Here is a 72,089-nt window from a genome sequence, read left to right as displayed (position 1 = left end):
GTGCAAGAGTAACAATATGAGATACAGTTTATAATTATCCCTTTGTTTTCTCCTCATCAAGATGGAAATGACGGATATACAGTGTGTGTACTTCTTGTTCTAGGTGCTGCGGAGTATATTAAAGCAAGTTTTCAGTTAAATTAACCAACATAGCTGGGTAGTGAGTTGAACAGCCACCACACGGGGAATGCAATGTTAGAAAAATAAGAGCTCACTGACTAACTTTACTTAATTAGAAATTGTAGCAGCAAGGTCAAGAACTCTATTAGCTAAAATTTATTTTACTGAACACGGCTTGGAAGGTGACTGAGGTGCACTAGAGCAAACAGTGCCTTTGTTGCAGTCGCTCCGGGCTTTTTATCTGACTCTGCAATAATTCAAGAAGATTGGTTGAAGCTTTTTAAAATGCATTGTTGAAATATTATTACTGTCTTTATCAAAGATATGACTCAATCCTAGAAAATCAGCTCGCAGCCTCAGCAAGAGGGGAAACCCTCTCAGGAGAATGCACATAAAACATGGACACAGAAAGCCGGAGTCCTACCCTCTGATACTGTCATTTGACACGTCGTTGTGTTGCCGCAGCCGCTGCAGATTCTGGGGTATTTGCGGACATTGCCAGCTGCTTCCCTCATTGTGCTTCTCCTTGTGCGTTGGCCAAATTGCTCCTCTGAACTAGCACAAAGATGTATCCACTCTGGCAAGCTGCCAAAAAGATCCAGTCCACAAAACACAAGATATGTCAAATTCGGCCTCTGGACTGTCCAACTGCAGCACAAATAAAACCATTCAGGGCCAATATTCTCTGCTGTGTGAGGGTATATGGCATCACCTACTGAGTTTTAGTAGCGGAGAAGTAAAGAATTAAAGATTTTAAAGATTTGAAGATTTAAAGATTTAAAGAATTAAACATCTGTACCCCAAGTTTTCCAGGGACTGGCATGTTTTTGTCGCAGATTAATCTTTTGAAAAATGCATAGTTTCACATTAAAGACACCTAAGTGCTGGACTTCACTAGGAGCTCATCCTCAGTTCTCAAAGCTCCTGCATCATCGAGCTGGATTAGAAACTTCTTGTGAGAAGGATATTGACTTCCAATACATTGTCATTCTTAGGTAAAGCATAATCAAAGGAACGTGCCGAAATGTGAATAAAAAATTAAAATACTGAGTGTAGACGGAAGCTTCAGCACAGGGCCACCAGATCTTCAAAATGAATGACGGGGATGTTTGCTTCACAAAATGCTGTATTTAGTACCTGTGGTGAAAATTCTTAGTTTGCTAGGAATTTTTCTACATTGATTACAGTAACATCATAGCACATCAAAGAAACGTCTACAAAACTGGCAACTCGAAGAGTTTTAGGATTCTTGTAATAGACCTAGAAGAAGTACATTTAATTACTTCTTGTCTGCATTTTGAAAAGAGGAAAAGTTTTGAAACATCTACCTTAGAGTCACGTACCGGGCAAATGACTCTTGCATTTTATTTATTGAGAAAGCAGAACACTCTAATTTTGCCTAATCCCATAAATTTTATCGGATGTCAAGTTAAGCAATTGTCAAAAGAAGTTCAAATCACCTATTTACTCACAGATTTCAACGTGCTTCACTGTCATAAATGAAGAACTACAAGGAGGACTTCAATTGGAAGTACAGACGAGATTTTTCCTAAGTAAGAAACAGTGAATTATGGGTACAAACATGTCTAAATTCCTGGTATAGAAGTTAAAAATGTATGATTTTTTTTTAATCCACAGAGGATTTAGACCCACACTAGCTTCAAGACTTTCAGATCTACAAAGAGATCATTTGGCCATTGAGATGGATGACAGACCTTCACCTGAGAGATGCTTTGTCAGTTTGGGAAAAAGTTTTCTTTGATGGCTCCTCCATCAACTCTGTATTTGGATCAGAGATACAAAGAGTGTATGAGGCTTTATGTCAGATCAGTTCAACTTTGGTATCACCCAGCTGATTTTTTCAGGCAATTGGTTCCAGATAATGGAATCCTTTACTTACATCCAAATGTTCAAATACTCTAATAAGAAGATCCCGTTGTCTCATTTCATGCCAAGATATTCTTTTAAAAGACATTTGTGCTATGTGTAGGAATTGCTGACCAGGGCCCCATATCCCTATAACCTGCATTCAACAATGGTCATAAATAAATGAGAAAAAAAACACTAAAAAAATTCAAGCATATTTCCCTTAAAATTTTTCATACTACATTTCGTGCTGACCACTCTTTGGCCATGAGCTGTAACTCCTTGCTAACGCAGATAGCATTATGAAAGTGTTGACAGGTTCCAGACTGCTGTCCACTAGGATCTGGTCTTTACAAAGTGTCTAGAAAGAAAAGGCAAAGATAGGCAGGAATAGACACTATACAAAATCCCCAGATTGAGATGCTCCTGGGTCATGGGACGGTCAGTGTTATAAAACTAACTGCTCTGAAAATCAACTTTGGAAATGTTTTTTTTATCCGTATCAAAGTCTATATCAGAACGCCAGATTGAGATTTCATGTGTTGAAAATCCAGATTCAAAATCTATGTTTTGAACCGATTTCTGGATTTCTGTTGGTTCAGTTTGCAGGAGATGTTGTGAGAAATTAAACTCGCAGATACCTCGTGTAATGATAAACTAATTGCAATTTTAAAAAAAGGAAAAAGAAACAAAAAGTGCACCACCCTTGAGTCTGATTGAAGCAAATCAATGTTTAATCCCTGGGGAGCCACTAATTTCTCCAACACAGCTGCAACAAAGCAGCTTTATCTTTCCTCATGATGTTATTCTTTAACGGCTTTATTGTAATTAAAATGACTGGGATTTATAATGGTAAAAATTTCTTTAAAATTACCTGCTTTAAATAGTTCCAGGTATTTACATTGTTAAAATATTTTTGTCATATTCAGTTGTAATACAGCTTGATGTAGTACGAGAGCCGGAGAAGAGTCTTTTGTAGACAGGTTTGAATATATGGTTCCACAGATCAGCTATTTGCTAATTTTATGCAGGCTGTCTCCAGTTTCTGCATCTCACAGTTTGGGCACAACAGGAGGTGACACTGTTAACTGTTACTCTTTTCACTTACTTTTTTTCCCCTAGCTGAACATAAACATATCATTACACAGTTACACTACACTATATTTAGAGTTGATTTTTAACTATCTATTAGATAAAAAGACTGGAGCTGAGCTACAATACCTGGAATGAACTGGGAAGGTCTAACAGAATGGCACTACCCACAGAAATTCTGGTGTGAGTAAGGTATTTCAACACTGTGATGATGCTATCTATTTCATTTGCTACTGAGACTTCTCTGATGTGACTGGACAAACTAAGTCTGTGGGATGTGGTGAGTGAGGCAGCCGTCAGTAATTTATATTGCCCAGGTACAAATGGTGTGGGGCCACTGCTGTGGGCTCCCTACACAGGAAAGTAGCTTAAGCATCAACAGTAAGTCCCTCAGAGTCTCCTTTTCCATCTGAGAGCAAGGACTATGTCTAAATTGTGAAATCTGGGAATGTTTCCTAAGCCTGACATGGCATCCTGGCAGCACCAGAAGGGCACCTGGGTCTGCTTCTTGCATATCCCTCTCCAATATCTGTCTCCTTGCAGAGAAAACACAGGTCTCAGGCCAGGAGGGAAGCATTAGATATTCCAGTAGATCTTTCAGCTTCATGGGATGAGACTCAGGAGCATGCTGAGGAGCATATTGGTTCCACTGCATAACTCAACCTGCATGCCTAAGTTTCGCCAATGTGTGCATATATAGTCATTAAAATATTGATGAGATTAAGTTATTACCACTTTAACCTTGGCAAAAGACTTACCAGACATCGTGTCCATCAGAGGTGCCCTGAACACTGAGATTTCCTCCTGCTGGAACCACAGGATAAAGTATGAGGAAGATGTGTCCACCCATCCCTCATTTGATAAGAAAGTTAAGGAATTCATCTAAAAAGTGAAATCCTTTTTTCGCATTCATCTGAATATGATCTGAATCACAGATTCAAGTGTCAGTCATCAACATCTGAGCTGCATGTTTATCAAGCAGACCGAGATCTCTATCTTTGTCTATCTGCAGGAGCTGTTCTGCTTTGTAAAATGATAGGATACACTGAACTTGAGACCTGAACCCTTCTACATACCGATTCAGTGCTGTAACTTCTGCTATAAAAATCTCTTCTGTTTGGGATTTTTTTGGGTGTGGTGTTTTGGTTTGTGGTTTGTTTGGTTTGGGTTTTTTTTCCTTTATGAGAAAAAGCTGTACCTGGCTAAGACATCTAGCTCTGAATGGCTGAAAGTGTTAAAATATATTCCATGTGTTCAAAAAGCTCTCTATGCTCTTCCACATTTGGATACAATATTTATAATAAGGAACATACATGTACCACTTAAAAATGTAGCATTCGCCAGCAGTTCCATATATCTGAGAATACAGTACCTTTCCTCTGAATTCTAAGTAAGTATTAAAAACTCACCATCACTGGGTGATAGCTGGTAAGTGATTGATTAGTCAGTGACTTCTCCTTGGTTGTAACTCTCTGTTTATCCCTGGGGAAGGGAAAACAACTTTTTAATATACTTAGCAATTTTATTTTGTTGGTGGCCTGTTTCTTCCAGTGTAGAGGTTTTCTACATAAACCCTGACAGCTATAAATGACTACATGGACCAAAGTAATCTCTAAAGTAATTGTATTAATTCAAATGAGGTCGGTTGAAGTATACATTAGACTCTGTGATGCTTCAGTAATGTATCTGACTAGTACAAAAGAAAAATCAAACACCCAAGATTCAATATCTTTCTCTAAGAAACAGACTTGCTGGGGACAGCTATACTGATGGTAACTCTTCTGTTTATGTATCTGAGTGGTTATATACTGTAATTTCTGCATGTTCAGTCTTAAATACACTCTGGAAAGGAAGTGCTACAAACATTGCCTGTCTCGGGCATCTGTGCTCCACTCAGAGTCAAAGTATCTGAGCATCCTTACAGTGATCCTTAGGCACCCTGTGAAAAAAAGAAATGCAGGCATTTCCTTCTTCCGTATAGATAACAAGGGGCCTATTTTTTAAAATGAGTTTGAGAAATGTTCCACTTCTGAAAATGAACATCAGGTTTCAAGTCATTACTTGGCATTTTAATTTTAATGTTGGGTGCTGCTTCACCAGTGCACTACCTTCAGTGAATTGTGCTGTCCCCATTCTAATATAATAATTCATAAACTAGATCTCTGAACTGCGTCAGGGAACTGATCTGGCTTTAAAAAAGTCCCCTCAAAGTTTCTGTGTTACAGCACTGTTTTTTAAAGCCAGAACTCTTCCATGATTTAGCTCACAGCATAAGCTGCAAATGAGTGGACACTGCTGAAGGACTAGCGTATTGTACACGGGGGTAGGTCTGTGTACCTTGAGCCCAGGCTGCTAATGCAAACACCATATCATCAAATCACCTTATCTTTGTATGAGAAGGAAAGGATGGATGAATGGCTGGGAAGAAATGGATTAACAGATTACTAATTCTCTTATCCTATACTGAAAAGAAAACTAGTGCTCATTAGGCTATATGGTCTTCCAGAGTATTTTGTTTCTTATTTCCCACTTTTCTGGAATCAAACCAGTGGAAAACTATTGAAAGAAATAAAGAAGTATTTGTATCAGATTGGCTTAAAGGATGGACATGCAAGTGGAAAGGTATTGAACCATGAGGTCTGACTATACCTAGTCAGGACTCCCCACTGCCACACTAAGATGCAAATTGTTTGACATTTAATGTCTTCAGCATAGATCTAGTTGGTTCCCATCAGTGGTGAGGACTCTAGACAGTGGACTGCAGATACAGACCTAAACCATCAGATTTTCAGTGTAGTAATTACAGTTCACGTGGGTAGCAATAGTGAAGGTAAAATTTCTAGTCTGTGTTCTATTAGTTACTGGAACAAACCAACAAACTTTGAAAGTATTACTCAGTATATTCCTACGTGGAATGTTTGAACATCACTTCTTTCATGTTCAAGCAATGCCAGGAAAGGAGAATGTTTTGTCTGAAAGAAGACATCTTCAGAGAACGCACATTTGATTTGTAGAACACTGTTGCAGGATCAGAAAGTTTGATAAGAAACATTAACATGTTTCATTTCATATTGGCACAGAAACACTGCTGAGAAGAAGATGGGAGGTGTATCCTATGGTGCATTGGCATAAAACCTGTTATCCTATGGGATCCTATAATAATCTCACACTATGAACAGAGGTAGTAGGATCTGTAGATGTTGCAATAGTTCATGTCTGACTTCTGTTTCTGAGCCTGGATTTTTAAAAATGTCTTGTATTTTTCTAAGTAAGAAAATCTTACACCCCCTCTGGCAGTGGGGCGTAAGATTTTTTTGCTCTGGTTTCAAATAAATAAGTTTAGTCATCCTGAATATGTTAGTATCAGCAGGGGCTCCATTGTTTCTCATTGCAAATTTTGGAAATACCACCTCCAGAAACTTCCAAGAGTGTCTTGTGCCTTTTTTGTGCTGAAGCATATGTACAAACATCCATGCATTTCTGTTTTGCTACAGCAATTATTTGCTCTATATCTCCCACCTCCAACACCACTAGTGTTATTTCTACCTCATGTCCATATACTGAGGGTTGTGTGCATACCCATGAAACACAACATCAAACAAGAATCAGAGTTCAGTGTTAGAAAAGTTGTGACAGAATCCACAGTTGAGACACCATGTTGTAGGACAAATAGAAATGTTATGACAATGCATAACTCGTCATTCAACGATCTTTCTCTCTAATGGTTATGCCACTATGGAAAAAAAAAAAAACATAGTCTGAAAAAAAATCAACTTGCTAGACAAAAAAGTCCTAAAGACTATAGATGTAATTGTAGTTGCCATAGTGTGTAAACTGCTGAAACTTCCTGTTCAGTGATTGTCTTCTTTATAACGGAGTTTTGAAATAATATTGGGTATGGTATAAAAAAAAAACAAAACTATGGTCAGTTTAGTCACTTAAGTAGGGCTAGTAATCTACTTTCTCAGGCTGCAGTGGGAGATAGCTTGCCACAAGATGTGCTGATTGGAACTCTGTGAAATCTCTGCTTCAGTGACTCCTGGAAGAGACAAAAGCTGCACGTGAATCCAGAGGGGAGCAGAAAGCAGACACAGGCACTCAGCGACAGACTCTGGAATTTAATAGGGGATTGTTCTTTTCTTCCACTTTTCAAAAGAAAGTCTTGGAATCTGTGTTAATTGTCTTAAAACCCAACTACTGTCTCAGGGTATAGGAAGAGGAGAAGGACTCAAGTAGGAGAGGACTGACCATTCATGTATGCTTTCTGGCTGACTGGAGAGTTCAACAACAATGAAATATACATCAATGCAAACAGTCAAATCATGATGTGCTAACAGCCTTGGAACACGGCAGAACTGTTTTCATGGTTTTTGTCACCAAAGAAGAGTCCATACTAGGCACTCATTCTATGCTTAAACAAACACTCAGAGGTCTGATTTGAATAAGCAGACAGCTCAGTCTAAATTTCTCGAGACTTCCCTGTGCTTCGTTCTGCTGACCCTGAAGAAATGATGGAGTAGCCCTTCCCAAAAATACAAGTTTTGCTGTCTGTCTGCTAGTACCTTGCCGCACACAGTAGAGGCAGGCATGCGTTGGAAAGAAAATGAACTTTAAACATAAACCTATTCTGAGAAAGGTATGCATATATGTGCTTATATAGCCTATATATTAAATCTTTTGAACAAATCATCTAACAGTTGCTCACTTTTTGGAGCTATAACTCTTTGCATCAGGAAATGGCAAAACCAAACTTGTGCAAATGAAAATAACAGGTACCTGAGCACAGAAAAACGTCAGAGTTGGGGACAAGAGACAAAAATAGAGCATGACAACTTATTTGTATGATGGTTTTTTCCGCTATTTTGATGTGACATTTACTTCAGGTAGATTCATTTCCCTTGCTATGAATATATAAGGAAATTGCTGTTCTAAAAGCTGAATGTTACCACAGCAGAAAAAAAAGGCAAAAAAAACCCCAAAAGTGAGGATTTGCCTTCTCAGAGATGCTTTTCATGGCAATATAGGTGGATTTTGCTTTTTACAGTACTCTTCTGCACAACACTGAAAGTTCTTAGCAGATCTGTAAATCTGGTAATAAAACGTCTATTCAGTATGCATGAAGAAATATATAATGTTGCAACTTTAAATATAGATTTTTGCATCTACAATTAAAATAGCCTTTTTTTTTTTTTTTTTTGACCTGGTTACATTAATTTCTAAATGGTTCTTTTATTTTTTCAGAAATGAGGAAATTTCAGAAAAATATACCAATTTAAAATCTGGAAGACCAAATTCACTTATCATTATAGAAAACAGCGATCGGCTCAACTGAACAAAAATAACTCAGGCAGTTAGCTCTCACCAGCTTGCACACTCTACTGATATATTCCGTTTACTACTTTATATCCATCTGCCAAACCCACCTGGGTTTCAGATGGGACATTTGCTAGCTCTGTTAATGATAAGATTCACTCTATTCCCTATGCCATCCCCTCAACACTTTCTGGAAAAAAAAAAAAAAAAAGAAAAAAATTATACAGTGTGTATTTTGTCATGATGTGTTAATCTAAACGCTGCATGGAGAGCATATTAAGAAGTATGTCAGAGAGCATTTCCTTCTTGTTATGACCCCTGCAATAAGTCAGATAGAAGTCATATTATCTACAGTCAAAAATCGAAAATAGATGGATTCTGGGTAAGGCAGAGTCATATTTGGTTTTATGAGGTACCTTTCACAATGAGGTAATCTCTAAGCGCTTACAGAAATACTGCAAATGCTACTGCTTTAGTGACTTAGTTGTAGAAATATTTAAGGCCTGCTGGAATTGGAAATAATAATAGTTTCACAGACTCCTTTGTCAGGCTTACAGGGAGCTGCAGATCTGCGCAGAGGCGACACAGAAACAGTGATGTGTCCCTCTCACGATCTCACATTGTGAAAGATTACTCCATCCTCGCCTTTCTCCAAGGCCCCGATGAACCAGGAGTCTTTACCCCAACAGGTGACAATACTGTGCACTGCAGAGAGGTACTCCAATATGCAGACTGAACAGTATTTGGGAATGTGTGGCAGGGAGTGGACAGGTAACACATCCTCAGTAGTCTGGGGAAAAAAATCTGTATAGTCTTCTATTTTCTGTGGCATACTGTGCCTTCAGTCTTTTTGCAGGAAGCTGAACTTGATGAGTTATTGACGTGCCTGTCTCGAGCTCCAGCAGAAGAGAGATAACTAGCTGCGTGACACTACCTTCAGGACCCAGATAAAGTGACAAGGAACTGACCACCTACTTGGTCATTACTACAGAAACATAGACAATAAAGTACCATTTTGTTTAAGAGAGAATCTGCTTCATGTGAGGAAAAGTCCTTCTTGGATTTTGAGCACTGCAACACAAAGGCTGTATCGCCTCCCTGGGGAAAACTGCATTAAATCTGGCCAGGAACATCAGAGGCAACAAGAAAAAATTCTATAGGTACGTCAGTGATAAAAGGAGGACTAGGGAAAATGTGGGCCTTCTCCAGAAGGAAACAGGAGACCTGGTTACGCGGGATATGGAGAAGGCTGAGGTACTCAACGACTTCTTTGCCTCAGTCTTCACTGGCAAGTGCTCCAGCTGCACAGTCCAAGTCACAGTAGGCAACATCAGGGACTGGGAGAATGAAGAACCCCGCACTGTAGGAGACCAGGTTTGAGACTACCTAAGGAACCTGAAGATGCACAAGTCAATGGGACCTGATGAAGTGCATCCACAGGTCATGAGGGAACTGGCAGATGAAGTAGTGTTGTGGTTTAGCCCAGCTGGCAACTAGATGCCACACAGCCGCTTGCTTACCTTCCTCCACCTCTGGGGGATTAGGAAGAGAATTAAAGATGAAAAGGAATGACACTTGTGGTTAAGATAAGTAAAATTTAATAATAACAAAAATATAAAATTATTATTAATAATAATAATAATAATAATAATAATAATAATAATAATAATAATCCCTCAATCCTAAATCTAAGTTCAAATCATAAGGGGAGTTGTGGACACGGTCCCAGACATACCCCTCCCTAGCCTGTCATGGTCCTGCACACTGGCAAAAACACAAGACGCTGAAAGGTCCTTGATGTCTCAATGCCATCTATAAACACCAGCGTGCTATCAAAATTCTTCTCATAACAAATCCCAGATGAAATCTAAAACACAGAGCTCTTCTAGTTGTTAAAAAGAAAAACTGACTCTGTCCCAGTCAAAGTCAAGACAAGTTGCTAAGCTGCCATCCATCATCTCTGAGAAGTGGTGGCGGTTTGCTGAAGTTCCCATTGACTGGAAAAGAGGAAACATAGCCCTCGTTTTTAAAAAGGAAAAAAGGAAGACCTGGGGCACTACAGGCCAGTCAGTCTCACCTTTGTGCACAGCAAGATCACAGAGCAGATCATCCTGGTAACTCTGCTAAGGCACATGGGAAAAAAAGAAAGTGATTGGTGACAGCCAACACGGCTTCACTAAGAGCAAATCGTGCCCAACATTTGGTGGCCTTCTATACCAGGGCTACAGTGTTGATAGATAAGGGAAGACCAACTGACATCATCTACCTGGACTTGTCCTAAACATTTGATGTTGTACTGCACGACATCCTTGTCTCTAAATTGGAGAGACATGGATTTGATGGATGGACTACTTGGTGGATAAGGAATTGGCTGGATGGTCGCACTCAAAGAGTTGAGGGCAACAGATCAATGTCCAAGTGGAGACCAGTGACAAGTGGTGTTCCTCAGGGGTCGATATCAGTGCTAGTGCTGTTTAACATCTTTGTCAGCGACATAGACAGTGGGGTCGAGTGCACCCTCAGCCAGTTTGCAGATGACACCAAGCTGTGTGGTGTTGTGGACATGCTGGAGGGAAGGGATGCCATCCAGAGGGACCGTGACAGGCTGGAGAGGTGGGCCTGTGAGAACCTCATGAAGTTCAACAAGGTCAAGTGCAAGGTCCTGCACATGGGTCAGGGCAATCCCAAGCACAAGTACAGGCTGGGCAGAGAATGAATTGAGAGCAGCCCTGAGGAAACTGTCTTGGGCGTGTTGGTTGATGAGAAGCTCAACATGAGCCGGCAAAGTGCGCTGGCAGCCCAGAAAACCAACCATATCCTGGGCTGCATCCAAAGAAGCTTAGCCAGCAAATCGAGGGAGGTGATTCTGTCCCTCTACTCTGCTCTCTTGAGATCCCACCTGGAGTACTGCGTTCAGCTCTGGATCCTCCAACATAAGCAGGACATGGAGCTGTTGGAGTGAGTCCAGAGGAGGGCCACGAAGATGATCTAAGGGCTGGAGCACCTCTGATACGAAGACAGGTTGAGAGAGTTGGAGTTGTTCAGCCTGGAAGAAAAGAAGGCTCTGGGGATACATTCGAGCAGCCTTCCAGTACTTGAAGAGGGCCTACAAGAAAGCTGGAGAGGGACTTTTTACAAGGGCATGGAAAGATAGGACAAGGGATAATGGCTTTCAACTGAAAGAGAGTATTTTTAGATTAGAGATAAGAAAGAAATTCTTCCCTCTGAGGGTGGTGAGGCACTGGAACAGGTTTCCTACAGAAGTTGTGGCTGGAAGTGTTCAAGGCCAGGTTGGATGAGGCTTTGAGTAACCTGCTGTCTTGGAAGGTGTCCCTACCCATGGCAGGGGGTTTGGAACTAGATGAAGTTTAAGATCCCTTCCAACCCTAACCATTCTATGATTCTATGATTCTATAAAATTTGAGCAGTGGCCAAGAGATAATAAGTCAGTCTAATGACAGCAGGGTACTGACCAATGATTTAACTGAGTCATCTCTATTGTGTATTTTCATATATTATTGGACATTATGAATGAACATGTTTCGAGAAATAAGATTGGACCAAGCCTTCTTGATGCAGCCTCCATGAGGTTGTCTCCTTGTTAAGACAAAGGTGGCTTTTTGTCAGGTTTCAGTCACTGAAGGCTGTCTTAACCCTGTCAGCCTAAGTCTGCCAGTTTCCCACAGCTAACAGTGAGACTTCCTTCAGAAACTCAAGGGCTCAAAGAGGATTATTTTTGGACGTTATCAAGTAATTGACTTTCAGCCTTTTTACTTTGCATTTTGACATTGACCTGTGCAATAAGTAGTGCTAGAAACCATTTCTGTGTTAGATGAAGGGTGAAAGAAAGCAATGGTATTTTTACTGGATCCCCAAATAAAGTCTCAGTGCATAAGAGATGGCTCTGTCAGCTGAAGATGAGCAGTATCAACTGCAAACTTCTCTGTCAGAGCCAATTTCCTTTCTCCCTGGAGAAGATCGGTTGTATATGCATCCTTCTCCAGGCACCTGCACAGGATGTGGGCACACTCAAGGACAGGAAGGCTTTCTGTTCCCTGAATATGCAGGTGTGTGCAATGTCAAGCGTCAGCTCTACATTTTCAGGATCATTCCATTATGCACACACAGTGCAGTTTTGCTGGATGTCAGCAGTCTGAAACTGTTTCCTCACTGACAGAGTTGTGGGAAATACAAAAGTATATGGGCAGCTCTGATGGCTGCCCTGCTGTTTTATCAAGAAGGGGGTTTATTTGCGTTTTATGCTGTGTTCTTCAAACCACATCCACCAAGTATCCTGCAAAGAAGGGAGAAAACTGTATATTGTGCTTAAATGTGGCTGAGGAAGCCATTATTTTTATTTCATTTACAGAAACACGAGCCAAATAATAAGAAATGAGGCAACAGCTGATGGCTCACCATTTTCCAGGTCACTGCTTATTTTGCTACTTACTTCATAGGATAATTGTGGACTTCCCTCCATGAACAAAATGAAGTGAGCAGCAGAGAGAGGTAAGATCAGGTTAAAACTCAAATAAAGAGAGGCAAGAGAAACAGTGAAAAATAAGAAGCAGAGAAGCTAAGTATATTTAAAGTCATAAGCAATTAGTAATTATAAGATAGGATAAAACAGAGGTAAGGATTTTGCCATATAATATTTATGTGGTTCTATGTAATTGCTTTTAGGCTTGATGCTAGTGTTTGGGATCTACTTCTTTTCTTAATCCTGCAAAAATGAAATTTCTTCCTCCCCAATAGCTCATTTACAATCTTCTATATGTAAGGAACCTTGAGTAAATATAGCTGTATATTATAAAAACAATGCATTTAGAGGAGAATTATAATGCTATTTAGACAATTATTTATTGCTACATTTATGCTGCTTCAATATTTGTTTTCTTATATCTTAATTATGTAAGTCAGGGGTGGTCTAATCCTAGCAACAGTGAGGGCCAGATGGAGATTTTTTGGGCCCTCCAACTGAGCATGTGACATTCCTCCCCTCACAGCTGCAGCCTGACACAGACATTTGGCTGGTGCCGCTGCAGCCAGAGAAAGGAGATGTTTTCGAGGAGGTGAGAGAAAGTGCCCACACTCCCTCCCACAGGTGACATTGGCAGCTTTGCTCCATGTGTTGAGTGTGTCAGGAGCAGGAGATGGCTTTCAGCTGTTTGCACTGCTTTTGATGCATCAATGGCAGCTCCTCCTCTCTTCCAGGGGAAATACTCTGCCCTGGATGGGGATGGTCAGTGGGACACCGTGTAATTGCAGCAGCAAGACCAGAAGTCCTTCCTAAAAATATTATATTAGAAGACTGAGCTGAGTGTATTGTGTTGAAAGTTATACTGAAACTGAGGAAGCTCTTTTAAAACAGAGCAAAGCAAACCAGAACAACTTAAAATATCAGATCTGAATAATACCTATGCTATTCTTCAGGAAATCAGTTTTCACCCATGAAGGTATAACACAGCAAAGTTGTGATATACTACCGATGTCTTAATATACGCATTTTCAACACAAACCCCCACATTTATTAAGATTTTAATACCATATTTGAGGAACAGCTTTGCTTAGAGAAAAAAAAAAAGAGGAAACACTCTGAATTATATGTCCCTCTTCCCAGCTCAGCAAATCCACTTTTTCCTAACAATGGGGAGAAAAAGAGTGAACAGAAGTCATAAGAGACGCTTAGGCTTTAAGGTCATACTTGAAGGAAAGACTACTTTTGATATACCATTGATATATTTTGATACGTATTTATGGTATACCTTGGTCTCTCTGGTTGTAAAACGAACTGGGGATGAGAAGAAAACCAGATGAAGGCTTCCAGATATATCCCTGTCGAAAATACTTTGCAAATATTTACCTTCAATGTGAAACAATCCATTCTGAAGACCCGAGAAGGTTCTTCAGCATCATTTCATGTCCCTGACCAGTGACTCATCTCTGGCAGACATTATTCAGTACTATCTGGATAAAGGTAGAATTTTATCAGAGGAATAGGAATCCTCTCAATTTTACTTTCAGTTTCACAGTGAAATTGTAACAGTCATAAATCACTCCCAGCTGTCCCTGAAATCTCCGCTTCATCACATCACTTCAGGGAAGGCAACAAGTTCTACCACAATCAATCCCTTTTATACCTCTCCACAGACACAAAGGCATCATACTGGAGCTGTAACTATGTTGCTGGCTGAAAAAGATAATTTGTAAATCAGATACCAAATGAAATCTCTCAAATGCTACCCATCGCTCTCATTTAAGCAAGGAAGTTATTGCTGAAATACTTTCTTCACCTTTCAACCCATGCATGTACATCAACCAGCAGTTCCTTCTTAGTCTTCCTAACCTCTTTCCACCTCAGATATTCACTCCTGTGGGTTCCACCTCTCTCATTACATGACTCACAAACTCCCTTCCCATAGTTCCTTTTTGTCTGTGGTCCTCTATACAGTTTTCTCCCCACGTTGTGCCCTCTGTTCAGTGTGCTTACCTCCGGCATTGGACAGCATCTTTTGCACGGTTGTTACTTCCTCACTCTGTCAATGCTTTTTCTGATTCCTACACTATGGTACTTTCTGGACTGAATGGATCTCTGGCTGTCAGTGATCAAAGCTGTCAGTTGCTGTTTATTTCCTCACCTCCTCAATTTGGCTCCTGGGAGGATGTTTCAACAGACGTTTAGAGAGACAGAAAAAAACAATATCCTATTAAACTAATGACCCTTGGCTATGCTATCTACAAATGACTGTAGGCACAGACAATCGCCCAGTTTTCTACAGAGGGTCTATACACAACACTCTTATGTGTATTTTCTAGCTATGTGTGTATATAACTTCAAGAAAAAATGTATTGTATCTATTTAACCATAATTATTCCAATGTAACTGTTGCACTCCACTAATTACTTTCTGGTTATTAAGAATATTGATAAAGTTCATGTTCAGATTTTCTGGTAGAGAGCACTGCTGGCTCTTCTGTTTATTCCTTTCAGAGGGCTTCTGTAAAGAACATCTGAAGCCTTTTATTATGGTTGGTTTTTTTTACAAAATCGAAAGTCTAGGACAAATTTGTTGTGACTAGCTATTAGCAAACAAGGTTTTCTATTCAGAGAATCAATGGCTTCTTTCCTTTGGGAAATATAGTCGTAGCGTGTCACAGATTCAACTGTATCTTCACATCCTATGATCACTGTACTAATCACAAATATAATCACCATTTGTTGGTGTTTGTACCAACAAATGGCTTATCCGCTACCAGTCTGCTATTTAATAGCTTATATTTAATACACATGCATTAAACACGTTTTCTCAGAGGAATTCTTTAGAAGATTTATTTTACTTTATTGGTTGAGGGATGGTGGAGAACATGACTGAGAAAAAAGATGTGGAGAGAGCTTGTGGGAGTCGGAAACAGAAAGACGAAAAATTTTGTTTCATCCTCATGGAACAGAATAGATGAGTAGAAATATACAAATAGGTGCTCAGGGTGAGGTTTTAATGTGAATAGAAGGAGAGTGGTTTGAAGCAGATAGGTAGATATTTGCATGTTGAATGTGTATTTTAATTAGCTGGTGAGGTGAGGTGTGGTGAGGTGAAGGAAGAAAGAGGGGGATGCATAATGATTTGTTGGACTCTATATGAAGATGAAGGTGGCTGCACTGAGATTCTCTAGAGGAAAAAAAAGTAACATAGGAAAAACACTAAAAGTTTAAGAGGAAAAATATAAGAAATATATGGAAGCCAAGTGATGGTAAGATTTCAAGAGAGAGGAATATCAGGTAAGGGCTGATGTTGGGTCAGAGTCAGAATGAGGACAAAACATTCCAGTGGAGTTTTGACTAAAAAGTCAAAAGCACTAGAAACTTTGTTAAGAGCCAATCCCGTGGAGCAAAGGAAGCAAGGGGAGAGAAAGAGGATAAAGGGAGCTGAAGATGAGAAAACATAGTGAGAACAAATCTTCACAATTAATGTTAAATATATATTGTGCAATTTTAAAAAGGAAAGACTGAGAATAACAGTTGGAGAAGCAGGGGAGTTCACTTGACAGTTTTTTAAATTTATTTTTATATGCATGAAAATTTATTAAGCAATGAGAAACTGAAGGTTTTATATAGTGAAGGAAAAGAAGTACCAGGTAGACAGAGAGAGACACTATGATATATGGCATCCAATCATTATTACCCAGCTGGACTGAGTTGAATAATACAATGAACTAATTAACTAATTAACTCAAGGTACAGACCCTGCCTACAAAAGGCAGGCCATTTCCTCCTGACTGTAGAAGATGCAACAGTGTTCTTGATGCTGCAGCCCAGGCTGGTGAGCAACAATGATAAAGTAGTGAAGGGTGAGAGTAGCCATCCTGGAGTTCAGAAAATGAGATCAAGCAGCATCACAGAAATGGAAATGTGAGGAGGCAAGGTAGCAAAAGTTGAGGAGAGCAAGGAAGATCTCCATCTGGGACTGAAAAATGTAGGTACTGTGATTGCAGGGAAAAGGAAGGAAGGAGGAGCTCAAATCTGACAGTATTCATTAATTTTCTTCTGGAAGAAATCATCCAGCTATCACTGGGAAAGGCAAGGAAGCTTTCTTGTGCAAGCTGATTCCTCATAGCTGTATGTACATAATACATACAGCCCAGAAACTAAGTAAAACACCATGGACTGTAAAGTCATCTCATGAATGTGGAGAAAACGGAGGGTTTATAAAGTCCATCAAGAGCTTGTGCAGGTGATTTAACCAAAGTTACCATTGTTTGGATAAATCTGCTACTAAAACATGTATTAAAGTGAAAAACACAGGTCATTATTCACTGTTTCTGAGGCACTGTTCATATGGAAAAGCAAATGAGTTATCATGAGAATGGTTTTAGCATTATTGTTGATTCATGCCAAATTAGGTTTCTAATCTGTGCATAGAGCTATTATTATTAAAACAAATCATTTACCCTCTTGAGTATGCTACTGCTTTGTTTAACTGCAAATTATGTCCTTTACCTACCACTGTCATGCACCCTTCTTTTAACAGGGTTTCTTTTGGCACAGTTCCTTGTTTGTTGAGCAATAGATTGATATGCTTGCAGGGAAGGGAAGAAAGATGTGCTGCTGTACAGTGCTAGCATCCACCCTGTGGTATTTTGAATACACTGGAAACACCAGCTAATTGTAACAGGCTGTGATTAAATCTTTCAGGGCTGAAAGGCTGAATTGCATCATTTGGGAGCAAAAAAAAAAAATCTTCCTCTAAATCATAGCCAAAAAATGCAAGTGAGGAATATGGTAAAAGATTCTGTACCTTAGTGTGTTTGTATGCATTCAGCACGTATAGGAAGTAATGTTTAAAATGATAGTAGCATTTGGCCTAACTGTTTACGAACTGAAGATGCTTCTGAGACATTTCTGCAGCTGGTTACCATTTTACATCTTTTAACAGGGGAATATTTTATATGATAGCCTTGTGTTCCTCACACAAAGGGCACTAATTATGCAGCAGAGATGAACAAAGCAGCTCAGATAAGGAACATATCAAATTCATATCCTGTGCTGCCCTAGAAATCTGATAGGAGATTGAATTTATTTCCATGATGCAGATCACGGTTACAAAAAGCTTTTCACTCATTTCTGGACAGAGTTAGGGCACCAGCACATGAGAAAAGTCACAGCAATGTAAGCTATAGTATGATTTTAAAGCCCACAAGCTTCCATGGTTGCTTCAGTGGATGCTTTGGTGCAAAATATTGCAGCAGAGCAAAGATAAAACAGATTACCTGTCTTTTACTGAAAGGTAAGAGTAAGCTCCCTTGTACGCAGGTAATTTCCGCAGACGAGATGGGTTGCTATGAGTCCAGTTGTTTGCCCATATCATCAGGCTCCTCAGCTGCTAATGGTTAACATAATATCTGCATTTTCTCTTTGACAATAAAAAAGAATTCAAAGGAAAAAAAACAACAATTCCTCTTTAGAGGAATATGGTCACAAATACTCACCTAAGCAATAAAACTGTCTGCAGAAGGTGGCCTCATTAGGATCTCAGACTACATGGTCTTTCTGATACCACAGATGCACCTAATCAGCAAAATGTTTCTTCTGAAGTGGCCTGTTGGGTTGTGGAAGTAGATTAATCCAGAGTCTTTCCGAGCTTGTTCTGGGCTATATTTGCACATTTGGCCTGGGTCTTGATAACACAAGGATCCTATGAGGCATATGCTTCATCTGGGACTCACCACCACAATCCTCATCCTGTAAGATATAGAGCATGACCCCGGTCCATGAGTTCCCTGGAACTTGAAAAGTTTTCTACAAACTTATTACAAATCCAGTTTGTCTAGGAACACTTAAAGTGTAGACTGAATCCCAGGAAGAATGTTTGTTTTGGGATATGGTGCAGCACAGAGACTGATGATTCAGAGGAATATGTCTTTCCAGGCTGGATCAGACTTGTTGCAGCGTTTGCTCTGTGTCTACTTTCCATGGTCCTGCATTCATAGGACAATGCAACAGGTCTCACAGTGGTCAGCAAGAAGTCATTCACTCGCTTACGAAATTCTCTTGTCTTCATTCCTAATAGTTGGAAGTCGGCTTAAAACCCTGAACATGAGGTTTACGTTTGTTCCCATCATCTATTTTTAGTATTCACAATAGTGAATAACTCAGTGTATTCTCAGTATTTATATAAATGGCCTGTTCCCCACTGACTTTTGCTAAACTGCTGGCCTTAATGGTATCTACCGTCAATGATTTATGAAGTTTAATTGCACATTGTCTGTTTTTCCCTCTTTTATACATTTTCAATTGGCTGCCTTCAAATTTAATCAAGTGTGCTAATCTGCCACTGTATTATTTTAGCGTGGCTTATTCTTTCTGAAATTCTTCACCGTCCCTCTGGATTTGAATAAAACCTAAATAAATTCATGTTATCTGCAAATTTTACTATCTTGCTACTTGACCCCATTTCTGGATAATTAATAAATACATTAAATCATTCCTGCATCTCTGATGCATTCTTAAAACCTTCTGTTGTTAATGTTTTATTATCATGAATTGCCTACTTTCTGACTCTTAGCTGGTTTGGGGAGTATAACAATACTTTGCATCCTTTTCCTTGCTGTTCATAACAACATGAGACATGGTTTAGCGGTGAATTTGGCAGTATTAGGTTAATGGTTGGACTCAATGATCTTAAATGTCTTTTCCAACCTAAATGATTCTGTGATTCCACATATTCATCGGCTCTTGTGTTGTGCAATGACCTGGCTGCCTACCTGTTGGAAATTTCCATAGAACTTTTAGGAATAGTTTTTCCCGGTCCTTGAAGGAAAAGATGGTTTTCCTTTAATTATTGTGAAAACCGGCCCTGTATATTTAGTTTGGGAAAGAACATCCCAGAGCTCCATCATCAAATGCCTTTTAAAAGAGCAAGTTGTAAATAACTATCTTCTAAAGTGTTTTGTTTCATTCCTCTGAGTTTTTCTTTGGTATCTCTCCTCTAAGCAAGCATTCTGTGAATCCCAGTCTCTGATGCGCAGTTACAGGGCCCACCTGTGTACCCATTAGCACAGTGGAGGGTTGGTGTATGGATTTTATGTGCTATGCTTATAGGAAATCACAAAAACAATAATAATGACTTAAAAAGATATTAAATGCTGTGTGAAACTAGGAAAAAAAATCAGACCTGAGTTCCATTATTCTTTAACAAAAGTTTGATGTTTCACATTCTTTTCAAGAAGAATGCCCTCCCCAATATATTCCCATCATTTTCAACATCAATGTCTTTTCAGACAATTCTCAAATAACCCTGGGAAATAAAATATATTTTTACTCTTTAGCTATTCCACTTGTTTAGAATGTTACTAAATTAAAAAATCTCATAAAGGACAACATGAAAACCAGCAAAGAACTTAATAAGTATCTGTTATCTAAAAAGGCATTTTTCTGTCTTTAGTTTAAAATACTCACACAAAACCTGTATTAATTTTAAATTACGAACTTGAGAGAGAAATGTAATAAAATGTTTTGCTAATGCTTTGTTATCCTTATGGCTTCAACTCCAGCTCAAAAATGCAATTAATTCTGTAACTTACACTCTGTGGCGGATGTCATTCAAGCTGCGACAGCTTATTGGGTAGTTAAAAGGATAAAATCAAGTAGTCATTCTACTAATCCCTTTACAAGGAAACAGCTTTATGCATAAAAAGTGGAACTTATGTGGTCATTAGCAGATGCTACATCAAGCAACCAAAAATACACACATTTAAATTCTTAAGCACAATCTATGAACACTACACAGATGGTTTCCAAGAAACTGTACCTAAATTGATTACGATAAAAATGATCTGCTGCAATTGTTTCTGTCAAAAGGGAGAATAGAATTTGTCCCAATGTGTCGCTCTGCCCACTCATGCAGAGAACCCAGCTGCTGAGACAGATGTTGCTCTAAGCACTTTATTTTAGGGTCATTAAAATGGTTACAGGGGTTAGTCATTCATTGTTTTATAAATTGTGCTTACTAGCTGAGCTCCATAGATGCTGGAAAACTTCTTTGTGGTTGATCAAAAAAAGTTACATGTCATATCGCATTTACCTTATGCTGGCAGTAAAAATGGGTGAGGCATTTGTGTAGGACAAGATGAGAAAAAAACATTACTTTTTTTTGTTTTGTTCAGAAGAGCATTTTTACTTAGACCCGACATAATACTGGTGTCTGTTCTGTAATCATCTGAAATGTAAAACCTGCCTCAAAGACCTTCTATCTTTCATTTTAGTTCCTTTAATGATTAAATAACTCAATTTTTTTCAATACAATTCATTCCTGTACAATCTTCCTTCCACAATATTATGAGCAAGAAGTGTCAGACAAGCAAAGGTTTAAGATCAGTTCATTAGATCAGTGTAGAGTGGGTCCGTCTACCTCCCCACTGTCTTCGCAAATGCTGCTCTTTGGCAGTTTGAACATACTCAGGCTTTACTTAGAAATATTTGGCTAAATCTCTTCTCTGTTGGCAGGTTCTATGGTTTTCCATGGCTCATCTAATTCTGGATTGACTTAGCCGTGTGCATGTGATGTATTGGTGCAGCAGCTAATGTGTCAATGAGAAACAGAACAGTAAAAAGATGAAGCTCAGTGAAATACAGCAAGGTTGGCAGATCCAACTCCTTTTCAGATCATACTGTAGCCTTTTATAGCCTCTACTACAAAATGTAGCCAACTTCCGCTTTTTTATTTCATCTTTGTCCCTATATACTTGTTATTATGTGGATGGTTCTATTTATCTTCCCTAATTGGTGGCTGAACTCTGGCAGCCAAATTCCTAATTCTAGGTGGTGATCATAGGCACAATCTAAATGATATTTTTCCACCTTTCCTTTGCACATTTAGCATAAAGTCAGTCATCCTAGTGAAAAATTCTAGTATAATTTGACCTGCCTCCTTAAAACCTGACTGCTTTGGCAGTGGGTTGATTTCCTGCACTTTTGCAGAGAGATTAGTTTCTCTCTCCTGGCTTTATAGGCTTTATTTAGATAGTTGTGGACTGTTCACATGTAGATCCTCATGACTAAATAACATAGCATGTCACTTGTTTTGAAAATGCCCTAAACTTACAATTTTTAAATGAAAATCAAGATATTCTCAGAAAATTCGAAAGCTGGAGGGATCAAGTTACCTTCTACCCCCAAATCTGGCTGTTTTGAGGTCCAATAACTCAAAAAAAACCCTTAGGTTAAGAGCCAGCCAGAAGACATTCTCAGAAAACATAATCCCTAAAAATGCACTAAGACAATCACTGCTCTCAGAAGCAGGCACATCTAATCCACTTCAACATTCAATTAAAACAAATTTACCAATATAAAAAGAATTCAGACAAAAGAGCTATGTTTTTACCCAGCTGTATATTAAAATCTATAAATTCCCTCAGTTTCACATAAATTTGAGTTCAATTTTATCCAATCTGTATTTTGATCTTGCAACAAAACCCTAGACCAGCCAATCTTTTTTTTTTCCCAGGATTTGTCAATACTGTAAAACAGGTTTGCCCATGAACTGCAGCTGTATCTGAAGTAGAGAGGGCCTTTCATATGCAATTTCAGTTTATTATAGTTTTGTGTCCGGAGATATATTTTTACCTAAGTGAGATGTTAAGATTTGTTGTAATTAGTAGCTGATTTTCCTGTAAAATAAGCTTAATAAGATGAGAGCTGTATTAGAGGCTTAGAGACTCACAGGGTGCACTGATCTACACAGAAAATCACTTTTCCCCTCTGCTTTTGTCTTCCAATATTGTAAGATCTTCAGGATAACAACTATCACCTACTCCGCTTATACACAATATTGACTGTAAAGATTCTTCCTGTTTCAGGAAGAGCTTCCGGGAGGTAATGCAACATTAAATACTAAAGGCTTCTCTCATCATCTGACATGTTGTGTTTGGAGGTGAGATATAGTGGACCAATGCAGGTCCAGAATAGTGGCAAAGCTGCAATTGCAGAACAAATGCCATTTTCAGTGTTGGTGGTTTGTGTATTGCTCACAGAAGAACATAAAGAGAAACATCCTGATGAAAAGCAAACTTGAGTTTTTAAAAGAGTTTTTGATATTCTGCACACCAGGCATGACAACATAAGGCTGCTCACAGCCTGGGTGTCACTCCAAATTCCATTATACTTACATTAGATGCTGTTTGTTCCTCCTGCAAATGCACTGACAGATTTTTGCAACCCTGTACATGTTTTTTTTTTTTAGTATATGAAAGGTTTGTAGTTATTTTAGCCATGGAATTGCTAAAAAATTATTAAAGAAAATCGAAGTTCACTCTCATCTACAACATATTCCTCTCTTAGAAACAAATGAACGGGTATTGGCTAGTAAGCCACTTGCACTGAGATGCCTGGGGCTGCAAAAAGGGTGTGATGACTTGATGCACGTTATAGAAATGAAAGCATTTCTCCTTGAAAAGGTATCATGATACCTAGCTCTGTTTCACTTTTTTTTTCTTGCATTCTCTTTTTGTTATGTTGCATCAGAGTCACAGCTGAGATGGCAAAGAATACCAGTACTTGTACTATTGTGGAACAAAACTTACCCTGAAAAGCATAAATTTTATATGGTTCGGGAAGAAACACAACACGTGCAGTTATGAGAAAAAAAAAGAGACAAAACCTTGTTACAGAAACTCTTATTTGTTCAAGGTGACATTGTCTAGTGTTAAGATGAACAGTTCCTGTTGGTTTAGAGCATCACTACATATAGTATAAGAACATCTGTACTTGGTCACACTGAGTCCTTGTAGCCCAGCTTGCAGTCTTCAAAAGTGGATGCTTAGGATGAAGTATAAGAACAAGAGAAGAGGTTTTCCCTTTCTCTGAACACTCAGACTTCAAAAATTTGTGGCTCAAGGTCTTCCTCTGCTCCATGTATCACATCCTCCATGGTATCCACAAGTTAGAAATACTCTTTTGAAGTTATCAAGGGAGAAGTCTTAGACCCGTTAGCATCCCTGCCTTAGACTGAACAGAACAGGGTCTTATGCACTTTTCTCTGCCATTCTCCTTCACCTCTTACAGAAACCACTTATAGAGGAATAATCCAAAGCACAGAGGGAAGAATTGAAGCTTGGAACTGCGCTTTGGAGACTGACCACTAGATTTGTCTCCTGAGGTTTCTCCACGGGCTCCCATTCATCCCCTTTGCACGTCCCCTGCCCTCTTGTACTGTTGCCTTACACCTCCTCCAACACTTTGTATCATTATGGCTGACCCAAGATATTCCGTCTCTGCTGCTTACTGGACTTTGATTTTTTTTTCTCCCCCATTTTTCTCCCCAGGGAAACCTGCCTATGCTACTGTGATCCTTAAGAAATCAGCCCTGTGTGAACATATAAGACGTACCACTTTGATAATACTATTTAATCCTTCCTTCACCCAGGTCAGGTCCTAGACTAGTTTTCATCATTCCACTTGACTGATGCCAAAGAGCTGTGCTTTTGAGTAGACTGTGTGGGTACAGCTACTTTATTAAGTCTGCAAGCCCTTAGGAGAGCATGGAACAGCTCAAATGTACTAATGCATCCAGACGACTTTCTCAAGAAGGCAGTATTTCAGACAGAGGCTTTTTTTCAGAAGCATAGTTTGGGAAAAACATAGTCAAAGTTGGGTAATCAGTTGGAGGTATTTTCCACAAAATGGAAGGTGCACACCACCTTTGAATATCAGCCACTCTAAGTAACCTCAAATTTACCATCTAGAAATAAAGACTATAGTCTTTAGGACATGATTATTAATATTAGAAAATCTTAGCCAAAAATAAGAAGTCTAGAAGACATTTAGGTGATCTTCAGAAGATCCCATATGTACATACATGTCTTCAGTTTGGAACAAAACCAGCATGGAGCTACACAAAGTGACAGCCTGTCACCAAGGTACGGACCATTGCATTTCTATGTGAGAATATTAATTTCAGTCATGTGATAGCTGGAAGGTGAGAAGTAAACATCCTCTGGTCCAACTGAAACTATGTTTTTTTACGTTGATGTATATCTTCAGCATTGTGCATTCCCTCAGTTAAAAAAAACCCAACAAAATAGACAGCTCAAATATCTGGTTGAACTTAGTTCACAAGGTAATAGAAAAGAGAGAACATTAGTACATTTGGGCTACTCATTCACCGTTGGCTGGAGGATCTGAAAGCACCTGTGACTGCGTAGGTGTGTTTTTCTGCTCTTGTTGATTATCTTCTAAAGGTTTCTGATGGAAACCACATCCTCTCACCCAGAATTGGGACATGTTTATTAAAGACGCTGAAAGCACACAATGAGCAACCCTCCTCCTCAAAAATATCTGGTACAGATATGATTGTCTATAATTTTCTCTGTAACTGAACTGTAAATGTGACCTTTGCAAACCAGCAGTACTTTCCCAACTGAAAAGATGTTTCAGCTGCACGACAGTGTGGTAAATGATTTTGCAGAGCCTTGCACTTTCACCTTTGGGTGAAGTAAATTCAAAACATGATTGTCTTCACTTAGTAATAGATGGACCCTTTTTTTGTCAGTGCAAATGACTCTCTAATGACTCTCTACAGAGCTAAGCATGTGACAATCAGATCCTATTACTTTTAAATAACAACTTAATATTCTAGCATTAAAGGAGTGATGACTTTCGACATTAGGTGGAAAGGTCAAGAAAGCTAATGGTTAAAATTCTTATTCTTTCTGTCATCCATTCCATTATCTCTCTTAGAGAATGTGACGTAAGTACTATTAATGCTGAAGATTGTGAAATTTGGGATGAGGGAAGGAGTAAAAAAGAAAATCAGATATTGCATCTTCTTTTTCCATTCCAAGCAAACCGGACTTATTAACTCAGGAATTCCTTTTCTCTCAGTGAAATCAGTATTAAAGTTACACAAATGCAGCAGAAAGTAAAGACATTTGTTTTCTTCATTTTGCTATAAAAAACTCTTATATAATTAAATGTCCGAGAAAAAAACAGCAGCATCAATTCATTGCAAACCACCAGGACTTATATCATGAGCACAACACACCTCTGTTTAGTTGACAAACCTAGAGAAATGTTTCTTCATTCTCTTAAACACATAAAATTATTATAAAAGGAGCAGTGGAAGTGTGTTTTTTCAAGGTCTAATCTCTTTCTCATAGATACTCTTAGAAAGTCCATTCCCTTTTTGAGGTTGATCTCCTATCGGTGATATATGTATACAAATATAGTGATTTTTCACTATGGAAGTTGCTTCCAGCTGCCACATAAGCCAGAACAAAGCCATCCACTAACCTGCCCATGAGTTTTCCAGTTTGTCTGGCTGGGAAGGAGTCCCTCAGGCCCCTGATAGGACATGTGTACTCAGTCTACAACCTCGAGGTTGCTACTGAAATATTCACCTGCTAGTAAAATTCATTAATAGATGTGTTTAGAAAACAAACACAACCCCTACAGTTCTTTAGTCTGAATTCTCCATCATTATTGCTGACTGTGCTTACACCTAAATCTTGAGGACAGGGCCAAACTTCACAAAGGACTTCAAGTCTGAGCTAAGTGCCAAGTAGGCTGCATATTGCTGAATATCTCTGTAACTTTATTTGAGTAGAATAGATCCACAATTCTACACTCTGTGCAGAGGGATGTTACCACAGGGCAAGCTGGGGTTAGGTATTTCTCTCCGCCTTCCCATCTGGGTGCTCTTTGTGTACAGTAAAGGCAAATAAATTTGTTACACTTTGAAAGTAAAATTATATACCTCAGCTCTACTGGGATGTAGTCAGGCAGAGAGATAGCACAGAGTACTAAATGCACTGTCAAATCTCACCTTATTTTATTTTGCAGGTTGTTTTATTATTATTATTATTATTATTATTATTATTATTATTATTATTATTATTATTATTATTATTATGGAAATAATCTTTCAAAGGCTTATTGGCTATTTTGAGCTCTAAGGTTTGAATTCACCACAACTAACTTAAGGATCCTAATGAGGCAGCTAAGGTAGGAGACTGATGGGCTCTTAGCTCACTGACAGTTGGTGAAGAGGCACTTTCAGAGCTCAACTGACTTTAGGCAACCTGAAGTATAAGCCGAGGTACCCATCCAGTATTTCTGAAGTTTCCACTCTCTTTTCACCCTAGAAGAATGCTTTCACCCTTGCTTTTTTCCTTTTTCTCTCTTTGGATCAGCGTACACCAGAGAAAGTAATTGTTTTACCAGCTTTTCGATACATGATGTGCCTAGTTCTCTGAAGAGAGTGGAATATTCCAAAAATAGTTTTAAACATTTTAAAACAGGTGTTCCTAATAAATTAAAGATTAATCAAGTAAAGCTTCAAATATGTTTGCTGGAAGACGAGCAGGCTAGTGTTGGTCTGGCAGGGGGAAATTCTGGTAATAATAAGCAAAAAGAAAACTTGCAGATGATGCAAGGATAATGAGGTTACTTTGATCAAGTGTAAAAACAAGGTGGTAAAATGAAGCCTAGCCAATGGGAAGCCAGGGCATTATGGGAGAAAATGAAAAAAAGAAGAAAGGAATACATACTACCATACTCAAACTTAACAATCCAAACAGAACAAAGGATGCAGCAGGTCAGCTTTGGCTATAAGCCAAATACTCAGCTTTGATCCTACAGGGCTATGACTCTGTTTCCCTCAGCTGCTTTGTTGTTGTTTATGCCAGGGTTAAACTGGTCTGTGGTTTTATCTGATGATAGAATCTACCCGTCAGCTGCCATTAACCCCCAGCTCACTAAGGGTGAGTATGTACTGTTGCACCTTATTGGTGGAAGGTTAAAAGAAGGAGCAGCTTTTTTTCTCACCTTTTCTCTGTTTTCCAAATAGCATCTCGTATATGGCACAAGCATTTCACAAAGCCTCCTGTTCCCAGAAAGCACTTTTGAAATAAATTAAAAAAAACTAATTCAGAGTTAGAGAGAATGGTGCATCCCCTCGTCATCTGAGCTCCACAGCTCTGCATCTTTCCCGTACAATGTTTCTCCAGCAGTAGTGGGCACAAGGTTACAGATCAGCTTGTTATCACTTTCAGGATCTAGTTAACAAGGTCCGATGAAAGCTGGTTCGTAATATTTGCTTAATAATGTTATCAGAACGAAGTTTATTACAAAGAGGAGAGTGAGCAGGCCGATAAAGCAGCTTTTGAATTAAGACTTACAGGTAGCTTGGCAGAAGAGATATGGTAACGCCACCTAAATCTTGCTCTGAACTTCTCATCCAGAGACCTTAAAGCACTTGGAAAAGACACATCAAGGTCACATGTGGAGATTTTGGAACTGGCAAAGGCTGAGAAGCAGCTGAGCTGTATCACTGATGTTATGAGACTGCAGTGTTGAGATCACAGATTACCTTTGCTACACTGATATATCTGATAGCAATGGGAGTTACTAGGAATGAACAGTGCACTGCGCTATGCCCTGAATACATCTTCACTGTGCACTTATGGAAGCCAAGGCATAGACAAATGCTTTTCCTTTGGCAATAATAAATCCACCTCTCCCAACTCTTGGTCCTGTGATCTAATTGTAGGACTAGCAGCACAGTCTTCTTCAAGTGTGTTCAAGGCTATTATACAGTGGTTATATAGACTTTCTAATAAAACATAGTTGTTACTCAGATATTAAGAGAAATTTTCAGCTGGTGTAAGTGGATGTAGTTTTTTGAATCTTCAGCTCTAAAAAGTAGATCCAACATGGAGCTACCGAAGAACTAATGGGGGATTAGGGACGGTTGGACTGGATGATCTCTAAGGTCTTTTCCAACCTAGAAATCTATGAATTTATGAATCTATGAACTAGTCAATTTATGTTCTCTACCTGATCCATGCTATATGACAATATCATCCAAAGGAGAAAAACTTGCAGTAGCCCAATAAATTTTATTCTAATTAATTTGGTTAAAATGGATCATCTTTTATAGGATATGGTTTGAACATTGTGTAGAAATACTTGTAAAAGAGCTAAGTACATTCTGGACTAGATATCTGTGTATCCAATTTCCTTGTAGTATGGAAGTAAGTGTTGGCTTTGTGACGTGCTCCAGTACTGTGGCATGCTAAGTTTGCTATTTGAATTTTAAGCATTGGACCCTGTGAGATCCAATTTCATTTTAACAGTACCAGCAGAGATTACAAGATGAGCTAAACAAATTATGTCCTGCCAAAGAATCCAGGCAAGTTGCTTCATTTTTTAGGAATTTACTTCATTTTATAGGAATTGTGCTAAAAGATTTCTATTTTTATCTTCTTAATTAACACCCAATAGCTTTCCATTCTGGTAGTGTTCTGTTGCCCTCTGACTGTTTTTATATATGGGGTCAATCCTACCCTCATAGAAATCAGTTTTAAATGAAGGTAACGAGAACATGATTGACTCTAATGTTCGGTTTAAGTTACAAAATGCCTGCCATGATATGGTTTTCCCTGTGATATTAAAGAAGCCAGTCCTACAACACTACACAGGATTGGAAAGTTTGCTAGCAGAGCACAACGTGGAAAGCCTTCGGTATTCTCACCAGAGCTTTACTATGATGATACTGAAGGAGAGAAAGGCAGCTTATGTGAAACGATAATCAGTCTATTGGACTTTCTGCAGGAAATTCTAAAAGGGTAAATACTGCTGATTTGGTTTTGCTGTTTAGTAGCACTTGGAAATTATTCCACTGTCATTGAAGTTAATGGTGAAACTTGGACAGAGTCTGCCTGCTTGCTTCACATCAGCTGTCAAACAGCTGTTGGATGATTAACGTCAGGTAACAAGAACCTGAACTAAAATCAAACCAGCAAAATTTTACACAATTGATTTTTTTAAGCCACAAGTTGTGTTTTGTCATGTCATATTGTGGATTTTAGTGTATAACTTCAGCAAACTGTGCTTTCTGCCTCCGTTTTCCTAGGTAAAAAATTTGCATGCATCTTTGTGCCACCCTAACAGTAGCAAGGTGACTAATGACTAGTAATTGATTCCCTGCAGCTGAGAATAGATATGTCTGTTGGCTGAACCCTCGGTATTTTATAGTAAAGCATCAGAAAGGAAAACAAATCATTATATAAACAATTACAGAAAGGGAAATTTGTCACCTATAAAGACACATTTGGTTTCAGTTGTTCTCTGTTTTTTCTACCAGGATATCAACAGGAATGGGAAAACTATTAAAACGATTTCTTCCCAAAGTGAGTTTCTCTACTGAGGCATTATTTATCTGTAACTGGACAATACATTTTCTGTATAATGATAAGCAAGAGTGTGATAGTTTGATGTGAGGGGGTGTTCTGGTGGCAGGAGAGAGGATTTGCTCCCTGTGCCACCAGTCTGAGTCCCATCCCCCTCGGGAGGGGGGGTGAGCCAAATCCGCGCCTCTGCAAATTGCCCTATTTAAGTTGGGACAAAGGGACGGGAAAGGGTCTTTTGGCCCAGGAACGAGGAGAGGGGAGGAGGGCGCTGCCCTCGCTCCCGGCCGGGCGGCCGCTTGGGCCCGGGCTCAAGATGGCGCTGGCGGAGCCGCATGGGGGTCTCGGGAAGCACCCCGCTCCCGAGGTGCCCGCCGGGCCGAGCTCCCCCGGAGAGGATTAAGATCTAAGAGAAAACAGCCACAACGACCAGGTCAGTCAAGATGGAGCAGGAGGAGGTGTGCTGGAGCTGAAGTTTTCCCTTGCAAATCGGTGTGAAGATGGCAGGCGGCCCCCCTGCAGCCAGGGTGTACTCGGCGGAGCAGAGACCCACTCGCGGCCCGTGGAGAAACCCACGTCGGGGAAGAGATGTCTGAGCCCAGGAGAGGTCGTGGAGCATGGGATGCACGACGAGGTACTGTTAATAATGGGCATGGAATGCGTGACGAGGTCGTGGAGGCATCTGGAGTCCGTGGGACGACCCACGCCAGCGCGAGTGGCAGCAGCTCCCTGAGAGGCTGAGACTGGTAAAGCCCGAACTGGTGCAATCCATGGGGAAGGATTGCAATCCTGCGGGCAGGACTTACGCTAGAAAAGTTTGGGGATTTTTTTCCTCGTGAGTAGGGGATCCACCGAAGCAAGGGAAAAAAATGGTGTAAGGACTCTTCCTCCTTTGAGAAAGGAGCGGCAGTAACATCATGAATGAACTGACCTGCTCTCCCCATTCCCTGTCCCCCTGTGCCGCCAGGAGGGGGCGGGGGGGGGGGGGCGGGGCGGCGGGGAGGGAGGTAGAGCCGGGAACAAAAGGAAAGGGGGGTGGGGAGGTCGTTGTATTTAAGATCTGACCTTGTTTTCTGTTTCTGCTCTGAAGTAACCGGTTTCGTTCCCTTTTGTCTCTTGTTAAGTAACTGTTAATAGTTTTGTTTCAAGGAAAAAGCCTGAGTCATGTTTTGCCTGGGACCATGGTTGGTGGGTGCTCCCTCTCGGTTCTTGTCTTGACCCTCAGTCTAAAAACCACGACAAAGAGAAATTAGGGTCACTTATCAAATTTTCCATAGAAATAAATAATTAGTGACATTAGGATCCTAAAATATGCTTCAAATATTGAATAGGTAAGTGGCCTAATTGAGCTAAAGATACTGAAATCACATGAATCAAAATGGGAAACAGAGCAGGTCTTGTGTCAGCTTCAAAAAATATTAATGGCTAACTTTTGGTAACGTTTTCCACAGTGACTGTCCCCTACAATGAACACAAGGAGCTTTTGAGAAAATATGAGTGGACATATTTATTGCTTTGATCATAGCAAACTGGCTGTACTGAATTCAGTGTCCTCAAGAACTTATGAATCAAATGCTTCATGTTGTACACTTTCAGGGCAATTTAGCCATCAGATAAGAAAAGATCTAAGACAAAATGGAGATTTGCAGCAACAATTTGAATGGCAATATAATCACAATCAAGCTGTCTTCCCAGCAAGGATCTCAATAGGAAAAACATTTGTAAAAGGGGTGCCATAGGCAAAATTCTCATTAATGAGTTTAATTCAGTTCATGTACTGAAATTTAAACTATGTGGAATATTCAGATTAATTCAAACAAAATTATTAATACAGAAAGCAAAATGCAATAGAAATGCAAGTGAATAAATATTAGCTTCATTTTAATGGAATCAATATCACAAATATTGGAGAGTCAAACTGGTAATCCTTACCTTTCAGGCTTTTTTTAAGTAATACGTTGAAGGACTGCAATCTATCCATAAAAATCTGCTAGACTTTTTGACGTAAAACATGCGATTTGCTATGTAATTTTTGTCTTTGTTGAATTTGCATATATTTAGTAATCTCCTGACATCTTAGCTAAAATTATAGCCATATTGTTGTTAAATTGAAAGAAATTAGACATGTTAAAAATCAGAAATATTGCCCTCCCAGTGCTCTTCTCTTCCTAATGGGATTCAGCTGAAGCTTTCGGTATAGATGAAAACAATGTGTGAGGTAGACAGCAGATATGACTGAGTAGAACTTACTCAGCCTCTACCTTCTGCAAGAGGACAACGGGCCTGATTTTAGGCTGAGACTTTGGGGAAGGCTTTGCCATTTTGCATTTTGAAGTTTGTCTTGTGGGGCACTGGGGAATTAAATGTACCTCCTCTTTAGGCTAGATGGATGACTGACATCTGGTGTTGAGGGAATGGGCACTTGGTTTTCCATGGTGATAGTAAGCTGTTCCAGCTGGAAAGGGTGTTGGGTCAGATGGCAAGGAGCAGCAGAGATTAATTCCAAGGCAAGCTGATCATTTTACAGCTGAGTGAACAGTGCGTACTGTGCTAGACATTTTGGGGTCTTTTTTAAGAACACCAGGAAGAATTTAAATGCTCTGAATGACAAATGCCTTAAAATATCTGCAGGGTATGGACTTGACAGAATATTAAGTGATTTGTAATTGTTGATCCCATGTATCACAACTTAAGGCTTTAGAGTAAGTCTGCACTTTCTAGAGGATAATATTATGAAGAATTTTTGCTAATTAGCTATGCCTGCCATTAATCTGCCTTAAAAAAACCCCAAACCCTCAGGAGATATTATTTTCCTTCATCAACAGGAAGCATACATCACAGCATCTATGTAAAATGTTAGATGTCAGTCACTGGTTATTAGGTATAGTAATAATCATATTGAATCTCATATCAAACAGCAGGTTTTCTTTGGAGGGTTATTGGCATAGGACAGCAGGTGATGTAGACCTAAGTATGTCCTAAATGCCCTTACAGTAACTGATACATACTAAAACACCCTGTTAACAGGCTCACAAGCAGAGTATTCTTTTCTGTTTCATTACTTTCGTGCATTTATTTAAGTCAGCCCTTGTCATAAAATATGCATTTTGTTACCATCTTAAATATGGTAATTGTTTCCCCTGGAATATGAGCACATCTCTGGAGACTTCTTAAGTCTGAAGCTTCACTGTAGAAATGTGTTTCTTTAACATCATAGTACATGTCAGACTCACCTCTAACTATCATCTCAAGCTTCAGGAATCATCTGAAACTTCAGAAAGGTGTTTTCGTTATCATCCTCCAAATACCCAGTTATGAAAAGCAAGTGATATACTAGAGAAATCAAATAGCCCATTTCATTGTATGCACACATTGAAAATGTATGCAGAAATGTATACAGATATTTGAAAATATGCCATGTAATAAGCAAATAGCTTAAATACCACATAGGAAAAAATATGGTAGTAATTCAGAAACAATGACCAGAAGTAATTGTTACAAGCAAGACCAATGAATTGCATAAGAGGGAAGAATCTAGCTGGAGATATCTGTTTGTTTTTTTTTTTTTTAAATGAAGATGAAAGTACAATTTAACTGTAATTATGACACCAAAATTGGATGAGGAGGAATACAAGAGAAAAGACTGAAATGCTTTAAGTGTCTGAGAAACATTTGAAAAGTAGGTTACTTTCAACACATTGTAGAATCGATATTTGGAAGTGAAGAAGAGAATTCATCTAAGAGTTGAGCATCTGTTTTAAGACAGACTCCTGAACTTTCTCCTTAAAACAGTGGAGACAAGGATAGGAGCATTCAGAAGATTGACTAGCCCTTCCTAAGACAGGTGCACAGAAAGGTGAAATAAATTGTTCTTTGAGGGTGTCCATCTCTATTCATAGAATCATAGAATGCTTATGATTGGGGTTGAAAGGGACCTCAAAGATCATCTAGTTCCAAACCCCCTGCCATGGGCGGGGAAACCCTCCACTACACCAGGTTGCCCAAAGCCTCATCCAACCTGGCCTTGAACACTTCCAGGGTTGGGGCATACACATCTATGGGCAACCTGTTCCAGTACCTCACCACCCTCTGAGTGAAAAATTTCTTCCTTATATCCAATCTAAATCGCCTCTCTTTCAATTTAAAGCCATTGCCCCTTGTCCTATCACTACATGCCCTTGTAAAAAGTCCCTCCCCAGCTTTCCTGTGGGACCCCTTTAAGTACTGGAAAGATGCAATAAGATCACCCTGGAGCCTTCTCTTCTCCAGGCTGAACAGCCCCAACTCTCTCAGTCTGTCTTCATAGCAGAGGTGCTCCAGCCCTTGGATCATCTTCACGGCTCTTCTCTGGACTCACTCCAGCAGCTCCATGTCCTTCTTGCGTTGGGGACTACAGAGCTGAACACAATATTCCAGGTGGGGTGTCACGAGAGCAGAGTAGAGGGGCAGAATCACCTCCCTCAACCTGCTGGCCACGCTTCGTTTGATGCAGCCCGGGATACAATTGGCTTTCTGGGCTGCCAACGCACATTGCCGGCTCATGTTGAGCGTCTCATCCACCAGCACTCCCAAGTCCTTTTCCTCAGGGCTGCTCTCAATCCATTCTCCACCCAGCCTGTACTTCTGCTTGGGATTGCCCTGACCTGTGTGCAGGACCTTGCACTTGGCCTTGTTGAACTTCATGAGGTTCTCACAGGCCCACCTCTCCAGCCTGTCAAGGTCCCTCTGGATGGCATCCCTTCCCTCCAGCATGTCCACAACACCACACAACTTGGTGTCATCTGCAAACTTGCTGAGGGTGCACTCGATCCCACTCTCCATGTCACCAACAAAGATGTTAAATAGCACTGGTCCCAGTACTGACCCCTGAGGAACACCACTTGTTACTGGCCTCCACGTGGACATTGAACCGTTGACCACAACTCTTTGAGTGTGACCATCCAGCCAATTCCTAATCCACCGAGTTATCCATCCATCAAAACCATGTCTCTCCAGTTTAGAGACAAGGATGTCGTGTGGGACAGTATCAAATGCTTTGGATAAGTCCAGGTAGATGATGTCAGTCGCTCTTCCCCTATCCATCAATGCTGTAACCTCATCATAGAAGGTCACCAAATTAGTCAGGCTGGATTTGCCCTTAGTGAAGCCATGTTGGCTGTCACCAATCACCTCCTTGTTTTCTATGTGCCTTAGCATAGTCACCAGGAGGATCTGCTCCATGATCTTGCCGGGCACAGACTGACTGGCCTGTAGTTCCCTGGGTCTTCTTTTTTTCCTTTTTAAAGATGGGGACTATGTTTCCTCTTTTCCAGTCAGTGGGAACTTCACCAGATTGCCACGACTTCTGAAATATGATGGATAGTGGCTTAGCAACTTCATCTGCCAGTTCCCTCAGGACCCGCAGATGCATCTCATCAGGTCCCATGGACTTGTCCACCTTCAGGTTCTTTAGATGGTCTCGAACCTGATCTTCTCCTACAGTGGGCAGTTCTTCATTCTCCCAGTCCCTGCCATTGCATTTTGTTACTTGGGCTGTGCAGCTGGAGCTCTTGCCAGTGAAGACTGAGGCAAAGAAGTCATTCAGAACTTCAGCCTTCTCCATATCCTGGGTGGCCAGGTCCCCTGTTTTGTTCTTGAGAGGGCCTACATTTTCCCTAGATCTCTTTTTATCACTGACATATCTATAGAAGTTTTTCTTGTTGCCCTTGATGTCCCTGGTCAGATTGAACTCTATTAGGGCTTTAGCTTTCCTAACCTGATCTCTGGTTGCTTGGACAATCGCTCTGTATTCTTCCCAGGCTACCTGTCCTTGTTTCCACCCTGTGTAGTCCTTCTTTTTGTGTTCGAGTTGGTCCAGGAGCTTCTTGTTCATCCATGCAGGCCTCCTGGTGTTCCTACCTAGCTTTCTCTTTGTTGGGATGTACTGCTCCTGAGCTCGGAGGAGGTGATCCTTGAATATTAACCAACTTTCTTGTGCCCCTCTTCCCTCCAGGGCTTCATCCCATTGTACTCTACTGAGGAGATCCCTGATTATTGATGTTTGAAGGAGTTTATGCAAGTAATCAGGCTAAACATTGTCTTCTCTGTGGAATTTGGCTCAAGTCAGAAAGTTTAAACAACCAGTAATGAAACATAAACATCTAAAAGAAAATCCATATTTTGGCCATACCAGATCTTCCAGTCCAACTTTTGCCTGAATATTTTAATATGTTGGCAAGCAAGCTTTCATGCTCTTTGGGTCTTCTTCGTCTAATTTCTATTTTTTAATCATTGTAATTATAGTTAATATGAACACCAATGCAATTCTAAAAGTGCTTTTGATGTGCATTCATTTCATAGCATATCTGAGATTTTATACTTCTCTGAAGCTCAAGGTTGTGGAACTAGCATTGTTTTGCATTATTATGGACAACCAAATCAGAAGCAAGTTCAATGTCAAATTCTTCTCATTGTGTCTGAGAAATAGCTACCGTTCTTGATGTGTCTAACACCTGCTACTTCTAGCCTGAAAGTAAAGGGATAAGTGAATGGACTTGATTCCATTCCTTAGGCTACAGTATATCCAAGCTAAAATTAATGCAGAACTTGAGGAGAATGTCTGCTGTGACTTTCATTTTCTAATATAAACTTAGCGAGCCAGCGTTTTGGTAATGAGTGAGTCAAGAGAGCATACAGAAAGGATGAACAGGACTAATATGATGAACTGAACTGTAGTTTTACATTGTCCATCTAAAGATTGAGATCTCTGACAAAAATTCAATCTTGCAAACACAGAGTTCTTCTTTCTAGTAAATATTTTGGCCTGTTACAAGAGGTAGCTCAGCTTGAATTTGTCATAGGGACATGAACAGCTCTTGGTGCCTGTATAATCAGTACCTGTTGCTCTTTATTTTCATAGGGTCATATGATGATTCAGTTTGGAAGGGATCTCAGGAGGTCTCCAGTGCAATCTCCTGCTCAAAGCAGAACAAGCTATGAGATTAGGCCAGGTGACACAGAGCTTTATCTGCTCAGATCTTTTAAACCTCCAAACTGGAGTCTGCACAAACTTTCCAGCCAACCTGTTTGATTGCTTGGCTGTCCTTGTGATGAAAAGGTCTTCCTTATATGCAATCTGAATCTCTTTTGTTGCAACTTGTGCTTGTTGCTTCTTAGCCTTCCACTATGCACCTCAGGTCTTCTTGATAACTTCCTAGTGAGTACTGAGGGGCTGCTGCTAGGTCCTGCTGATGCTCTTTCTTTTAGAGGATGCATAATGCACAAGCTCAGTACCCTCAGCCTCACTCACAGGGCAAGTGCTGCAGTCCTGGCAATCTTGGTGGCCTCCATTGAACTTGCTCAAGTTTTATAATATCTTCCTTGCATTAAAGGTCCTAAACTATATGCAGTGTCTAGATGTGGTCTAACAAGCACTGAGCAGAGCAGGGTAACCCTTTCCTACAGACTGTGCTTCTACTCATACAGCCCAGAGTGCCTTTGAGCTTCTTTGCCTGTGTCCACCTTGCGTCAAGCAGCATCCACAGGTCTTATTAACATAGCTGTGTCAGAGTCCTGAGTACATCACGAGCTTAATTGTTCTGCCCAGCCTCCTCTGGGACTCTTAAATGCTCTCCCTGCCCAGGACTCCATTTCAGCCCAGTATGAGGCTATCAGTCCCTGCAGTCAGACCACAGGAGTGCCAGTCTCTAGCCCTGTCTCTGCCCTCACCTCTTCTTGCTCCTGCCTGGAGCCCCTGGTTGTGCCCTGGCCCCGGTTCATCACTAGCTGTGTCAGAAGCTGTCAATGGACCTTGTTACCAGCCCTGTGGGACTGTGCCCCACGGGTGAGGGCACAGTCAGCACTGGGTCACCACCAGCTCCAGTTCCCTGGCCCTGAGGTTGCTGCTGTTCCACACTGCTCCCTGATGAGACGCATCTCTGCCAGGCAGACCCAGCCCATATTGCTGCCAAGGTTTCTTCCTTCCCAGATGTAGGACTTTGCATTTGTCCTCACTGAATTTCATAATGCTCCTGTTAGCCCACTCCTCCAACCTGGCTATGTCTCTCTGAATGGCAGTCTTGCCATTTCCTTCATAATATATGTATGCAAAATATACACATATATACATAAATGCATCTCTGTCCTACATTTTAGAGTATCAGAATGGTTTAAGTATATGTCGCCCTTCATGCCTACACATGCTTCTACAAGAACTACAGTGTTAATGAAATTCTGTACAATAACTGTGCTGTCTACTGTATTTGACATGCAGAAAATAACTCTCCTATTCTCAAGTGAATAATCACCTCCCCCCTTAATTCTTAGTTCTCCAAACGAGAACTAAAAATTACTACACTCTTTCATAGGCTTATACTTTTTAAAAGCAGAATAAATAATGAAGCAGTTGCAATGTTTCCTTACGTTTGTGAATCTCTTGTAGGTATAACAGATTATTGAGGTTAAATTTAATTTCAGCCTTTGGTTAAGGACCTGGTGCATTTGTACTTCATAAGTTTGCTGCACCAATTTTACAGTATGCTATTCTACTTGGAAAATTGTATGTGACTCCTATGGAAAGAGATGATCCCCAATGATATCATATAAATCTTATTTTAGTGTTTCTGGATACAGCTAAAGCATTATTTTTAGAAAAATCATGTTCTGGACAGAGTGAGTTATTCAAATTTATGTATTCTTTGTAGCTGTCCAGAAAGATCAGATCAAAGACATACAAAGTTGACTTCAGTTTCCTAAAGTTTTGTTTATTCCTTGTAATATAAAGATTTTTTATATTCTTTGTAAATATCTGCAGTCTCAACATTGTATTTCCTTTTTTACTGCATTGCAAATGAAACTTTTCTAAACACTTAAAAAAAAAATAGTGAATTTCTCACAAAAGAAATATGGTTAGACTGTGCCTTGATGATGCAAAAAATTCAGAATTCCTTCTTCCACATTAAAAAAGAAAAGAGCTGAAAACAGTCCAAAAGGCTTATGCCTTTCTACAGAGTATATAGGATACTTAAGCTATTAATTAGAGAACCTCAGTTAGGTTCCTCAAAATATTCGTGGTGAATTGGATGTTTCTTATCCACAGAATATTAATTACATGATATTGAACAGTTGCAGAAGATAGGATAAAAATCTTGACTCTAAAAAAGCACTTTCCTGCTACGAGACCTAAGTGCAGATCCTTATTTTGAATAGAGTGGATGTGAACTCTGTGTTCCAAACTAGTCCCCTATATGGTTTCTGTTTGTCTGTCCAGAAACTAAGTTCTGGACATGAGGTATTTTAATGATAAAAGAGATCATTATGTTACCACAGAAAGTTTTGATTAGGGTGAAAATTCATTGTCCAGTCAGCAAATAGATTTATTTTTCTGAGTATAAGCTACCAATCAGTTACTGTTGTGAGAGGCAGCATGCAAGCAGGCGTGAAAAGGATAGCTCTCTGCCCAAAAGAGAAGAGAGAAGGTATTAAAAAGGCAGCATTATCCTTTTTTTTACAGATAGGCGGTGAGGGATAGAAAGAGCAAGCAAGTTGGCTAGGGATAATACAGCCAGTGATAGAACCTGGTTTTCAGTCCAGTTATTCTATATCCCACTCTTCTGCAGCAACTCCGAGGCTGTTCCTTATATTATTTGTTTAATTCTCTTGCAAGTAGCTTATTCTGAATTTGTCATCTAGATAAATATTAAAGAAATATAAGCCAGCCACATGAAAAACAGAATACTCTGTTTGCCCAGCCCATTAAGTGTAGGTGTATCTTTGCGGACATAAAGTGACACAAGATGTAAAATTAGTCAGAGGAGCTATACCAGCTTTAAATCCACTCTGCAGTTTTATTTTTACAAACTCATTTCTTCACAAAGTTAGGTTACAGGCATGATTTCACATTGGCATCTGACCTTACTCTGGTGTAAATATCTTTAGAAATAAAGAGAACGGAAAAAATAAAATAGAGCAGCACAACAAAACCTGACAAAGTACTTTGAAGAGAATATCACCAAAGTCCTGCACAAGAAACGCAGCATTTTGAATGGCTTCTTGTTCTTCAGAGGCTCTGTGAAAATTATCTAAGGTTTATGCATGCTGCCACTTCGTCTTCTGCAACAGTTTGAGAGACTTTACGATGTGACAATTTAAAAGAAAGTATGTGTCTTCTTACAAACATTTCCCTATTTCCCAAATGTCTTGTTATTTCCAGGGAACACTCAGCAGTACACGCAGCTGCGTATAAATTCCTGTTCTTATACTGGATGAGCCATCTTATACTGAGAGCGACATTCAAGTTTGAGGGATACAATGAAGCCAAATGATTTTTTTGTTATTCTTCCTTACAAGCAGCTTTTATGAAATTAAGTGATTCTCTAGTAGTCCCAAGCACTTTGGTAATCATAAGCCTGATGTGGCAGCATTGCATAAAACAAGCTAGGAATTTTCCGATAAAGTAGGTTTTCATGTTTAATGGACATGCAATGATGTCAACAGGCTTCCAAATGGCTTCTTTCAGAAACCTGACTGGGTTCTTTCCAGTTTACATTTGCCTGCAAACGTCCAGGACTTTCTGTGGGGATTGCCCTGGGCTGAAGACCTTGTATTGTCCCCGCTTTGTAGCTGCAGACATTCTTGAAACTGAGACAGTTCAAGGTTTGCTGAATCTAAAGCTTCTCCTTGACTCATAGAGGCATGGGCTGTATGTGAGGCTGTGTCATATGGACTAACGTGACTTAACTTTAAGCACTTACATGACGTACCTAAATAAGAAACTCTCAGAGAGAAGATCATAGAATCATAGAATCATGGAATGGTTTGGATTGGAAGGGAACTTAAAGATCACTAGTTTCAAGCCCCGGTCATGGAGAGGGATACCTTCAACTACAGCAGGTTACTCAAAGCCTCATCCAACCTGGCTTTGAACCCTTCCAGGGATGAGGCATCCACAGCTTCTCCGGGCAACCTGTTACAGTGTTTCAACACCCTCAGAGTGAAAAATTTCTTCCTTATATCTAACCGAAATCTCCCCTCTTTCAGTAAAGCCATTAGCCCTTGTCCTATCACTCCATGCCCTTGTAAAAAGTCCCTCTCCAGTGTTCTTGTAGACCCTCTTTAAGTGCTGGAAGGCTGCTAGAGGTGTTCCCAGAGCCTTCTCTTCTCCAGGCTGAACAACTCCAACTCTCTCAGCCTGTCTTCAGAGGAGAGGTGCTAAAGCCCTCGGATAATTTTCATGGCCCTCCTCTGGACTCGCTCCAGCAGCTCCATGTCCTTCTTGTACTGGGGACTCCAGAGCTGAACGCAGTACTCCAGGTGAGGTCTCACGAGAGCAGAGGGGCAGAATCACCTCCCTCGACCTACTGGTCACACTTCTTTGGATGCAGCCCAGGACATGGTTGGCTTTCTGGGCTGCAAGTGCACATTTCCAGCTCATGTTGAGCTTCTCATCAACCAACACCCCAAGACAGTTTCCTCAGGGCTGCTCTCAATCCATTCTCTGCCCAGCCTGTACTTGTGCTTGGGATTGTCCTGACCAATGTACTGGACCTTGAGGTTCGCGTGGGCCCACCTTTGAAGCCTTTCAAAGTCCCTCTTGATGGCATCCCTTCCCTCCAGCATGTCCACCACATCACACAGCTTGGTGTCATCAGCAAATTTCTTGAGGTTGCACTCGATCCCACTGTCCATGTCACCAACAAAGATGTTAAACAGTGCCGGCCCCAATACCAGCCCCTGAGGAACACCACTCATCACTGGTCTCCACTTGGACATCAAGCCGTTGACCACAACTCTTTGAGTGCAATCATCCAGCCAATTCCTTATCCATCGAGTGGTCCATCCATCAAATCCATTTCTCTCCAATTTAGAGACAAGGATGTTGTGCAGTACAGTGTCCGCTTTGCATAAGTCCAGGTAGACGATGTCAGTTGCTTTTCCCTTATCCACCAACACTGTAACCCCATCATAGAAGGTCACCAAATATGTCAGGCATGATATGCCCTCGGTGAAGCCATGTTGGCTGTCACAGATCACCTTTTTTTTCCATGTGCCTTAGCGTAGGCGCCAGAAAGATCTGCTGCATGGTCTTGGCAGGCACAAAGATGAGAGAAAGTGACCTACACACCACAGCTGAAATCGTAGCTGGATCAGACGTCCAGAGTTCAACTTAATTTTAAAAAGTGTATAGTCCAAATATATATGTATACACACACACATATCTTCACTAACATCTCTTATACCTCTGCTTAAAATGTTATATTTTACTTTCTGATAAAAATAACTTCTCCCCACTGAATTTCCAGTAAAACAACATTTCTAAATGTTGACCCCTTTCTTTCCATTTCTGAGACTTAAGCAGATGCATTTTGAGGTTCTAGATTAAAGTATTTAATCTAATTTAGATTAAAAAAAAAGTGGGACAGAACTATGCCATCCCATATGGACAAAGTAGGGACAGCTAGTACTTGTTACCACTTAAAGACAACACTATCCTAAAACGCAAATGTGTAAGAGGATATTGAGAGCAGCTTCCGCTGTTATTCCCATGTTGTTTCTTCTACTTGCTGCTTTTTGGGGTTGATCAGAAGTCCTAGGGATCTATGGAAGGAGCCATCCCTCTGTTCTCCTAAGCAGCTGGAAGAAGAGCTTTGAAATGGCATATGTTTCTGATTGACTTTGCCCTGTTGTTGATGCCTTGAATGCTTGATTCAGATAATTCATCCAAACTACAAAAGCACAGAACTGCAGACCATGGACACTGATTTTGATCTGTGGTTTGCAGATGTCCAGAACTGAGGATTAATTTCGGCTTGTCTATAACATAGTTAGCTAGACTGGGAAGTCTAGAAATTCGACTATAAATCTTGAGAGCAAAAACTGTTTTCTGCTATTTCCAGAATGTTGAGGTACAGTGAGACCACAAATAGCAAACAAATTGCCATATCTCAGAATTTTGATCCTTCTGCTCCTTGACATAACTGAAAGACATTGAAACACAGGCACAATAATAAAACCTCAGTCTCTTAAAGGGCATTTTCTAGTCTTTGGGAATTGTTCTACTCATCCATTAGGGGGAAAAAAAAAAAAAAAAGGGTTTGTTTTCAGCTGATGTTTAACACAAATATTATAATAGCATGCTTCCTCCAAGTTTAACCAGTGTGTACAAGTCTTAACCAATGTCCTTTGAATTTCCATTCTCAGAGCCAGATGCACTGGTCCAGTTTTGTTTCTTTGTGTCACTTCAACAATGCAAAGCAGCCGCAAACCTGGTTAAATTTGCAAGTCAGTTCAGATTCACAGATCTTTTGCACAGGCAAATTGGCTCGAAATATCTGGAAAGTAACAGTGTACACCATCTTTCTGCTCTATGTTACTGTCATGCATTGATCATACAGCCCCTGCTTAGACCTTGGAGAGAGAAGTATGAACTTCAAGCAAATTATGATTCCAAATAAAAAAACAAAGCTTAAATCCCTTCTCTTGAGAGCTTAGCCAAAACACGTCTAAGAGGCCAACCTATAATTTAAAAAATAACAAAAACTCTGGAATGGGTCAGCAGGGCCCCTTTATAGTTTAAATATTATGCTGGTTTGGATTTTGGCAATCTTTGGGATTTCATATATCACTCAGTGCCGACTGATAGCTTGTGAGTTGAATCAGTATTTAGCTGACTTGTGGTACCTTATTTTTTTTCCACTAGATTGTTGTGGGACTTATGTTTCTCATTTGATCTTGTTTTTATACTTTTGCCAGTTGTTGAGTATTTCCCCATTCCCCTTTGTCAATAGAATTTAATATATTTTATGTTTTGGGTTTTCTAATGAGTATCTCTTTTGTTCAGCAAGTTTCCAACACTGTAGGCAGATTTCCTTACGCCTTTTAATGTTTGTGGAATAGGATGGTACTTTGAAGAACGATCTTTTAAATTGATTACTAGTCTCCATCTTTTGTATAAATATCTTACTGGTGTTAGTCTTCATAGATTTTCCTGATTTCTTAGACAAATATACCATACCTATTACACTGGCGTTTAAAGACAGATTCTGTACTTCTTCATGGATATCTCATTGGTCTAAACCATGTAAAGCAGAAAAACAGAGATGAGTATTATTGAACATTATTCGTGCAACATAGGTAAATCATGCCACACCTACATCTTAATCTATCTGTGGTTTAACTCTGATGGGCAGCACATTCCCACACAGACACTTGCTCACTCCCCCTCAGTGGAATGGGGAGAGAATCAGAAGGATAAAAGTGAGAAAGCTCATGGGTTGAGATAAAGACAATTCAATAAGTAAAGCAAAAGCTGCGCATGCAAGCAAAGCAAAACAAGGAATTCGTTCACTACTTCCCGTCAGAAGGCAGGTGTCCAGTCATCTCCAGGAAAACAGATCTCCATCATATTTGTGCCTAGGATTGGCTCGACCCAGGTGAAGGACCTTGCATTTTGACTTGTTGAAGCTCATGCAGTTTGCACTGGCCCGATTCTCAAGCCTATCAAGGTCCCTCTGTATGGCATCTCTTCCCTCAAGTGAGTCCACGGCACCACACAACTCGGTGTCATCGGCAAACTTACTGAGGGTGCACTCAATGCTGTCATCCATGTTGCTGACAAAGATGTTGAACAGCACTGGACCCAGAACAGACCCCTGAGGGACACCGCTTGACACTGGTCTCCATGTAGACATCGCACCATTGACCACAACTCTTTGAGTGTGACCATCCAGCCAGTTCTTTATCCACCAAGTGGTCCATCTGTCAAATCTGTGTCTCTCCATTTTAGAGACAAGGATGTCATGTGGGACAGTGTCAAATGCCTTGCACAAGTCCAGGAAAACGACATCCGTTGCTTTACCCGTGTCACCCAGCACTGTAGCTTTGTTGTAGAAGGCCACCAAATTAGTCAGGCACGACTTGCCCCTAGTGAAGCCATGTTGGCTGTCACCAACTACTTGGTTATTTTTTATGTGCCTTAGTACAGCTACCAGGAGAATCCGTTCCCTGATTTTACCTGGCACACAGGTAAGGCTGACTGGTCTGTAGTTTCCCGCGTTGTCCTTGGTCCCTTTTTCAAAGATGGGGGTTATGTTTGCCCTTTTCCAATCTGTAGGAACCTCACCAGACTGCCAGGACCTCTCAAATATGATGGCTAGTGGCCTAGCAACTTCAGCCTCCAGTTCCTTCAGAACCTGTGAATGTATCTCATCAGGTCCCATGGACTTGTGCACCTTCAGGTTCTCTAGGTGTTCCCGGACCTGATCTACTCCTACCCTGGGTGGTTCTTCACTCTCCCAGACCCAGCCAACATCCTCTGTGATTTGGGTGGTGTGGTTCGAGTGGTTGCCAGTGAAGACTGAGGCAAAAAAGTTGTTGAAAATTTCAGCCTTCTCCATGTCCTCAGCAACCAGGTCACCCATATCTTTCCGGAGGGGCCCCGCATTCTCTCTCGTTTTCCTTTTTTCTCTCACATACCTATAAAATCCTTTTCTATTATTTCTAATACCGCTGGCCAGATTTAACTCTGTCAGGGCCTTAGCTTTTCTAACCTGGTCTCTGAGTACATGAGCAACTTCCTTGTACTCATCCCAGGTTACCAGTCCCTGCTTCCATGCTTAGAGTAGCCCTGAAGAAAAGGATTTGGGGGTGTTTATAGACGAGAAGCTCAACATGAGCCGTCAGTGCGCTCATGCGGCCCAGAGGGCCAACCACATCCTGGGATGTATCAAGAGAAGCGTGGTCAGCAGATCAAGAGAGGTGATTCTCCCCTTTACTCTGCTCTTCTGAGACCCCGCCTCGAATACTGTGTCCAGTTCTGGTGTCCCCACCATATGAGAGACATAGATCTGTTGGAGCATGTTCAGAGGAGGGCCACAAAGACGATCCAGGGGCTGGAGCACCTCTGCTACGAGGACAGGTTGCGGGAGCTGGGATTGTTCAGCCTTGAAAAGAAAAGACTTCGGGGGGACCTAATAGCTGCCTTCCAATACGTGAAGGGAACTTACAGGAAGGCCGTGGAGGGACTTTTTACAAGAGTGTCCACTGATAGGAGAAGGGGAAGTGGGTTTAAGTTGAAGGAGAACAGATTTAGATTAGATTTTAGGAAGAAATTCTTCAGTACGAGGGTGGTAAGACTTTGGAATAAATTGCCCAGAGAGGTTGTGGATGCCCCCTCTCTGGAGGTGTTCAAGGCCAGGTTGGATGGAGCCTTGAATAGCCTGATCTAGTTGAGAGACGTCCCTGCCCATGACAAGGAGGTTGGATTAGATGATCTCTGAGGTCCCTTCCGGCTTATGCCATTCTACGATTCTATGATTCTATGATATGTAACTATGACTTGGTAAGAAAAGTGTCGTAACTCCAAACGTTCCCCCTTTCCCCATCTTCCCCATCTTTATATGCTGAGCATGACATCATATGATGTGGGATATCCCTTTGGTCAGTTGGGGTCAGCTGTCCCAGCTGTGTCCCCTCCCAACTCCTTGTGTCCCCCCAGCCTACTCGCTGGTGAGGTGGGGTGAGAAGCAGAAAAGGCCTTGGCTCTGTGCAAGCACCGCTCAGCAATAACAAAAACATCCCTGTGTTATCAACAGTGTTTCCAGCACAAATCCAAACCATAGCACCATACTGGCTACTGTGAAGAAAATTAACTCTATCTCAGCCAAAACCAGTACAATCTGTCATCTATTTCATAAACAGTGTTGTGAACTTGTCCTAAGAAATATAAGGTTTCTGTGGGATGCAAAGCATGTACAAATTGGTAAGTTATGAAAAAATAATATTTTAACCTCAGATATCACATTTGAAGTTTCACTCCTCATTTAATCATGATAACAGCTTATTTGGAAGTGGTTTTTATATTTGAAGTGGGATTTCACAAGAAGCAGTCCGGCGATATTGTGACAAAGTGGTAATTATTGTTATTATTTTAATAATATAATTCCACAATTGTTCTGGTATTTGTCTTTAATTATTTTCTTAGGAAGAAACTGGCATGAGATAAAAACATTAGCTGCACCTTGGTGACTTTTCCAGCCTCTATCTTTTCTACTAATAAATTTTTCTTCACTGATACAATTATTAAAAATAGATGTCTTAGACTGAGTTATTAGAAGTTGGGGAAATGAGGGTTTTTTGAAAAATATTAGCATTTTTAAAAATCTTAGCATTGTTTATGATTTATTGTTTTTCATAATTTTAATTGTTTAATGATCATTTCTCTAGAGCACATGCCAAGTCTAAACTTTCAATAGGATCAAAAATTCTTCAAATATGCATGAGGATAACTGGATCTTAAAAATCTTGGCTTATTTTAGTTGTTCTTGTTCTTATATGTATTCTTATTAATGAATACGAATTTGATTAAGATTAGAATGAAAATTATCACTAATTTTTTTTTTTTTGAGGTAGTGGCTTAGTTGCTCACTGGTATCTATTTTTTCCACAGAAGTGATCCAAAATCCTGTCACTGATTAAAATATGTAATTGTATCATAGCTAGTTATTTATTCAGCATGTCACTGTTACTTCATGTCATGTTCTAAGTGGAAATTTATAAGTTTTGTACTTTAGAAGTTAGCATATTGGAAAAGTCATATTGATTTTGGACCTTCTGCTGGGTTTGGCTTAAGATTTTGGTGTGTTTTGTTGAGATTGGAAAGTTGATTTGAACGTCTTTGAAAAAGCTCTCAGCATATTTGGGGATAAATTCTGACCCTACTGAAGCCGGTGGCAAGAGTCCAACTGAACATTAACAGTGTAGGATTTCGGTTTTGCTATATACCAAGTTTTGACATCCATATTAAGAGGAAGTGAATCACATTCTAGAAGTGCCTATTTTCCCTCTTGACTATAAAAGAAATCTGCCACAGATGTAGCTGAAGTTAGGTGAGGTGAACTTATTTAAAGTAACTGAGACATCTATCTTTTCATTGCACTACAGACATATGAAATATATATAAAACGAAGCCCTCAGAAACTCTATTTATACTTGTATTGTTATATTAGCTATGAGCTTGGTTATGATCCACATTTTTTTTAACAGAAGATGGACAAATACAATACAAGAGGAGGCTTTTTAATGGGAAGAGAATAAGAAGGCTTAAGCACAAATTTTAAGCTAACAATTAACATATATATATATAAAAGTGTGTAGGAAAATAACAATACACAATTGTCAGTGGATAGAGAGTACTCTCATGTCACCTTTGGTAATTTTGTTGTCACACATCTTCTTATATGAAAGTTTTAAGGTTGGATCTAAAGGAGGAGAATAAAGTGATGAGGGAGTATCTGCAATAGTATCAGTGTAAAAATAAGCCTAAAATAAAATGTGAGATGTAGGAATTGAAGGCAAGTCTGGTCTCTTAACACTGGGAAGTGGTAGGGTGAATTAGCAATGGTCGGCTTTGGATGCAAGACGATCAATTTGTTTCTTGAGCTGTTTCATGAACCAAGAAATGGAAGGATGCAAAAAGAGAAATAATAGAAACAAAGTGATGATCCAAGGGCAGCATTATTCTGACTATAGCAAGGTGTGCTAAAACTGCGTTTGTTAGATTCAGAATAAAAGACATAATTACATTCGAGACACACCTTCGTATCTGGGAGTCTAGACAAACTCGGAGTGAGATTTTAGTTCAGCTAAAAAATAAAAGTTTGAAGTACGAGTGCAGATCTGTGAAACAATAGAATAGTGATGCTGCTAGAATTTGTTTCCTCAGGGGTATGAAAAAAGGCAAGAGAAAGCAACGAGAGACAATGTCTTGGGGTTACCTGAAGAAAGTTAGGGAGAAACAAGAATACAGTAGATACAGTAAAACCAAACTAAACAATAAAAGGAAAAAAAAATAAAAAGAAAAAATCCAAGAGAGAAAAGAGAAGAACCAAGGGAGATCTAAAAAAATAAAAAATGTTTCAAGAAAAATAGAATTGGTGATAGTGTTCTATGTAGCCGACAAGTCTGGGAAAAAGAAAGTGCAGTACTTGCTCTAAAATTTTGCTAAAAAAGATCACTTCTTAACTATGAAGACACTCAATGGACTGCACTGGATGAATTTGTGTTGATGTGGGATGAGAATACAGTAAGCAAGGGGACATCGAATGGTGCTTATGAACATCATACACAACAAATTAGAGATGAAAGGAAATGAAGTGGTAGAAGGAGTAGGAAATACAAATTTTTCTGCAAAATAGGCTTGACTAGAATATTTAGTGTTGTAATTGGGGAAAGGTAAGACGAGTGTGAAAGGTACATTGTAACTGTTAAATGATGTAAAGAAGACTATTAGACCTTTGAAAAAGGTCAGAAATTAGAAGGAATTTAAAAAACAAGAGAGAGAGAGAGAGAGAAATTTCTGTATCTGTGTCAAGAGAGCAGGGACAAAAAACAAACTGAAGAGAGAACAAAGAGGTTTTTTAATCTTATGTGTCTTGGAAAGAGACTGAGAGGTCCTATGCAAAGAAAGATGTTGAGGCAGTAGAAAAGAGAGAGTCAGAGATGGAGTCAAACAGGAAGAAATCATCTTTAGAAAATGCTATGTGTTCCCTTGCATTTGATTCATTTAATTACAGATGTTAATGGACCTACACGGCAAAAGTGAAATAACTCATCTTACTACACTATAAGTGGAAACTTTTTTCCTATGAAAGGAAAACAATCGTTATTTCATTTGGCACACACTTTAATAACATTAATCATGGTGAATTTTTTAGTATTACTGTGAGTATAATATAATCCAGTAGGAATTCCACTGTAATTAAACTAATTTCATCCATATTTTTTATTTTCTATTGACATTTCTTTTTCTTTTCTTTCTGATCTGCTTACAGCATGCATTACACATTCATTACAAAGGTCAGCATACTCTAATGTATTCCACATAAATTTTTTAATAGAAAATCAGACAGTTTAGAAAGTAAAGGAATATTGTGTCTATTGGCTGGTAATGACATTTAAAATTTGACTATCCTCTAATTCTTCTGCATGGAAGTGCAGTGTTGTCTTAGCCCCACAGAGACTCAGTGCTGCTGTCCAGACCATTCTAGTGACCAAAGAAAATTAGATCCATACTTGTCTGGAAAAAAAGGCAAGAAAATCCATATTTTTTTGTTTGATATCTATTAGGTTGTCTCAGAAACAAATTGAACTGAAGTGTCTATGTACCACTTCTAACTTACCTTTAAGACGCTAAACTCTACAGCATTAATATGTTTTCCTGCCTTTCACCAATCAGCACCAAGAAAGCTGTAGTTCTATGATCTCACATTCTCATCTGGAGGATCACATCTCCATGATTGTTATACACAAGCCGTATCCTGCATGGCTACTGAAATTCCAACTTTGGTTTTGTGTCTTCAGAAATAAACAGAGGTGAACATGGATACGGTTAGGTGAAAGAACCTTTTAGGCTAGAAGAATCCTTGCTCTGTTGTAATGGGTACATCCCCAGAGATCTCCAGTGTGTTATTACAGATTTGGTGGCATGGGAGTTGGCATTCTAGCTGCAGATCACTTACAGTAAAGATTTAGAAAGGTATCTGAACACTAAATGCAGCTACCTAGTGGAGAGAATAAATCCCTGAATAAAAGCGGCTTCCTGAAATGAAAAATCCTGTGTCCTGGAGATGATAAAATTAAACTTATTCACGATCTAATTGAAATAAAAAATATTTCAGAATTAAAATGACTCCAAATGACAAAAATGTCTTGTATTTCATCTCAGCATTGTCAGCTGACATGCAAAAGTATCACCACCAGTTACATAGTGAATACTCAGACAAATAAATTTAGGGAAGCAGCTACTAGCCAAATATCTTTGTCTGGAAATCTAGGTCATTCAGGCATAGTTATGAGCTTCATGAGAAATATATTAATCTTCAACCTGTAGTAGACCCAGAAGAGCCTTTTTTCCAAAGGTGGAGCAGTGACCTGTTTCTTTTCTGCAATAACTGAGTGGCTAGAGAACACTGGAAAGAGAAAATTTGGGTTGTAAACTCTTCTCGACCAAATGAGGGGTTTAACCCATAGCACTTACATTTCAGGAACATGTCCTAATCAGTATGAGATATTTTGGGAACAGAAGAAGTGCAACATCTCCTCTGCTGGCAATGAGGTGGAAATGGAAAGAGCAGAAGGGCCACCTTCCCATGGAAAACGGTAGAATGGAGTTCCTGATCTCAGTCCTTGAAATGTTTTGCATACTATACTTTTCAAAGAAAACAGAACCGGTGGGGTTGAGATCTCAGATTAAGACATCTGTATTTAGGTGTCCTCATGTAGGTGCCCATAAGCAATCTAAGCAACAAAACTTTCCCTAAAGCTGGTAGCGTTGTCAATACAGTAAGCAAGACCCCTAGCATAATTGGCCAAACGCCTACTCTAGGATCAAGCAGATCACTCTCAAGGGTTACATGGTTCTAGCTCTCCTGTAGATACTGACATCTAATGTCTTAATCCGTAAGCCGACTGCCCCGCTTCCCCTGAGACTCCCAGAAGCAGGAGGTTTCCCTGCTCTAGGTTCAACAGCCACGTGGATACTGTGTTTCCGTTTGCATCAAACTGTTCTGCAGTAATGGTTTGAGGGGGAGGAAATATGGGGCCCTCAGGTAGAAAATGCCAGCCTGGTGGTTGGGGAAAGTGGGAGCTGCTCATCCTTAGGAGGATGTCAAGCCTGATAGTTCCTAGGTAACCGTTAACCACTAAATAAAGGATGGGCTTTGACTCCTTCTTTAGTCTGTAAGCAGATAGTCCAAGGGTGCGCACTGTAATGAGAAGTTTTGGTGCACAGTTAACAACTCAGTCTTGGAAGCTGGGCAGGATGCCAGCGTTTATCTGTCTCAACCTGAGGCACAGAAAAGCTTGAAAAGAAAATGTCTCTTTTTGCAATGTTTTGTTTTGTTTTGTTTTGTTTTGTTTTTCTTTTACAATCTTACAGTCTATATTGGAATGTAAGTGGTCGTTTGCTAAATTGATTGTTCATGGAAGTTAGGTTCTCGCACTTTAACTTATGCAGGATTTAGGAGAGCTGCTCTATCCTAGCATGTACAGATTTAGTAGAACTGGCTTATAAATAGTAATGCTTTTTTGCATTATTTTTCTGAAAGTATATATACACATAAATACATATATGCATGTATATAAATACATTGATCTTTTGAAGAAGTTACACTGCAGATCCAAGTTCTTCTTTCTTTGTTTTACATTTGTCCACAAAAAAAGTGAAGCAAAATATTTCTGTAAGCAAATAGTTCATCTTTATTTTGGTAATTGTTTCATCATTTGAAGTCAGCAATCACGCCTTACCACTACTCATTTATACTGCAGCTGTGATGGGGTACCTCTGCTACAATCTGGAAGAAGTGCAAACAGAAAGAAAGGACCAGAGAGTTTGTCATATAACTAATAGGCAAAAAAAAACCTATCAGGAATTATTTCAGCACTGAAATTGGAACTTTGAAGATGAATGCCAATGAAAACATCAGTGAGAAAGATTTTCTTCAGCATTTCTAGAAGATTAGAAGCAGAAGGATTAGATGTGCCTGTAAGGATAATAAACCAATGTCTTATTCTAGCAGAGGTTGTAAGAAATACTGTTCCCATAATTCATGCTGGGCAACGCATATACTTTTTGCCCCATTTCCTATACTTGGGAAAGTAGTTCTTTCAAATCCCCTTTTGAATTCAGTAGAAATTTTGATATCACTGACTTGTTAAACAAAAAATCATAGATGAAAATACTGTTTCTTCAGACTAGGCAATGTGCAGAACTAACTCTTCAGGCAGTATAACCCACAAAAAGTGTGCTCTCCACACCCTGAGGCTCAGGCATTTTAAAATTAATGGCTTTTTTTTTGTTACATTTGTTATTCATGTAGACTTCTAGATACGCTGAATCTCCTGACTGTTTACTGTCTTCACTGGAAAGAAGGGTGCCTACACCTACTACGCATTTCTCATCTTTATGTCCTTCATACAAGGTATAAGTCAGACAATTTAGGGCAAGTAACAGAGCTCACAGAGAACCAAAATACAGAAAGATAAGTAGGTAAAAACCAGGAACTGGAAACAATGAAGTCAGTGTATCCTAAAGCACATGGTTTTACAAGCAGAGAACCAATAAGTTGGACTCCCATAGCTTTATGTCTCGTGGCTGGGTTTTCTCTTTTCCAGAGAGGCCAGCAATGTGGAAAAGATCTTCATTCGATGAAGACCTTCATAACATCTCTCTTCCCTTTGTATTTTCTGGCTTAATATAGCAGTCCTTTTCTCTCAGTTAGGAACAATAACAGAATCACTTTCCTATACTGTCATGGTTTGATGTGGAGGGGGGGTGGTGCTGGTGGCAGGAGAGGGGCTTTGCTCCCTGCGACCTCCCCGGTTTTGGAACCGGGTTAGGCTTAGTTCTGGCCACCAGATCAGACTGCCATCCCCCTCGGGGTTGAGCCAATAGGACGCCTCTGCAAATTGCCCTATTTAAGTCAGGACAAGGGAACCGGAAAAGGTGCTTCGCCCAGGATCGAGCAGAGAGGGGAGGAGGGCACTGCCCCCGCTCCCTGGCTCCCGGCCGGGCAGCTGCCTGCGTCGGGCTGGTGCTGCCCACGGAGAATGGCGGCGGCAGAGCCGGCTGGGGAACTTGGGGGCACCCCACTCCCAGGGTGCCCACTGGGCTGAGTTCACCTGGAGAGGACTGAGATCTGAGAGAAACAGCCGCATCGACAGCAGGTCAGTGAGGATGGAGCGGGAGGAGGTGTGGCGGAGCCGAGTTTCCCCTGCGGCTGATGGTGAGATAGCAGGTGGCCCCCCTGCAACCAGGACGGCCTCGGTGGAGCAGAGACCCACTCGCAGCCCGTGGGGAGAAGATGCCTGAGCCTGAGGATGGTCGTGTTGGGATGCACAACAAGGCAGAGAGGCATCTGGAGTCTGCGTGACGACCCACGCCGGAGCGAGTGGCTACAGCTCCCTAAGTACCCGAGACTGTGGTAAAGCCCACACCGGAGCAATCTGTGGGGAAGGATTGTTTCCAGTGGGCTGGACTCACGCTGGAGAAGTTTGTGGATTTTTCCTCGTGGGTAGGGGATCCATTGGAGCAGGGGAAAAGGGTGTAAGGACTCCTTCTCCTTTAAGAAAGAAGCAGCAGTAACAGCACAGAATGAACTGGCCTGCACTCCCCCAGTCCCTGCCCCCTGTGCTGCTGGGGGGAGGAGGTAGAGCTGGGAGGAAAAGGAAAGGGGGGGGGGAAGGTGTTGGTTTTAAGATCTGGTTCTGTTTCTTTCTGTCCTCTCAAGTAATGGGCTTTTGTTTCCCTTTGTCCTTCTAAGTAATCATTAATAAACTCTTTTTTGCTTTGAGAAAGCCCTGTCTGGTTTGCCCAGGACCATGGTTGGTGGGTGCTCCCTCTGTTCTTGTCTCAACCCTCAGTCCCTTTGGTTTTTTTTTTTCCTCTCCTCTCTACTTTACTGGAGAAAGAGAGACTGTGTGAGTTTTAGTTGCTGGATTAGCCTAAAACCACGACATATACCTAGACATTTTTCATGAAACTTGTAAAAATGCTGAACTTTCAACTTTCTGTTAACATTTGCTCAAACTGAACAATAATTTCTAAAATTATTAGTGAGGACATGTAGCCGAGTAGACTTATACAGTCATGGACAACGAAATGAATGATCTGTAAGAATTGGGATCTTAAAAGATGTGAAATCTAAACCAGCATTTTTAACAAAAAAAAAATCCAAAGAACGACAAACCACAGTGTAATGCACAGAAATCCTAGCGGATAAACAAGAAGAAAGCAGTAACTCCTACAGAAGGCTATGCGTGACAAGCCATGGTAAAACTCCCATATGAAAAACCAACCATAGTTTAAGGAACTACACAAAAACATACACAAAACAAACAACTTCCCCTCAACACCTCAAGGCCTCCTCAAGACAGAAAAAGTGCAAATTTGACTTATGAAAATAAAGCTAAAATACAACAATACAACATTTTACTAATATCAGGACTGGAAAAATGTGACAAGGGGAAGAAAATTCAAATACATTCTGTACAGAATAGCCAACAGTGACAGGGAAAGACATGACGAGCGTATCAATCAAAGTGAAATACAGGGAAACAAGGAGGAACAAGAGTCTTTTAAACTTCATAACCAGCAATAATTGGATTAAAAGTAATCAAAAGGATGGGTAGTTTGAATGTCTGTGTGCAATTCTGAAGAGTAAATTCTAGTGGACTATGCAATAATCTCCTCTGAGGCAATGAGTTTAATATTTAAGTGACTTACAAAGATCCTTTCCAAAATTACTAAGATTTTAGTGCAGGAATAAAATAACCTGAAAATTATTCCACCTAATGAATAAGATGCTTAAAGAAGTCAAAGCACCTGAAAACATAGCATAGGGAACAGTACTGCAATCTAATATATTAAAGAATAGGTGGGAATGGTGAAGACTGTTTTCCAGCAATCATTTCTATATTACAGTGTTAGCAAATATTTGGTGTTTCAAATACAATATGTATGGATAAATACTTCCTTAACTGCAAGTCTTAATTTAATTTAACTGCTGCCTAAGTATGTACTGGCCTTTTAATTTTAGTTTTCAATGGTAAAGCTGAAAGGTGGACTTCAAATGATTTGCAATTAAAGACGAATCATACACATAACGTATGTGATACAGTTTAGAGAGTTCTTAGAGCAAAAATGATGTTAAACAACTTTTCCCCAACAACCCTTCTGGCTGCATTACTTTATAGTAAGTGTCAAAGTCCCATCTTTGCCCTGGTGTTACAGGGAGGCTGGAAAGCCATGAGACATGAAGAGCAGCGTGATCTGCTGGCAGCAGAAGGAGGACTCTGCTCCTGTTGGTGGAAGTTTTCTGCTGATATAAAGTTGATGTTGCTAATCCCAAAGCAACAATCCCTAGATCAGACATGTTGTAGATCAGAGGGAGCCTTTAGCAGAGCGTTTTGATAACTCCAGGAAATATAGATTCAGCCTGCAAGCACGGGGGAAACCCTGAGTTCTTCAGCCAGATGCTGGAGCTTAGCTGGTGTAACACTCACCTCTGGATTCAGGATCCCAAACTAGGTCCTTTGCAATGTCCTGAAGTGCCTGGTAGAAAATGGATGCAGCCAAGAAACATGCTCCTGCTATTTCTCTGGCAGTTTAACTATATGAACTTAGAGAAGTCCAAATCACTAAAATTAGAGAATAAAATTTTCCTGCTTCACCAAGGTGATGTAAGTTCAATTAGCTGATGTGTGTGATGTGCTTGCGATAATGAACACTATAAAATGCTTATATGAAAAAGATTGAAATGAATGGTCATGCATTTTCAGAAATCAGTGGTGGATGTTGGCATGCTTTATACGATACAAAGCAACGTATTCTTTATATTGCTTTATATTCTTTATATATATTATAATGTATGCTTTATATTGCTTTATATTCTTTATACGATACAAAGCAATGTATTCTTTATAATGTATTATTTATATTTATTGGCAGCAAGGAAACCACTCAGCAAGCTCTGTGCCCTAGACTTCAGGAAGGCAGACTTCGGCCTCTTCAAGGACCTGATGGGCAAAGTGCCGTGGGAGCCGGCCCTGGAGGGACGAGGGGCCCAGGAAAGTTGGTCCACATTCAAGGAGCACCTCCTCCAAGCTCAGCAGAGGTGCATCCCGATGAAGAACAAGTCGGGCAAAAAGACCAGGAAGCCCGTGTGGATGAACAAGGAGCTCCTGGACCAACTGAAAATGAAGAGGTTAGCCTATAGAGGGTGGAAGCGGAGACAGATAGCCTGGGAGGAATACAGAGAAGCTGTACGAGTGACCAGGGATCAAGTGAGGAAGGCTAAAGCCCTGAAGGAATTAAATTTGGCAAGGGATATAAAAAGCAATAAGAAAAGCTTCTATAGGTATGTAGGGGACAAAAGGAAGTCCAAGGAGAACGTAGGCCCCCTCCGGAAGGATACTGGTGCTCTGGTTACCCGGGACATAGAGAAGGCTGAGGTACTCAATGACTTTTTCGCCTCAGGTTTCACTGATAAAGCCTCTTGTCTTACTGCCCAAGCTGTGGAAAGAACTAGCAGGGACTGTGAGGATGAACCACCGCCCACTGTACTTGAAGAGCAGGTTCGGGAACATCTGAGGAACTTGAAGGTGCACAAGTCCATGGGACCTGATGAGATCCATCCGCGGGTCCTGAAGGAACTGGCGGATGAAGTTGCCAAGCCACTGGCTATTGTATTTGAGAAGTCGTGGCGGTCTGGCGAGGTCCCCGATGACTGGAAGAGAGGGAACATAACCCCCATTTTTAAAAAAGGGAACAAGGAGGACCCGGGCAACTACAGGCCGGTCAGCCTCACCTCTGTGCCTGGCAAGGTCATGGAGCAGATTCTCCTGGGAACCATGCTAAGGCACATGGAGAGCAAGGAGGTGGTGGGTGACAGCCAACATGGCTTCACCAAAGGCAGATCGTGCCTGACCAACTTGGTGGCCTTTTATGATGGGGTGACAGCATCGGTGGACAAGGGTCGACCAACGGATATCATCTACCTGGACTTGTGCAAAGCTTTTGACACTGTCCCGCATGACATTCTTCTCTCTAAACTAGAGAGGCATGGGTTTGATGGATGGACCACTCGGTGGATAAGGAATTGGCTCAATGGCCGTACTCAGAGAGTAGTGGTCAACGGCTCAATGTCCAAGTGGAGACCGGTCACAAGTGGCGTCCCTCAGGGATCCGTGCTGGGCCCGGCCCTCTTCAACATCTTTGTCGGTGACGTGGACAGTGGCATGGAGTGCACCCTCAGCAAGTTCGCCGATGACACCAAGCTGTGTGGTGCCGTCGACACGCTGGAAGGGAGGGATGCCATCCAGAGGGACCTCGACAGGCTGGAGAGGTGGGCCCGTACCAACCTCATGAAGTTCAACCAGGCCAAATGCAAGGTCCTACATCTGGGTCGTGGCAATCCCAGGCACAAATACAGACTGGGCGGAGAATGGATCGAGAGCAGCCCTGAGGAGAAGGACTTGGGAGTACTGGTGGACGAGAAGCTCAATATGAGCCGGCAATGTGCTCTTGCGGCCCAGAAGGCCAACCGCGTCCTGGGCTGCATCAAGAGGAGCGTGGCCAGCAGGTCGAGAGAGGTGATTCTCCCCCTTCTACTCTGCCCTCGTGAGACCTCACTTGGAGTACTGCGTTCAGTTCTGGAGCCCCCAACATAAGAAGGACATGGACCAGTTGGAGAGGGTCCAGAGGAGGGCCACGAAGATGATAAGAGGGCTGGAGCACCTTTCCTATGAGGACAGGCTGAAAGAGTTGGGGCTGTTCAGCCTGGAGAAGAGGAGGTTCCGGGGTGACCTTATAGCGGTCTTCCAGTACCTCAAGGGGGCCTACAGGAAAGATGGGGAGAGGCTATTCAGGAGGGCCAGTTGTGATAGGACAAGGGGTAATGGTTTTAAAATAGAGGGAGGTAGATTCAGATTGGATATTAGGAAAAAATTTTTTACCATGAGAGTTGTAGAACACTGGAACAGGTTGCCCAGAGAGGTGGTGGATGCTCCATCCCTGGAGATGTGCAAGGCCCGGTTGGACGAGGCCCTGAGCAACCTGATCTAGTTGGAGATATCCCTGTTCCTTGCAGGGGGGTTGGACTAGATGACCTTTGAAGGTCCCTTCCAGCCCTAACCATTCTATGATTCTATGATTCTATGATATTGCTCCAGCTACTGTCTCTGAGATGTCATGCTATTTGCTCATCACAAACTGGAAAGTCATAAATAAGATATATTCTATTTAGTATATCCAGTCTTTCAGCTGTCAGATAAGCCAAAAAAAAATTTCTCTCCTTGTTTTTCTCAGCAATTGTAATTTGCAGCACCGAGTACTTGACTGTCTGCATGTGATTCTAGATGAGACTAGTTACTGCAACTGGTGGCAGGTATTATGCATATGAAAAGACTGTTTTCATCAGATCATTGGTGTAAGAAGCCCTAAGACAAAAGGCAGTCTTTTGTCTAATTGGTAACAAAAGAATCAATTAGGAGGATGTTTCCCAGGCTTATATCATTAAACGGTAATGATACAAGTACATAGGAACCTGTTCATGAAATCAAATATGCAGGTGACTAATTTTCACTTAAAAAAGATCACTTATAAAAAAGATTTTGGCAGGCCATGAGTCTCTCAGTCACAAAAGTAGCCTGCCTCTTCCACAATTAAAATGTTTGCTAAGAAATACAAAACTTCATGAAACCTGTATCATTTTACAAGGAGGAAATGAAACTGTAGTCTTCAGAATGCTGCAACACACACTTAAATCACATAAGTCTTAAAAGTGATTGCATTGTCTTTTTTAAATGTAAAACAATTTTCTGATTAATTTACGAAGCAATAAATGAATACTTAACACTTAGCCTTGTGCTTTGAAACTCAGCCACTGAATGTCCTAAGTAGTAAATTAACACCCATTGCACATTCTTAAGATGAAAACCTGTAATTCCTTGTAGAGGTATCTTTGCACTGTCAAACCGAACATCCTCTCTATGATGATGATTAGGTGGAAAATTCATTGTCCAGGTGCTGAGTTCTGCTTGCTAAAAAAATTAGGCAAATCACTAAGCTGCTTCTGCTATTGTAGTCTAATCATTGGTTTTCTACAGTAAATGACAAGCCTGTTTTCCTGCAAGTGGCAGCAGCAGTGGCTTGCTTTCTTCCTTTTTGTTCCACAAGCCTTAATTGTTCTCGTGTTCTGACAATAGTAAGAACTCCACATGACCCAGCTTAGATTAAACTGTTAAGGACGTTATCACATTTGTATAGTGACATGGGTTGCAGTAGAATTAGCAAAGTCTGTGCATGCAGCAGCCAGAATTTTAAGTTTGTGCTGTGTTTATTGAAACAGAAAATTCATTTTAAACAGGTATTTTTCTATTCAGAAAATAGCATATGAGAGATGAATGTTTTGAAGCTGGAAATTTCAATATGTAATCAGGAAATTTCAAAAAAACGTTAGCAAATCATGTCCTCCAGGGAACTGCTGGCTGTTACTAGGTCACACACCCGTGGCCACTCAACATTTCATGATGCCAAAAGGGTGAATTTCTTCCAGCTGTGTATAATTTGCAAGTGAATGGTTCTTATGCCATTAAAAATGGTGGTTCAGATTCTTTACAGTATGTGAAACACAAATCAATCACACAAACAGTAAGAGTTTTTAGTATAATATTTTATGTTCTCATGCAAAACTTAGACAAAAAGCGGAAGTTCTGCCAATGGCACAGTGTGGACATTGCCCTTTCTTGCTGGTGCTCAGACTCAGTTTGAGTATGAGCAGACAAGAGAGGAGAGCTGCAATCAGTATACAATTTATTGCTTGAAAAAAATTAGTTTGGTGATATGTTGCAGCCTGCAACCATCTTGTATTATATTTGCACATCTCCGGTGCTTGCCTGGATACAGCTGGACACGTTTAAATGGTCTGTTTCCAAGGAACGCTGAGGAACACAAGACAGACTGACGCCAATAGGTATTTGCGATGAAGTCTCAGCATATATGTATTCTTCTGCCTTTATGTGGCAATCTTAAATGTTGTCCTCTCAATCTCTCTCTCTTAGATATGCAAACAAGGAACAATGACATTTAACTTGTATGTATATTGTGTAAGACTTGTACATTGTATAAGAAATATATGAGACAGTTAAAAGTTATCGAGAGTTTGCTTTGCAAAATAAAAATGCTTAAAAGCTGCCTAAGAGAGAATTTACAGGGAATTTAACAGGATTAAAGCCAGAACCCAGAAATTTCTCTGACAAGGTGCAGTTAAAGAATATCACTCCGGTTTCCAAAACTAAAGAGAATATTTTGTGTGTGGGAGAGGAGGCGGCATGAAAGGGAATGTGTCTGTCTCCTAGTCAGTCTCCCTCTAATAACTTTTGAATGTGTTACTAATTGCAACCAAATTGCACAGAGGGATAGTTCTCTCAAGGATATTAAGTTCCTGCATGTTTCAGTGACCAATACCACAGAAAGCTATCATCAGAGCTATCATTGTTGGAGCCCACAGAATCAGAAACCAAAACCGTAAGAGAATAGGATGTATTTGTTCAATTACCTAGAGAACTGCACACTTACCGAACTGCACAACCAAATTATATAGCAAAAATTAATTTCATATGAATTTAAATTCTGTAGGACAATGAAAAGGAAATGAAAAGGTTTGTTATTATTTATAATAATATTTTACTATATTATTGAATCTCTTTCCTCTATTCATGATAATGTGCCATTGTAAACCTTTTGATACCATGAAATTTGCTAACATTCCTTCCTCTTTAAAATAATCTCTGGTGGAATCACTGCAAGCTTTCTTGTATCTAGCTATTGCAATACATCACTTGCTAGTTTTTTCCACCAAAGAAGCAAGGATCAGAGAACATCAAAAAGTGTCAAACAATATCTTTCCTCCTTTTTATTCCCCCATTGCTAAAATACCATTTCAACTCAACCCAAAACTTTTGATGGAAATTTACTAGTTTTAATGAAACTTCATTAGGGAGATTGGTTAAGATAGAGAGTTCATACCAATGTGACTATTAGCCTAGATACCAATGTGAAGATTGTTTTACAGAAAATGCAATTTCAAGCACTTCCTCTTATCTATTGACTGTTCTTAAGTTGATTCATTAAACCTTTTGAAAAGACTCAGTTCTGTTTATTGCAGAAAAATTATACCCTCAGAACTTTTACATTATTTGTGAGATAGAGTTGATCTATTTTTTTGTCCAGTACTAATAATGACTGTGGCTTTAGGAAAACATTTGCTGTGAAGCCGACACACAATGCCACAAATGACTGACAATGCGGTAAATAAATGGTCTTGAAAAAAGTATCGCTTAAAGTGAAACAATTTTTATTTGAGTGCTATAAAGCATGTGGACACCTCACCCAAAAAGAAATTTTAGCTGAGGCATTGCAAACAGCCTAAATCCACCCTTCCTATGAGCTCATGGTTCAAAGGACACTTTCATGTTTTTATATTAAGCACTTGGAATTCTTTGTATGCAAAAACTTGTATAAAGATTTTCAGCTTTTAAAAAGAGCCTTTCCAAGATTTCTGGGAGATTGCATAAGCAACATATCCAGTCCTCAGAACAATCCCATAAAATGAATAAACTTTGACATATAAGTGCCTATCACATCTTGAAAGTGTTTAGCTTTTGTGAACATTTTGTAGAAGTTTTTTTGTTATATGGAAATTTCACCCACTTTCCCATCCAAATATAGGGGCCAAATTTTATTATCAGACAAACCTGGGCAACCTTCACAAAACAAAAATGAAGATGTTTTGGAAGGTGAAAGTTTAGTTCTTTATGTTTACATTAGTAGGAGCACAGAGTTCACAAGTAAGATTTGCTAAAAGCTGCAGTTGGGAGTGAAGAAAGAACTACTGGGTCCATTAAGCTTGTATTTCCTAAATGAGTATTCCCAAATCACAGTTCATCTACTTTCAAATCAGTATAAAAACATTAAGATAGAACAAATTTAACAAACAGAAAACTTTATTTGCTTGCAATAGATAACCTGAGGCGAAAGTGCCCAGTACAAGCAAGGTAGCAGTATCCTTGTAAAAATCAAGAGACACCTATTTTGTGAAGATACGTATTTTTCAAATGACTCTTGGAGGTTTTAAACCTTGTTTGAAACCATGTCTTAACACGACAGGATTATGTTAACATCCTTGAGTCCCTGGGCCTATTCCTTGCATTAAGATGAGCATAATAGTCCACTTGGACTTCTTAATAGGCTACAAGCCAGTTTGCTTCACAAGGTCACAACTTATTTATCTAAGATCTTTTCCAGAATCTCAATTTAATAAAGATCAGGGACTGGATAAGGTCAGTGCATACTGAGGACAAAAGAGAAGTACACCTGGGAAGTGACTGGTTCCTTATGATTAGTAATTATGTTGTATGAAGTCCTTATACTTTATATTTTTGTACTTCTTCATATTGCAAGGCTCCTGGAGTACTAAGCAAAGAACAAGGATGCTGGAACATATCAGCATTATTATCTGCCCACCTATAGAGAAAACAGTCCAGAAAATAATTCTATAAATACTAGATTTTCTTCATATTGCTTTCAGTAGATCAGATTCACAGATTTGGAATCTTTTGCACGTGAAGATACCTAAGACAATATTTTGGATTCTGCTTACATGGACACTGGTGGTATTTTTACCTTTCAGCCATTTCAGATTTCTGCTTCCATGACAGTACTTGGAGGCAAGTCTTTAAAACAGGTACTTCATAAAATCATAGAATAGTTTGGGTTGGAAGGGACCTAGTTCCAACCCCCCCTGCCACGGGCAGGGAAACCCTCCACTACACCAGGTCGCCCAAAGCCTCATCCAACCTGGCCTTGAACACTTCCAGGGATGGGGCATCTACAACTTCTCTAAAGAAGTTGTAGAACTTCTCTACAGCATCTCCCCCTTCAAAAATGTGACTGTTCATCAGAGTGACTCTCACAAATATTACTTGTCTTAGGAGACAGGATGTGGTTAGGAAACATCACACAGTACCTTGTCCCAGAATAAAGTATTTTAGAATCATAGAATCATAGAATCATAGAATCGTTAGGGCTGGAAGGGACCTTCAAAGGTCATCTAGTCCAACCCCCCTGCAAGGAACAGGGATATCTCCAACTACATCAGGTTGCTCAGGGCCTCATCCAACCAGGCCTTGAACGTCTCCAGGGATGGAGCATCCACCACCTCTCTGGGCAACCTGTTGCAGTGTTCTACAACTCTCATGGTAAAAAATTTTTTCCTAATATCCAACCTGAATCTACCTCCCTCTATTTTAAAACCATTACCCCTTGTCCTATCACAACTGGCCCTCCTGAACAGCCTCTCCCCATCTTTCTTGTACATTTTACTAGTCATTTGGAGTTTTCTTAAACAATATAAGCTTTTAATAATAAGTATATTACAAAAAAGAAAATATATAAATCAAAAATTATTAAACATCTAAATGCAGACATAAGATTCTATGTAGAAGCCTGGCAGAGCTCCTTTACTCTATTAGTTACAGTGAGAACCAATGATTTAAACTGGTCCTGATCAGTTAGGAGCAGATTGTAAGAAATTCTATGATTTTTCTCATCACAAGGGATGATTGTCCATTGGAATATAGAGTTACTGGGCCTATGGCATTTCTATAAACATCTCTTTTCCCACCTATAAATTTTATTCAGGCAGAAAAGAGAACTTTTACTATTTTTCGAGGAAACTTCTGGTGTAACACAACAGACCAGTCAGGGCCATGGCTATAAACCCTTGGGCAGCAGATCATAGCACATTTTCAGGTCAGCTCTGCAGGACATGCAAGGATTGGAAGATATCCAGGACGAGTAGGTGCCTATGGTTCATTTACTGTTCAGATGCACAGTGCCTGTGTAACAAAATTGCATATTCTGGATGTATTGGAACTGGTGTAGCTTACCTCTCTGATGCATATGGAACATATTTGGATGCACAGAACAAACACAGACTCCCCATAAAGCAATGCCCAGTGTGTTGGACAAACCCCAAACACATCAGATACAACGTTTTGTGCATCTGCACCTATCTCTATCCAAGAAAATCTGACCTATATGAGAGCCTCATGTGTAAACCAAATAAATGGCAGTCATGGTAACTGTAAATTTGACATCCATTGATGCATAGTCTGGACTGATGCATCTTCTGGCTAAAGTGAAGATTCTTTCTTTTTTCTGTCTTTATTTTCTTTTTTTTTTTCACTTTTCTTCTACACCTGGGGCACTATATCTTATTTGGATTTTGATTTTGTGTGAAATTTCAGGAATAAATGTTTATTTAACTCACAAAAAAATGTTCAGAGCTCTGATGTTTTGTTTGATAAAGTTAAAAGCCAAGTGAGACATTAATAACTAAACCAAAGATTTTTTAAGGCAAACAATGAGAATGCAGAAAAGGAAACGTCACTCTGCACAAAATGATGACTTAAATTGAGTTAAAGAAACCCCCATAACAAGATTTACTATAAATGGAAGAAAATTCTCCACTGCCCTGGACCTATTGTTACAAGTTTAGAAGAACAAAACTAGTTGCAAGATTAAGGTCAAAGATATAATAGGGATTCAAATGTCAAGGAGATGTGTAAAAGTTCAAGAGTTGAAAAATAGGATAGCACTGACTATAAGTTTAAAGTAATTAAGTTTTTATTCCATTTGTCAGGAAACAGCAAGAAAGCTGTTTACCAAAAATATATTGGATTCTAATATGATGTGGTGATTTTCTAAAAAATTAAAAATAAAGAATCAATGAAGTAGATAGTACACTGCATTTAACTCTAATATAATTAAGTTTCTTTCCACTAAGAAATCCACTAGAGATTTGAATCAAAAAAACCTCTCAAAGTCCTTTCCACAAGACTCTGACTATCTGTTGTGACTATCAAGAGACAGCCTCTACTGGCTGAAGGACTGAAATATGCTTTATGGAATTAAACTTTGATCTACTTTAATCTTTCATCTCTGCTAGATAAGACCTTCAAAATAAAAATGAAAAATACCAACCAGAATCACTGTTTGAATCCGAGCTCACTGTAGATTGGAAATAAGTAGTAGGCATAAAAGAAACATTGCTCTCAACTGTGCCTAAAGGCAGTTTGGCATAGACTGTAATCTGCCTAACTACACAACTAGTATTCTGAAACTATACCCCATTTGCCACAGCACAAAGCAACCAGCTTAAGACTAGAAGTATTTTCTATGTTCAGTGATTTTTGTAGATTTTTCTGGTTTTACCCTCATTTAAGGCAGCGTTTTTTTCTGAAGGACTTACTTAGTAAAATTGGCAACAACTTTTACAAAGCTTCAGTGTATCTAGGAGGTCTCCAGAGCCTGAATAGCCTGTTATTTAACCCAGAAGACTGACTCCTGACTATGTATGATACTGAAGCTCAGGACCAATATATGGGAAGAAAAGCGGACAGAAAGAGAGGACACAAGGTGATGTGTTCCCAGCTCCTCTGATCCTAGGCAGCTGCATTTATTGCCAGCTAGAACCACAACTGTGCATTCAGGGTCAGTATTAGCAAGTTTTGGGAATTCAATCACAGACAAACCAATATGTGGGATCACCATGGTCCAAGCTTCTTCCATGAAGAGGGGATGGATTTTGTCTGCAATTCTCAGAAGAAAACGGCTTTTTCATCAGACGGGCTACTAAATTTTCCAGGATTCATGATGAGTCAACTAGACTCCAAGGATCCAAAATACTTTGAAGATTATGGGACAGGAGGGAGGAGAAAGAAAAGGTTTTAAGCCAAAACAACAACAACAAAAAAAAGAGTACAAAGCTCTAACTAGGTTTTTAAGTTGTTTTCTGGTCAGGATTATATTGGGTTTTTCCCAGTTTCAATTAATCTATTTTCATCCAAGGGACAGTCTCTTCTTTAATTCTTGTCTTCATTATGATGGGACTGACTGTCTTGGAAAATGGGAGATACATTAGGGTGTTACCACCATTCTCAGGGCAGCTAAAGCTGCAGCATTTGAGCCATCTATCCATCCCGTGTCAGCTCTCAAAAAGGAGAGAAGCTGCACGGATATGCATGCTATCCGATAGACTGGGATTTCTGGAAAAACATACATTTTGAAATACCTGGCTCAATGACAGTATTTCTAAGAATTCCATATGTATATAAAAGCTCACTCCTCAGCCCAACAAAGCATTGCTATAGTGAACAGAGGGAGGCCTGACGTTACAAATGGGAACAAAATACTCCAAAATGAGACTATGGGATGGAATTTCCGCTGGAGCCTTTTGTCATTTATTTTGTATGGTCTAAATTAAGCAATTAAACATTTCAGAAATAAAATTATTTGGCCTGTAAACTGTGTAGAATATAATGTTTGAATAGCTGGGTTCTATAAATCAACCTATGTAATATAAGACACTAGTCCTGTTTTTACCTACCCTTTTAAAGGATTAACAGGGAACTGGCAAGAAGAACAGTAATGTTGATATGGGCTTCCAGCTGGGATTGATTACAGGCTACAGCCTAATGCAGAAATGTTTTGTGCTAGCACAACAGTTTAACTAGAGAGTGCTCACAATACGTATTCCCTACCTTCTGCCTCATAAGTGGTGATATAAAGAAACCAGCTAATTTTGTTGTGATTCTGACCTTTGATGTGTTAAATCCCCAAATTAATTATCTAGCATGCACTTGATCTTCTGCTGCTTAAATTAGGGTACATTTGTAGAAGACATCTCATGTTAATAGGCAAGACTTTTGCCTGGCCCTCATCCGTATCCAAGCCCATAGGACGGTGTGAAGTGGGCAGAGTGGGCATAGAGAGAGAGTGTTATTTTCTTATCAGTAGGATAAATGTTAAAATAATGTCGCGGAATTTAAAATCAAGAATTGCAGGGAGTCATCAGTTTACCCTTCTTACAGATTACCCAATGAAACGGAGAAAATGAAATATAAGGTAAAGTCAGAAGTACAGTGGGCTGAAATATTTGGAAGTTGTTTTGATCGTGAGAGAAAATCCTGGGATGCAATCACAATGCAGGAAGAGTGTTGTAAGATGTGTCAACAGATACTGCAGTCTAGGACAATGAGGATCAACTGTTCTTGTCCAGTTATTAATATTTCTGGAGATATTTTTAATAGATATTTTTAGGTTGCTGAGCCTGAAATGATTTGTTTCTGAATATTTCTGATTTGGAGGAATTGCATGCTGTCCAGAAAGTTGCAGAAAATGCAGAGCTCACATGAAAGTGCCAAAGTAAAATTTAGCACATAAGCAACAAAGTGCTTGTCATTATCATCACAGTATCCACTATGGAAATTAAAGGTGCCTTTAAGGTCAGTGCTGATCTGAAGTCTTGAATCATTTTAACTAATTCTGGATCTAACAGTAGCAAAAATGAAATGCAACCTTTTCTTCTGGAACTTATGGGAGCTGCACACTGCAGAAGAGGGTTGAGTTCCATATGGAAGAAATACCAAAAATATAGCACTTCATGATGATATCCTTTTGGATGCAAAATCCATTATTTTACTGCTACAATTTCTTGAAAGAAAGTGCCCACAGTTTCAATTTGAATCAATCCTGCCAATCCTGTCCACATACGTTAAATAAATTTAAGAACATGTGTGGAATCACAGGTCAGTCAGGCAATAAGGATGGCTGAACCTTTGATTTATCTCTGCTTGAAAGGGCTGGGGCAGAGCTGAGATGCTCAGAGATTTCTGGCAATGTGTAGAGGTAGAATTGCAATGGACAGGGGAGTCAAAGTGAAAACCAGATGTAGAACACTGGAGTAAGGCTGTGTGTTGGACATTTTGGGCTTGGATCTTTCATGTGTGTTTGAGGGCTGCCTCACATGCATACGATTCTATACCTTCAAGAAATGTCAGGACCATTATCCTGTACAGAGTTCCGTTTAACGGTGACTGCAGGGATGCAATGGTTTCAATTGAGGTTCTTGAGGTGAATTGCAGGCTAAAAGGATTTCGAACATACTAGTTCTGAAATACTGTATATATGGAGCCCTTTCTTACCACAACTTGACCAAACTCTGATACTGAGCATTTATCAGCCCATAGTATCTACCATATGTAGTCATATCCTTTGCAAATACGATTCTGCAGAAATAGGATATAGCAAAGACTGGTGTTCTCTTTAAAAGTGGTAAGAGAAAATGGAATTGATAAATGTAGCCTTCATAACTAATAATGCATGTTTGAGAACAAATGGATGATGACTGCTTTACAAAGAGCTAGTTGGAATAGGAAAGCTGTTCACGTGATTATATGCAATACTTCAGCTGAGAGTTTATAAAACTGGAAGAAATCACTTGATCATCTATTCTTTCCTTCTACACGAAACACATTTTAGGAACTTCTGAATTAATTCTTGCTTCAAGGCTGATAGCTGCAACTGCATTGGAGCCTGTACTTTAACAAGAAAACATAAAACAAAGCCTTATAGCAAGGGGACCAAAAGCCCTGACAAATTTTCTACCTGAATGTGCCTCTTGTCAACATGCAGGACATAACCGGACAGAAGGAGCTGCTTCCCTCTCCTCATGCCCTAACGAGACTTAATGCAGCAGGCCTGAGATATTGGTTAGGGCCTCAAGACACTTCCAGCATGCCAAAATATGAAACATATTTTATCTTGCTTTTCAAAGGATATTAAGGTTCTATAATGATATTTTCTATCTGCTTGTCTTCTTCACTTCCCCTAAGTGAAGGAACTTGTTAATCAGTTTCAATCAGAATTGACATGGATCCCACCAAACAGATGAGGAGAGGATTTAGGGGAAAGGGAAGGAAGAAATGTGCTGGGAGGTCTATAGAAGCCTGTAACAAACCAGGCTTCATTAGCTATTCTGCTCACAGAACAGCCTTTTTTTCTTTTTTTTTTTTTCTCCTGAAGTGATCTGTGGCCCCCTCTATCCTTGAGTCATATCTACACGCTTGTCTGACAATAAGTGCTTTCTGTTTACTACAGCATCAGAGCCAAGATAGTTAAGGACAAGAAAATTGGATTCTATTCTTCCTTATGAGTCACTAGTAAAAATGTCAGCTATGCGACTGTACAATCTTTATTATCAAAGATAATATAAGAGAAAGAAAACAACCAGACTTTCACATTCCAGGCTATGTATGCACTTCTGGAAGCTGGAAAGTTTCTCTCCAGGGCCATAAACTAAACACATTTGTACATATGGGATACAAATGGAATCAAATCCTCAATGCCTTTTCTTTCCCTGACACTTGAAAATGCATGAAGTAGAGCATCTATCTATGCATATTAATGGCTGAACTGAACAGTTCTTCCGTGCTGTATAGTAGTGGAATAATAGTCTACCTTAATAGCTACATGAAATGAGGAATATTGAAATAAAGGGGCCAGATGCCAGGTTGATATCAAGAGACTACACAGTACTAGTGCCACATGGCTTGGTCGACCACTACAGACATTGAGTTTTGCTGGCAGGAGCATAGGAAGACTGGGCAGTAAGACGGGACATTCCAAAGCTGAATCTGTTACTCTCCGAATGAATCATTACTTACAACTGGAAAGCTGTTAGAGACCAACTTAGCATCCATAGCTCATTAAAAACATCTTCAAAGTGAATATTAATTACATCTTGGAAAATGTCAGGTTTTGAACAGTTGGAATGACAAAGTAGGCTAGTTCGGCAGGGATACTTATCTTGCCCATCAGCAACCAGCCTTCCGCTTATGTTCCTTTGGACATCTCTTGCTTTACTTTCTTGTTGTTGCCAAGAAAACACTTCCATATTGCTGTACATACTGTACTGGACACTGCATGGCCATGTGCTGTTTACAGAATAAGAAAAACAGCCAATATCAAAGTAATTTTCCATACCTCTTGCTTTTTCTCAAAAAAGAAACCAAAAAAGTTAGTTATTTGTTCAGTTGTTGAGTTTGGCTTGGCAGCACAGAAACCACAGCTCTGCTGTGGCAAAATGGGGACTATGTGACACATCTTACATAGGAGTTCAAATCAAATGATGAGACCAAATCCTTCTGGTCTTAAAAATATATTATTTTATTTTAACAATATTTATTAACATCTACTACATTATACAATGATTTTCTGATCATAGGAAATTGCTTTTATTTCACCAGTATACAATCATACAATTATACAGTGTGGCAATGGAGAACAAAGAGACTGCTGGAAAAAATTTATGTTGTGGAATGATGTTTACTATTTTAGGGAAAGCTGTCTCAGAGGAGTATATCACAAGCTAATCACAGTTCTTGTGGTTTGTAACGTAGAGGGAATCATGTCAAGGCTGGCAGCAAAATGCAGGGCAGAGACTGTTGAAAAGAAATTGTATTTTGCAGGCTCTAAGATCACAGGCTTAGAAATTTCTTTAACATTTTTGCTGCATGTTATGATTAATAAAACATAGGGTAATGCAACCACTTGACTCCATATTTATTTCAGAGCTTCTGCTGCTGTCTTCTGCTCTTCATGAGAGATTCTTCTAGAGCACCATTTGTCTGACCTTTTCTCATACAAACCACCACAGTCCAGAAGGCAGAAATCCTGAGTCCATCACTGGTTTATAGTAAAAGTAGATTTGTTTTTTATTTTTTTTTATTTCACAGATAAACAGAAAAAAAAAAAGTGACGAGGAATGGAAGGAGAAAGTGTATTTTTCCTGACTCTTATGTTAACTGGAGACCATGGCATTATTGATTTCACTTTGCTCCTCTTTCTATTGAGCAATGTGGATGCTACCTTGCTGCTTAAACTGCTCTGCTGTGCTACATTCCAGAGTGCAGCCCTGGCCCATGCAAGGAAGCGTAACTTCAGAGAGTTGACTGAAATGTCATAGTTCTTCTAGAGTTTTTGGCTACCCACGAGGTAAAAACCATTAAAACAGAAACAAAAACCCATGATCCATTATTGTTATATCCTCCTGAAGTTTCAGAATCCTCCTTCAAGAAAATCATTTCATGAAGGTACCAGCTGATGAAGTAACAGCTTAACAAGTTCTAATTTGCTATGTAAGCAAGGCACTCTAACTCCTATCCCTTTTTTCTTAACAGCAGACATGTATTCATTCCACCTAGAATGAAATGGAGTGGATCTTTTCTCATGCTAGCATTAACATATTTCTTACAGTGTATTTCAGACGGCATTCTGAATGATTCTTCTTTCAGCCTTCAAGGCAACTACAGAAGTACTTTTAAGAAACAAGGCCATTAAGGAGTCTTAAGCTTTCAATCTATATTTTTTTTTACACAATCCAATTGAGATAATAGAAAACTATACTGTTGTCCTAAATTGCTATAGAAAGAAAATAATTTTCAAATGGAAAATTTGAAAGAAATTTCCAAAGAAACTTATGCATATCATCTGTATTAACATCTCTATTATTTTCCTTTATAAGACTGTTCAAAATGCTTTATCATTTCTCATAATCTATGTCTTGGCTCAGCAACATCAGCATATCT

Source organism: Tauraco erythrolophus, chromosome 2 (assembly GCF_009769465.1).
Source record: "Tauraco erythrolophus isolate bTauEry1 chromosome 2, bTauEry1.pri, whole genome shotgun sequence".
NCBI classification, from domain to species: Eukaryota; Metazoa; Chordata; class Aves; order Musophagiformes; family Musophagidae; genus Tauraco; species Tauraco erythrolophus.
Note: the sequence above shows the minus strand (reverse complement) of the source record.